The 66,839-nt window shown below is 51.7% G+C and overlaps 6 protein-coding genes and 1 long non-coding RNA gene across 21 annotated transcripts; 5 read left to right on the top strand and 2 right to left on the bottom strand.

The window, feature by feature from the left end:
• The first annotated feature begins 13,884 nt into the window (after positions 1-13,884).
• On the top strand, positions 13,885-18,611 carry POU5F1 (POU class 5 homeobox 1). Its single transcript, XM_055330084.1, has 5 exons — positions 13,885-14,289; positions 17,105-17,225; positions 17,548-17,678; positions 18,001-18,159; positions 18,345-18,611. Exons 1-5 carry the CDS (start codon positions 13,885-13,887, stop codon positions 18,609-18,611), a joined length of 1,083 nt encoding a protein of 360 aa, XP_055186059.1.
• A 1,767-nt stretch (positions 18,612-20,378) lies between these two features.
• TCF19 (transcription factor 19) lies at positions 20,379-27,744 on the bottom strand. 2 transcript variants are annotated; one of them, XM_055330083.1, is made up of 4 exons: positions 27,666-27,744; positions 23,038-23,650; positions 21,430-21,985; positions 20,379-21,147 (listed from the first exon to the last, which is right to left on the bottom strand). In XM_055330083.1, the coding sequence occupies exons 2-4, from the start codon at positions 23,273-23,275 to the stop codon at positions 20,907-20,909; spliced, it is 1,035 nt and encodes a 344-aa protein (XP_055186058.1). In that variant the 5' UTR covers positions 23,276-23,650; positions 27,666-27,744; the 3' UTR covers positions 20,379-20,906. The 2 variants fall into 2 exon arrangements, with proteins under 2 accessions (XP_055186058.1, XP_055186057.1); XM_055330082.1 differs by lacking the exon at positions 27,666-27,744 and adding an exon at positions 24,057-24,387.
• CCHCR1 (coiled-coil alpha-helical rod protein 1) lies at positions 24,472-37,560 on the top strand. Of its 12 annotated transcripts, none has more exons than XM_055330074.1 (19): positions 24,472-24,600; positions 25,618-25,684; positions 25,844-25,973; positions 27,686-27,989; positions 29,901-30,064; positions 30,168-30,303; positions 30,471-30,581; positions 30,768-30,917; positions 31,507-31,617; positions 31,725-31,831; positions 34,121-34,233; positions 34,395-34,440; positions 34,584-34,720; positions 34,834-35,022; positions 35,124-35,225; positions 35,803-35,927; positions 36,671-36,805; positions 36,911-37,079; positions 37,332-37,560. In XM_055330074.1, the coding sequence occupies exons 2-19, from the start codon at positions 25,669-25,671 to the stop codon at positions 37,442-37,444; spliced, it is 2,358 nt and encodes a 785-aa protein (XP_055186049.1). In that variant the 5' UTR covers positions 24,472-24,600; positions 25,618-25,668; the 3' UTR covers positions 37,445-37,560. The 12 variants fall into 12 exon arrangements, 11 of the variants coding, with proteins under 11 accessions (XP_055186049.1, XP_055186046.1, XP_055186048.1 ...); XM_055330071.1 differs by having other exon boundaries at positions 25,763-25,973; XM_055330072.1 differs by having other exon boundaries at positions 24,549-24,600; positions 25,552-25,684; positions 25,763-25,973.
• A 2,001-nt stretch (positions 37,561-39,561) lies between these two features.
• Positions 39,562-41,273, top strand: PSORS1C2 (psoriasis susceptibility 1 candidate 2). Its single transcript, XM_055330085.1, has 2 exons — positions 39,562-39,682; positions 40,517-41,273. The coding sequence occupies exons 1-2, from the start codon at positions 39,628-39,630 to the stop codon at positions 40,870-40,872; spliced, it is 411 nt and encodes a 136-aa protein (XP_055186060.1). The 5' UTR covers positions 39,562-39,627; the 3' UTR covers positions 40,873-41,273.
• A 93-nt stretch (positions 41,274-41,366) lies between these two features.
• Positions 41,367-53,441, bottom strand: LOC129512644 (uncharacterized). Of its 2 annotated transcripts, XR_008665074.1 has the most exons (4): positions 53,254-53,441; positions 47,465-47,598; positions 47,082-47,319; positions 41,367-45,900 (listed from the first exon to the last, which is right to left on the bottom strand). It is a non-coding gene; the product is annotated as an uncharacterized LOC129512644 (long non-coding RNA). The 2 variants fall into 2 exon arrangements; XR_008665073.1 differs by lacking the exon at positions 53,254-53,441 and having other exon boundaries at positions 47,465-47,821.
• A 184-nt stretch (positions 53,442-53,625) lies between these two features.
• CDSN (corneodesmosin) lies at positions 53,626-57,741 on the top strand. Its single transcript, XM_055330077.1, has 2 exons — positions 53,626-53,743; positions 55,875-57,741. Exons 1-2 carry the CDS (start codon positions 53,659-53,661, stop codon positions 57,290-57,292), a joined length of 1,503 nt encoding a protein of 500 aa, XP_055186052.1. The 5' UTR covers positions 53,626-53,658; the 3' UTR covers positions 57,293-57,741.
• A 382-nt stretch (positions 57,742-58,123) lies between these two features.
• CUNH6orf15 (chromosome unknown C6orf15 homolog) lies at positions 58,124-62,367 on the top strand. Of its 2 annotated transcripts, none has more exons than XM_055330081.1 (2): positions 58,124-61,122; positions 61,323-62,367. In XM_055330081.1, the coding sequence occupies exons 1-2, from the start codon at positions 60,918-60,920 to the stop codon at positions 62,108-62,110; spliced, it is 993 nt and encodes a 330-aa protein (XP_055186056.1). In that variant the 5' UTR covers positions 58,124-60,917; the 3' UTR covers positions 62,111-62,367. The 2 variants fall into 2 exon arrangements, with proteins under 2 accessions (XP_055186056.1, XP_055186054.1); XM_055330079.1 differs by having other exon boundaries at positions 58,124-61,197.
• Positions 62,368-66,839: the final 4,472 nt, after the last annotated feature.

Below are 66,839 nucleotides of genomic sequence, written 5' to 3'. Positions count from 1 at the left end.
AATAAATAAATAAGAAGGTGATTGGGACACCTGGGTTGCTCAGTAGTTGAGCGTCTGCCTTTGGCTCAGGGCATGATCACGGGATCCTGGGATCCAGTCCCATATCGGTTCCCAGGGGGGAGTCTGCTTCTCCCTCTGCCTGTGTTTCTGCCTCTTTCTCTGTGTTCCTCATGAATAAATAAATAAAAATCTTTAAAATAAATAGATAGGTAGATAAATAGGTGATTAATCTATGCATACAAAGAGATGTCTGTAAGTTTATGTGTATTATGTGTAGTACTATCCTATCTTTGTAAGAGTACAAAGAGCGAGCCTCAAATATGTGGCTGTCTGCTTGTATGGCCATCAGAGAGAGGGTTCACAGCTGTTAAAGTGGCTACCTCTTGGTAGTGGAAAACAGTGCATTTGTTAACTTTTCTTTCACAAAGTTTTGGATTGTTCACCTACAACGATAAGCATGCACTACGTCTGTAATTTAAATTTTATACTCCATATATCAAAGTTCTTGGTGGTGGTTGCACAACAATGTGAATATACTTTATGTCATGTAAATATACTTCATGTATACTTAAGAATGGTTAAAATAGGGGGCACTTGGCATGTCGTTCTTGACCTTGGGGTCATGAGTTCAAGCCTTAACTTGAGTGTAGAGATTAAATACATAAACGTTTTAAAATGGTGGTGGTGGGGGACCTGGGTGGCTCAGCCTTTTAGGCATGGGGGCTCTTGATCTCAGCTCAAGTCTTCTCAGAGTCCTGCATTCAGGGTTCCTGTTGGGCTCCACGCTGCGCATGAAGGCTACTTAAAAAAAAAAAAAAAAAGTTAAAATGGTAAAGTTTTATGTTATGTGTATCTTACCACAATTTAAAATCAAAAAAAAAAAAAAAACTTCCGATGCATCTTCAAGTGACTGAGAATGCAAGTTGGTGTTGGTCGGAGGCTTGGAAATCAGAAATGAAAGTGAATTTTTGAAAACATGATATTTAATTGGTGGGGAATCCGAGAATTAAAACACTCATAGGGCCATAGTGACCAAGGACGCAAAATCCCGAATTTCAAGGGGACCTAAGCAGCTCTCCCCACCTGCGGAGCGCAGAATCCCGCCTCCGATTGGATTTGGCCCAATGGGATACAAGGAAAGGGCAAGTCCCGCCTCCCAGGCAGACACCGCCCAATGGGAGCCTTCGGGGTGGGGCCGCTGGGGCCCGGGGCGCGGAGGACTGGGAGCTGCGGACGCGTGGAGCTCTTCGCGGCTGCAGTGCTGGTTGCGGGCGGCTCGCGGCGGGAGCCGGCGTTCGGGGGCCCTGTTGAGCCTTCCCAGCCAGCCGACCGCTGGCCTCTAACGCCCAGCCCCGCAGACCAGCCGGAGGCTTGACCTCCCGGGAGACTGAGGCCGAGTGTTGCACTTCCACCGCTGGAGGCCTGACACTTGGGCGCTGAGTAGTGAGGAGACTGGATTGTGTAGACGCCTCCCCTTCACCCCAACCCACCGCCCCCAAACTGTGGCCTCTATTATGAGGCCCTTTGTGACCACTTCCTGGAGTCGGGCTGGAGAGGCCTGGGGAGCTGGAGGTTGCCGAGTCTGAGAAGTAACGCCTGGCATAGGGGTAGGGTTTCCTCTGAAACTAGCTGCCTCGAACTAATAGATTACCCTGAATCCTCTCCCCCACATATGAACTTTAAGCTTAACCCCTACATTTTGTCCTACAGCATGGCAGGAGATGAAGAGAAAAAATGAATTTTACGTCAAATTCCTTTTTGCAACCCCCACTTACTAATTACTTCCTGCTGGGCATGAGTGATGCAAAGAAGAATAAGGTCTGGTCTTAAAGAGTGTCAATTTAATGGATACTACTGAGCAGATTAGTGCAAAGAAATATTAGACATAGCTGCTACCACAGCAGAATATGTAGGGTCTTGAGGCTTCCCAGCAGAGGAGTGAGTTCTACCTGTGGAGGTGCAGAAAGACTTGAGAGGAGGTGGTTAACATTGACTGTTGGAGATGAGCAGAGTCTTGGATAGACAAACTAGATTGGGGGACAGCTGGAGTGGGATTCTGGAAACCACAGGTAGATCTGAAAACCTGCCTGGGGCTGGGAGGACACCAACTAAATCAAGTGCTCACTCTTGTCATTGCTGTCTGGGCACCTAATAAACTCTTGAATCTCAGCCATATTTTCCTGGGTTACAGATGAGAGATGCAAGCCTGGAAGTTAGGCTATTTCATAAATTCATGCTGTTGGTATGTTTGTGAGTAAGGAATGTCAATCTAGGACCTTCTGATCACAAATCCTAGGCAATTCCCAGTCCCCCACAGGAACCAGGCCAAGAAATTGACTATTTTTAAGGGTGGCGGGGAGGGTCTCATTGAAAGATCTCAGGCAAGGCAGTAAAATGAATAGACTTGACAAAGCAGCTACTTGCAGAGAGATGGTAGGAGCTGCAAGAGAAGTCCAGAGATGAATGGGTTTCTCCAGGCAAAACTTGTAAAATGCTTGGAGGTTGGGGCTTGAGGGAGTGATTCAGAAAATCTGATGTCACTGCCTAGGCACTGAAGGCTGTCAGGGAGGCTTGAGAAGAGTCAGCTCCCAAGCAGGACAGTGACAAGAGAAAGAGATCCAGGGCCACAGGCTGCTGAGAGACCACCTCAGGTTAGAGGTGCAAGGAGTTGGTGGATTTAGCAATTAGGAAGTGGCTGCTGACCTTTGCCCCATCATGTTTAGGTGAAGGCAGAAGCAAGATTTGAGGAGATAGGTATTCACTAAGTGGAAAAAAAAAGTTTAGAATCTTATTTTTTTTTTAAAGATTTTATTTATTCATAGAGACACACACACGGGGGGGGGGGGGGAGAAGCACAGGCAGAGGGAGAAGCAGGCTCCATGCAGGGAGCCAGATGTGGGACTCAATCCCGGGTCTCCAGGATCATGCCCTGGGCTGAAGGTGGCGCTAAACCGCTGAGCCACTCGAGCTGCCTTTGTTTTTTATTTTAAAAAGCAGGTTCGGGGATCCCTGGGTGGCGCAGCGGTTTGGCGCCTGCCTTTGGCCCGGGGCGCGATCCTGGAGACCAGGGATCGAGTCGGGCTCCCAGTGCATGGAGCCTGCTTCTCCCTCTGCCTATGTCTCTCTCTCTCTCTCTGTGACTATCATAAATAAAAAATAAAAAATAAAAATAAAAAGCAGGTTCGGGCAGCCTGCGTGGCTCAGCGGTTTAGTGCCTGCCTTCAGTCTGAAGCTTGATCCCCCAGGATCAGGTCCAGCGTCAGGCTTCTGCATGGGGCCTGCTTCTCCCTCTGCCTGTGTCTCTGCCTCTCTCTCTGTGTGTCTCTCATGAACAAATAAATAAAACCTAAAAAAAAAAGAAAAGAAAAAAGAAGCTTACTATATAGAAGACCATTCACCAAGCTGACAACAGTGGTTGTCTTGAGGGGAAGAGTGTTAGATGGGATCCCTGGGTGGTGCAGCGGTTTGGCGCCTGCCTTTGGCCCAGGGCGCGATCCTGGAGACCCGGGATCGAATCCCACGTCGGGCTCCCGGTGCATGGAGCCTGCTTCTCCCTCTGCCTATGCCTCTGCCTCTCTCTCTTTCTCTCTCTGTGACTATCATAAATAAATAAAAATTAAAAAAAAAGGAAGAGTGTTAGACAACCTATTGCTTTCTTCGTGATATTCTGAGATAGTTGATGTTGCTTTTTTATCAGAAAAAAAAATAAATTAAAATATTTTGTGAATTAGGGGTTCCTGGGTAGAATTGGCTAAGCATCTGCCTTTGGCTGAGGTTATAACCCGAGGGTCCTGCGATTGAGCCCCGCATTTGGCTCTCTGCTCAACAGGGAGTCTGCTTCTCACTCTCCTGTGCTCTCTTTCCCTCTCTCATTTTCTCTCAAATCAATAAATATTTATTTTATTTTATTTTTAAAGATTTTATTTATTTATTCATGAGAGACACAGAGAGAGAGAGAGGCAGAGACACGGGCAGAGGGAGAAGTAGGCTCCATGCAGGGAGCACAACATGGGACTCAATCCCAGGTCTCCAGGATCACACCCTGGGCTGAAGGCAGGTGCTCAATCGCTGAGCTACCTAGGGATCCCCAATAAATATTTTTTTAAAATATATTCTTAGGCTTCCTCCAAATCTCCTGAGTCAGATTCTGGAGAGAAAAAGCCTAGAAAAGAAAAAAAAAATAAAAAAGAAAGAAAGAAAGAAAGAAAGAAAGAAAGAAAGAAAGAAAGAAAGAAAGAAAGAAAGAAAGAGAAAGAAAGAAAGAAAAAGAAAAAGACTAGAAAACAAATAACCCAGGTGATTCTTAGGCTCTGGTAAGCTTGGGGAGCACTGCATTGTACCTTCCCATCTCTCTTAAGAGGTGCCACTCAGGACTGGGTTTCCCTGCTGGATAGAAGGGCATAGCCCAGGGATCAAAGGGAGGCCAAGAAGTCAACTTTCGACAAGAAAAGGGATGGCCCCTTAGGGAAGTACAGCTGTAGAGGAGTGTGGAGGGTGTGTGTGTTATGGATTAGCCACTGACCCCTAAGTTGGAGAGCTCACCTCTGAAATAAAGGGGTGCTGCCCTGTAGTAGATGATTTGAGGCCAGGGTAAGAGTTTAATGTGGCTGGTGGGGGGAGCAGAAGAGAGGAAAGAAACTCCCTTTGATAGTGGACGGTTTCTGGGACATAGAATAGCAGCAGGACTACAGAGATTCTCAAACATTCCTGTTCCAAGATGGTCCAGTGAAGGCAGGGAGTAATTGGTGATGAGGGTAGAGAAGTCAGCCTTTGAGAGGCCTTGTTTAGCCTGCTAAGGAGCTTGGAAGTCATCCCGAGGACAAAGGGAATTCTTGAAGGAGCAGCAGAGTGGTATGCAGTAAGATATGTGTTTTCAGATAGATCACTGATTGTATCAGGAGGACAGATTTTGGGCAGCCCGGGTGGCCCAGCGGTTTAGCGCCGCCTTCAGCCCAGGGCATGATCCTGGAGTTCCGGGATCGAGTCCCACTTCGGGCTCTCTGCATGAAGCCTGCTTCTCCCTCTGCCTGTGTCTCTGCTTCTCTCTCTGTGTGTCTCATGAATAAATAAAATCTTAAAAAAAAAAAAACGCAGGAAAACAAATGGGATGGATGTAATTATCAGAAGTGTTGCATGAGGGTAAGTACATTGGTAATTTGTGAGACATGTTAGACATTGACAAGTAAGTAGAATGTATTCCTGTGAACTGAGATAGAAAAAGAGGGAAGGCTGGGGCTCCTGGGTGCCTCAGTTGGTTGAACGTCTGCCATCAGCTCAGGTCATAATCTCGGGGTCCTGGGATGGAGCCCCTGTGTCAGGCTCTGCGCTCAGCGGGATCTGCTTCTTCTTCTCCCTTCTCCCCTCTCCCTGCTCATGCTCTCTCTCTCTCTCTCTCTCTCAAATAAATAAATAAATAAATAAATAAATAAATAAATAAAATCTTTAAAAAGAAAAAAGAAAGAAAGGGAGAGGAGGCCAACCAGGTGCTCATGATATTCATGATACCCTTAATATATGATCTGAGGCACTTGAAATTCAGGAGGCGTCCATCTGACAGGACAGATGCACATTGAATAGCCTAGAATATAGGCTGTATGATCCTTCCATCCAACTTGTACCCCACTGCTTTTCCTCTTGCTCCTCACTGTGTGCTTTACCCTTATCCAATAAACCATGTGTCAAGCATCTTAATTTGGTCTATGAGCCTTTTTAAATTTTTATTTATTTATGATACTCACACAGAGAGAGAGAGAGAGAGAGGCAGAGACACAGGCAGAGGGAGAAGCAGGCTCCATGCACCGGGAGCCCAACGTGGGATTCGATCCCGGGTCTCCAGGATCGCGCCCTGGGCCAAAGGCAGGCGCTAAACCGCTGCGCCACCCAGGGATCCCCCGGTCTATGAGCCTTTTTATTAAAGTTTATTTCAGGGACACCTGGTTGGCTTAGCGATTTGGCGCCTGCCTTTGGCCCAGAGCATGATCCTGGAGTCCTGGGATTGAGTCCCATGTCGGGCTCCCTTCATGGAGCCTGCTTCTCCCTCTGCCTGTGTCTCTGCCTTTCTCTCTGTGTGTCTCTCATGAGTAAATAAATAAAATCATAAATAATAATAATAAAGTTGATTTCATTTTTGTTTTTAGTAATCTTCACACCCAATGTGGGGCTCGAACTCACGACCCTGAGATGAAGAATCATGCTCCAATGACTGAGCCTGCCAGGTGCCCTAGTCTGTGAGCCTTTTTATTCTGTGACTTCTGGGATGACTTCCTGGTACTGCACCAGCAGGCTACTAAAGCATCAAGGTCATTCCCCACACCACAACCCAGCTCTGACTTTAGTAAGTGGGTAGACTGGATGGTGATGTCACCTATCAGGAATATAGGAAGAGGGTCCGGTTGTTCTATGGTCGGGGGGGGGGCTAAGGATATACTCAGTTTGGATGTGTTGAGTTTGAGGCAATGTAGGACTCTAGGTCAAGAGGGCCAACAGGTGGTTGTTCATACTGACGTGAAGTACAGGGATTTAGATACTGGTGGTCATTACTATTTAAAGCAATGAGCTTGGGTGAGAGCCTGTTGAGAAACAAAAGTTTTCCTTCCCACTATTCACTCTCCATTTCCTTTACTATCCCTTTGGTGCCCTAAAAGTAGTCATACAGCCTCACCTTCTCACAGGAACCTTGTGGGGCCATGTCGTATGTTGAAGCCTGTGAGGGATAAACCCTGACCACCATTTATTTTCCCTCAGCCAGGTATACTCTGCCATAGAACTTCATTGCTCTTTCCCAGCTCAGTGCTGGGCAAGCCCCTTAGGAATCTCAAACTACTTGGAGGACTAGCCTTTCTTATGGTGCTGCAAGGAGAGCATGGGGCTTCTCATGCCAGGCCATGGTCCCAGAGCTTGGGAGAAGCTGACTCTCAGACTGAATGTCAGAGCTCAGCACCTTATCATCATGCCAAGGAGCCTGATGAAGCAGAACAATTACAACAAAGGTGACTGGGGGTGGGGTGGAGCGGTGGGGAGGGGGCAGTCTTGGTGGAAGACTCACTACAGGCCTAAAGATATGGAGCCAGGCATTCGTTATTATTCAGCTATTTATTCAGTTTGGGCACCAAATAAATATGCCGGGTGCTCTAGACATAGCATCCTCCACTGAGATTTGATAGTATCTCTTCCTTCCACCTAAGGGATTATATCTCTGAACCCAAACCCTATTATGTACCCAGTGATGCCAGAAAGACTGCATATTAGGTGTTGAGTATTGGCAAATGTAGGATGTAAGTGTAACTCCCCCGCCTTTAGCCCAGCAGAGGAATAGGAATAGAACTCCCCATTGCCTCTGGGCTCCCAAGCCTTCTCTTCAGGTGAAAAAAAATTCCAGCTTTTTCAAATCCAGAGTCTGGGAAATAACTGGCCTTTTTCTGACAGTCACTTCCCTACCCCCACCAGTAGTTCACAGGAACCCTGGAGACTGGTCGGGGTCTGAAGTGGAGCACCTTCTAACTTACATCTTCTTTTTTTATCTAGCAAACATCTGGGGTCATGAAAATGCTGTTCATTGTGCATCACCAATAATACACATGACAGTAGCAGCTACCAGTCCTTGAATTCTTTTTTTTTATTTTATTTATTAAAAAAAAAGATTTTATTTATTTATTCGCAAGACACAGAGAAAGAAAGAGAGAGGCAGAGACACAGGCAGAGGGAGAAGCAGCCTCCAGGTAGGGAGCCCAATGTGGGACTCGATCCCAGGACCCCGGGATCACGCCCTGAGCCAAAGGCAGACGCTCAACCACTGAGCCACTCAGGTGTCCTACTCCTTGAATTCTTTTTTTTTTTTTAGTCCTTGAATTCTTATAGGTGGGTTTTACATGAACACTGGCATACATTCTTTCATTGGATTTTTACTTCCAAGGTCCTTACCTTGGAAAAAAAATAGTCCTTACTATTAAAAAAAATTTTTTTAAGATTTTATTTATTTATTCTTAGAGATGCAGAGAGAGAGAGAGAGGCAGAGACACAGGCAGAGGGAGAAGCAGGCTCCATGCAGAGAGCCTAGCGTGGGATCCCGGGACTCCAGGATCATGCCCTGGGCTGCAGGCGGCGCTAAACTGCTGCGCCACCGGGGCTGCCCAGTCCTTACTATTTTTATCTCGGATTCCCAGATGAGGAAAGTAGGGCTCAGAGAGGCTCAGAGAGGCTCATTTACATTAGCCGTTGGCCATACAGTCCGCAATAGCGTTTAGATCTGGATGTCAGCAGGATGCTGTGCAGGGACCACAATGGCTTTCCACCCTCAGCAAGTCTCAGCGTGGTGAGGTGACAAGACCCAGTGTCATCAGTGCCATAAGTGTGGCATGAGCAGTGCATTCAGGGAACACCGGAGCAAGCCACTTGCTGCAAGAGATGGAGGATGGGATGCAGCGTGACTTTGCTGGGATGCAGGAGAGTGGAGACAGGTCTAGGAGAAAGAGCGAAGGTTAATCAGTTGGAGAAGGGAATTCCAGGCATTTTGGGAAGTGGTGGGAGTGGAGGTGGAGAAAGCCACTGTTTGCTCTCCTGTAACTTTGGTGTTCAGGAGTTTTGGCATTTCAGAGTCACATGGCCTCCAGACACTGGTAGTTTGTGAGTCGCTAGGGAACCAGAGCATCGGAGAACACAGGCCAGGACTTCTTCTCAGCATGTGGGAGTTTTTCCACTCCAGCAAGAGCAAGCCGAGAAAAAAGCAGAACTGCATGTGGGGAGAAGAGGAAAGAACAAGGCTTCCTGACCCAGAGCTGCATCTACTCTCTTCAGAAATACCTGGGGAAAAAAAAAGAAATACCTGGGAGCTGGGGTGGGGCCCGGACTCGGTTGGAGTGACAAGTGTGGACTGATCAGTGTCAGAGGGAGGGGAGGGGGGATGGAGAGACCCGGTTAAGCAGGCCTCTCAGCCAACCACTCCTTCATTACTTCCATCTTATTACCTGTGCCCTTTCTTAGCATACTTCCCTGGCTGACCAGCCTAGCCATTCTGCTTGCCTTCTCTCCCATGTATTTGGTGAACGCTTTCTCCACCTGGTCTTCAAGGGCTCTCCACCAGGGCTTAGCACCCAAGAGCACTCAGGGTAGGGCATGGCCCGGTATGGATGCATGACATTTTGGCCAGACTAGAGGCAGCAAGTTCCCTGGTCCAGGCCTTTTGGTCTCCTTTCCACTGCTCCTCCCTGTCCCACTAGTGTGTGTGACTCTCTGTAAAGCCCCTGGAAAGGAGCCCACCCCAACACGTGAGGCCCTTGCTTCTGTCCTCCAGCAGTACTGCAACTAATCTAGCTGACAGACAGGCTGCCTCTGAACCCTGAATGCCCAGGACCTCAAGCCACCTGATCCCCTGAGGGATGGGACTGCTTACAGCCTGAGATGCCCTTTGAAGTGAGCAGAGGCCCTCCTGTCTTGGGGGAGCACCCTGCCAATGCTGGGTCTCTGCAGGCCCTCAGATGAGCAGTCAGGGTGGCCCAGGTAAAAGGTAGAAGAGGGAAGACTCTAGCTGGTCCATCAGGGGCCCCCATGGCCTCACCTTTCAGAGCTTCCTTGTTCTAAGCACCCCTCCAACACACACACAGTTAGGATCTTCTGTGGGCTCCTGCCTTCTGCGGTGATCGCTGTGGGTGCTACCGTACACCTTTCTCTGGAAGAAGGGCAGGACAGCAAGGATGCTTAGAGTCTTAGAGCCGGGAATGACCCTAGGGGTCTTCTGACATCTCTCTCTCTCTCTCTCTCTCTCTCTCTGATGCTGAGGCAGGGATTTACTTATTTATTTATTTATTTGTTTGTTTGTTTGTTTGTTTATTTATTTATTTATTTTAAAGATTTTATTTATTTATTCATGGGAGACACACAGAGAGAGGGAGAAGCCGGCTCCCTGCAAGGAACCCAGTGTGGGACTCGATCTCGGATCCCGGGATCATGCCCTGAGTCAAAGGCAGACAGACATTCAACCGCTGAGCCACCCAGGCAGGCATCCCTGAGGCAGGGATTTAAAGAGAGCAACGGAAGCAATATGAAAAGAAGGAGTCAGTTAGGATTTTTGTTTCCTCTCAGGCTTTTAGCCTGGGTGTCTCCTTCCCAGTAGACACAGGTGTCTGTGCACACACACCTGGGCTGTTTTCCATGATAAGTTTACCTCCTGGTGTTTCTTGTAACCTCCCAAGCACTGAAAATCAAGAGCACACTGGCCTCTCAAAATCCTCATACGTAATTTGATCAGACTTGGTGGGAATACCTGCCAGATCTCCCAGGAAGGTTGCTTGGGGGTGGGGAGGTGGGGTGCAGAAAAGCCCAGTGCCAGCCTCTCACTGTGCCCCCCCCCCCACTCCTCCAACCCCAATTTCTCTTCATGAGTGTGCAGAGAGCAATCTATATTCCCATGGCAAACGCGTGACAAAGGTATATAGAGGGGAATATAGGAACGGGGCAGCAATTTTATGTTGAGGCTGGAAGGAAATGTAGTTCATTTAATCCAATTCCTCCTTATTAAGTGAGGAAACTGAGGCACTGATAGGGGAGGTGCTAGGGAGCCAGAGCCAGGACCAAGAACCCTGTTCTAGGGGATCCCTGAGTGGCTCAGTGGTTTGGTGCCTGCATTTGGCCTGGGGCGTGATGCTGGAGACCCAGGATCGAGTCCCATATCGGGCTCCCTGCATGGAGCCTGCTTCTCCCTCTGCCTGTATCTCTGCCTCTCTCTCTCTCTCTCTCTCTGTGTGTGTCTATCAGTAAATAGACAAAGAATAAATAAATAAAAATCTTAAAAAAAAAAGAACCCTGTTCTATGGACATTTTACTCTCGACTTCTGACTTCTGATAATCTCCCAGAGTAGGCAAAGCCTGAATCTTCTCACCTCAGCCCTCCTTGCTTTCTTTTGCCTACAAGTTGATAGAACCCAGAAATCAAGATAAGTGGTCTGCTACACTGGTGTAGGGCAGGTCTCCACTGGTCTCCATCTGAGCCCTTTCAGCTGGTTCTCCCAACCAGACAGCACCCCGATGCCCCAGCAAGGGGACAGTTTGGCTGACCTCGCTTTGCAGCCAGCCAGCCAGCCACACCTGGAGAGTGTGGACCTTGCCTGCCCTCCCTGAGTCTCCTGTGAGTGCCTTGCAACCAGATACTCCCATTTGTCTCTGTGAAGGGCCTTGACATTGCAAGGTCATATAATAAAGGTATATGTGGAGAGTTTGTGAGCCCAGCCCTAAATTGGTTTGGGGGACTTGAAGTTTTTTAGTGATTCTATAATTATGACCCAGGAAAGTTGAGCCAGGTCTGGTGACTCAATCTCATTTCCAAGTCTCCTCTAGGCCGACAACCTTGGGCTGTCCTGCAGACAGCTGGCTGGCAGAAGGATAGCCCCCCTCCCCCAGGCTCAATGGGAGGATGGAGATGGGGAGAGGAGCATGTCTCAGCCTGGGTCAGCCCCCAAGGAAGGGCTGGCTTGGGCTCTAGACAAATTTGACTTGTCATTAAGGTTCTGAGTAGGTCTCCAGGGGAGCATGGGGCTGACCTGGCTCAGGTGTCCCATTACAAGCTGACCAGGGATCCTAGCACCCACCCCTCTTCCGGTTGTCTCTCTGGAATGGGTCTCTTGCCCAGGCCAGAAACATCACCTAGAGCAATTGCAAACTGTAATCTAAAAAATAAGAGGGTGGTGTTGAGTAGGGAAGCTGGGAAGGTGTTTGAGGAGTCGCTGGGAAGTTAGGCAGCAGGGGCACCCTGGACTGACATGGGGAGAGAGGGTTCTGGGAGCGTAGAATACGCTTTCTGAGAAGCACTGGTGTAGGGGATTTCAGCCAAGACCTAGGGCTGCCCCTCCCCCTCCTCCAGGAGGCTGCCTTCACTGCAGACAGCAGATAGATGCATGACAAAGGTGCCGTGATGGCCCTGTCCCGGGGGGGTGGGAGAGATGGCTGGGGAGGGGCCCCCTCCTGTTCTAAAGCGCGTCTCTCCACCCCCACCTGGCCTCTTAATCTATCTGCCTTTTGGGCAGTTAGTGGCTTAGAGGTGAACGCAGTTAGATCTTTCAACAGACCTATGGAAAGGTATTGAAATCACGCATATAGTTAGTTGTCCAAAAAATTCAGAGATGGGCACATGAACAGGGCTGTGTTATACAGGTCAGAAGAAAAAAGAAAAACAGGCTCAAAAGCCTTCTGGATACTGAGGTACAGACAGCAGGCCACTTTCAGGGGGGCCCCGCCAGGACGCCCAGCCCCTCAGAATGCAGACACTGAGCCACTCGCCCCAGCAAACAACCACAGATGGGCCCAGCTGAAGACAGGCCTCAAAGTCGGCAGAGGTCAGTGTCCCTAAGCTCAGGATTCTCACCTCTCAAGCTGTGGGGAACTCTGATCCCATCTCCCAATTTACTCTAGAGCCTCCATTTAAGGTAGGTTTGGGGAGCAGACATCCTCCTTCATAGACAGGATCCCTGAGAGCTATTCTCTTGCTAACAGAATCAAGTACTAAGCCTACAGTATGGGCCCTCAGGACAGTCAGGAAGGCCCAGGAAAATAGACCCTGGGCGGGAGAGTTTAGGGCAGGCTTCCTGCACCCCCTCCCCAAATCACTCTCCACTTCTTCAGCTTCTTTCAACCAGCCCCACTAAACAAAGTGCATCCCTTGGCCTGGGGCTCTGGGGGAGGGGTGGATGAGGAGGCTGGACGCCCCAGTCCTCCAGAGGAAGGGGAGCAGGATACCTAGGTCTCAATGGGGGGCCCCGTCTGAGGCTCAGGCTTTGAGGGGATAGGGGGTGGTGTTGCTGGAGTTCTTTTAGCTGCTTTGAGGGGGATTCTGTGTGGGGGATTGGGGCTGGGGGTTGGGGGGCAGGAAGCTGACCCCAGGGGAGCCATCCAGACCCATTCAAGGGTTGAGCACTTGTTTAGGGCTAGAGCTGCCCCCTCTGGGGACTGGGATTGTCCAGCCAAGGCCATTGTGCTGCCCCCTTCCCCCAGTGCCTTCCAAGCTTCTTTGAACCTGAACTCCGATACTTTTTTTCTGCCCAGCTCTCTCCTTTGGCTCTCCCCAGTCAGGGCCTAGGGCTAGAGGAGGAACAGCCAACAACAGGGCTAGATATTTGGGTCTCTGATGGGAGACGAGGAACCAACCCGGTGTGGGGGTCTCCTTGTGGGGGGCCTGGGGTGTAAATGTGTCCAAGTGCTCTGTCTGCACAAAGGTTAGAGAATGTGGGCCCAGTCAGTCCAGAGTCTGGGCCTTAGAAGGGGAAGTGGAGGCCAGTCCCTGGGTCTGGTAGGTACGGGGCTCTGGGGCAGAAGACTTAGGCATAGAAGGGAGGCCTTGCCTGGCAGCCTGCCCTTGTAGATGGGGTGGAATTCAGCTGGCTGGGCAGAAGGCTACGGGGCATCTGTGGCTTTGGTGTAACGGAAACTGGCCAGTAATTGGGATGGGAATGCCGAGGTGTGGGGCGGTTGGGAATGAGGGAGCTCAGCACCGGTGGCTGTTAAGGAGTTGAGGGGTGGCTACAGTGGCTCTCCACGCAGGCACACTCCAGAGTGTTTAGGGGCTGAGAGGATGGCAGGGCCCAGTCAGGAGATGGTGCCAGAGTCTTTGGAGGGGGGTCCAGCACCTGGGCTCCTGAACAACAGGGAGGAGGTGTCCAGGCCACCCCAGACGGCTCTGACGGGGGCGCCGAGCTGGAGCGACCGACCACGGCCACCTTCAGGCCAGCGCCCTTCGCCTCAGTTTCTCCCACCCCTACCGCCCTGGTCCTCCACCCTTCCAGGGGGCGGGGCCAGAGGTCAAGGCTAGTGGGTGGGATTGGGGAGGGAGAGAGGTGTTGAGCAGCCCTTAGGAGAGCCCTCATTTTTCCAGGCCCCCGGCTTGGGGCGCCTCTGTTCCCCATGGCGGGACACCTGGCTTCCGACTTGGCCTTCTCGCCCCCGCCGGGCGGTGGAGGCGACGGGCCGGGAGGGCCGGATCCCGGCTGGGGTGACCCTCGGACCTGGCTGAGCTTCCCGGGGCCTCCAGGCGGGCCCGCCCTCGGGCCGGGGGTCGGACCCGGCGCCGAGGTGTGGGGGCTCCCCCCGTGCCCCCCGCCCTACGAGTTCTGCGGGGGGATGGCGTACTGTGGGCCTCAGGTGGGAGTGGGGCTGCTGCCCCAAGGCGGCCTGGACACCTCCCAGCCGGAGGGCGAGCGGGGAGCCGGCCTGGAGGGCAGCTCCGAGGGGGCCTCCCCCGAGCCCTGCGCCGCCCCGCCCGGGGCCGTGAAGCCGGACAAGGAGAAGCTGGAGCAAAACCCCGAGGAGGCGAGTGAGCTGCAGCCGCGCTGGGGCGCCGGGTTGGGGGGCGACCACGGGAGGCGGAGGCGGTGGCCTAGGGCTCCTAGGCCCGGAGCCCGACAGGGGACCAGGCTGGGGCGGCCACCCGGGCAGAGAGGGGTGTGCGCCCTGAGAAGCCACAAGGCAGAGCGCGGGGCAGGTGAGGGCCGGGGCAGCCCCGGGAGTCGGAAGCTGCCCCAGGCTGGCCTTGCCCACCCCCACCCCCCCCCACCCCCCGCGTCTAGTAGCCCCTTCCCACTTCCAGGCCTGGCCTGACTGGGGTGGCATCACTCTGATGACCAGCCCAGTACCAGACCCAGCTCGGGGTTTGAGACCCTCTTCCCACCTTACTTGAAAATTTGATCCCTACAGGACTCGGGACTCAGGACCTTGGCCTTCGGGTTAAGCACGGCCTGAGGGTAAAAACAGTGCTTATCCTAGGGTTATTGTTCCTGCAAGGGTAGGGTGTGACTGATTTCTGCCAGAAGCTCCTGTTTGGGCTGTGTGTGGAAGCGTGGGGCTGGGTTTACCTGCCGTCAAGTTTAGGGCTTGCCTTCCTTGACCTCTGCCTTGGGGCCAGTGAGTCACCATTACGCAAGTGCACCCGCAGCACCCCCTCGTAGAGAACTTTAACTGATATCGGCCTTAATTCCGTAAGTTGTAAATGAGACAAAAACTGAAGCCAGGCCATTCCCCAAACGTAGGGTCTGCTGAGGGCCTGAAAGACTTCTGTGTCCAGCCCTGGCCAAGGATTTTTCCTTTTTTAGAAGGTTTTATTTATTTATTTATTTATTTATTTATTTATGAAAGACATAGAGGCAGAGACCTAGGCAGAGGGAGAGGCAGGCTCCCTACGGGGAGATTGTGATCCCAGGACCCCGGGATCACAATCTGAGCCAAAGGCAGACGCTCAACCACTGAGCCACCCAGGCGTCCCCCTGCCAAGGACTCTTAAGGATGTAGCTTCCAGCCCTCCAAAGAGACCAGTGTAAGCAATTAGAGATCAAGTACTAAGCCTTTAGACCTCCCAGAAGGAGGTGCGAGTGCTTCAGCCTGCGGAGTCCTAGACTTTGTAGGAGGTGACTGGGCCTTGAATGATAATGGATGCCAATTGTGGTCCATTTCCTAAGTGCCTGGCTGTGTGCTCAGTGCCTACCTACATCATTACCTCATTAACGGGCACAAAATCTCCCGGGGAGGCATTATTAGCCTGTTTCACGGGTCCTAACTACTAAAAGATGAAGCTAGGATCTGAGCCGAGGTTACTGTATTTCAAATCCCCAAAGTAGGATTTGGACCTACTCCGCTCCCCATCACCTAGCCATGATGGGGAGCGGAAGACATTTAGAGGTCTGAAGCATGAACTGAGCCGAAGTTGGCCTCTTTGAGCTTGATGGGATTGATCACCCTCGGAATACTTCTCAAAGCCTCCGGGACGGCACAGAGGTTTTAGCCGCTCTTCTGGTCCCTTTGGCCACCTGCCCTCATTGGAGTGCCTGTCCATCACCTTCTGCTCTGTCTACCTTAGCTTCCTCTCATCTACCTTCAAGCTCACATGCCAACCACATTTTCTGTCTCCTGCTGGGATGGCAACATGAACTGCTCCACCCTATCTAACACCCAGTGGTTCAAGGCCCCAACCGGTCGTCCTCATTCCTTTCACATTCTACATCCCATCTTTTGGAAACTAAGCTATCTTTGCCTTGGAAATACACCCTGAAGCAATCACTACCGCCCTAGTCCCAGCCCCCGTCTATGGGGGGGGTGAGATGGGGTGGGATGCGGGAGGCAGGGGGGTGTTTACTGAAGTTGCCTCCTTAGTCTGATGGCAACATGTCAACTGGAGTGAACATTTCAAAATCAGATCATTTACTCCACATCCATTCAGCAGCTCCCCGTTTCACGCACCACAGTATCCACACAGAATCTACCCTACTCCCCCTTGGATTTCGTGAGCTCCTCTCCTCATCCCTTCCCAGCCCTCAGCCTTTCACCCAGCACCACTCACCGCATGGGGTTGCTCGAGCATCACTTTCTTTTATTTAAAATTGTCCCCGTGCCCATAATCTACCCTGCTGTACCTTTTCCCATAGTGCTTCTAACCTAGTAACATACTGGATAATTACTTGTCTCTCCATATTAGAATGGAAGCCCCTTGAGGCCAGGGCTTTCTGTCCAGTTGTGTAGCCACTGGTTTACAGAAAGAGCACTAAATCTGTTGAATTCATCAAGGAGAATGCCTGTATGTTGCAAAAAGATAGAGTAAAAATAAGGAATAGTTTGATTTTAAAAATGAGCACCAGCTGTCTACCTATCATTTAATTCACACCTTTTCAGAAATACATTTTGTTGTGTGTTTGTGTCTATGCATGCCCTGTCCTACTCTGGAAGCACACTGGGGGAGACTATATTGAAATGACCATTAGAGACATGGTGCCCTTTACTTTGTCTAGTTTCAAAACCGCCTCAAGTTGGGGTCATACTCATAAAATCTTTTGTATTAGTGGGCTCACAGGCAGCAGCTCCCTTCATAACTGGATGGGTGTTTGCTCTCATGGAGGCCAGGGCCTGCCTTTCCGTCTGTGCATGCATGGAGCTCTGTGTGGACTGGATGCGTTTTCTTCTGGGGTGAATGACGTTTGTAGATAGGTCATAACTAGATTTTTGGTGGATAATCTGGGTGCAGATACTCCATGGACCATTCCTTGAGGCCACAGTCAGTTTCTTGGGGTCCAGGTGGGAAGGGGGACGGACAAGTTACACATTTGTGTTCTTATGTATCCTCTGCCTTTTTTGGATGCAGTCCCAAGACATCAAAGCCCTGCAGAAAGACCTGGAGCAATTTGCCAAGCTCCTGAAGCAGAAGAGGATCACCCTAGGATATACTCAGGCGGATGTGGGGCTCACCCTGGGGGTTCTCTTTGGTGGGTCTCCCTCAGTATTGTCCTGACTCACAGTACACAGGGAACACATCTCTAGAAGAACATGCCTGAGCTTGGGCTTTTCTTCCCACCAGGGGAGCAAGGGCAGGGGGGCAGGGGCAGGCTTTACCTCCACACATGAAATAGGGCAGAGAGGGAGGGTAAAAAAAATACCTGGACCTTGAGTTCCTTGTGGGAAGAAGTAGAACCCTGGTGTGGGGTCTTGGGAAGGAAAAGATGGGGAGGCCCTGGGTCTTGGGGTCAGGAAGTTACTGCCTCCTGCCTTCCTGCCTCACCTTGTGTTTTTTTCAACTGGCCTCCCCAGGGAAGGTGTTCAGCCAAACTACCATCTGCCGTTTTGAGGCTCTGCAGCTCAGTTTCAAGAATATGTGTAAGCTCCGGCCCCTGCTGCAGAAGTGGGTGGAGGAAGCTGACAACAATGAAAATCTACAGGAGGTGAGGGTGGGGAGGGAGGCCCAGGGAACTGCCCGAGTCTCTTAGCCCAGTTTTCAATGCTTCTGTCCCTGGTTTGTCACTCTCCTTCTTGGGGGCAGTAATCCTCAGTGGGATGGAATAGAATTCCTTGGTTCTGTTGGGAAAGGGGTCCAGAACCGCCTGTCTAGACCCACACTTCCAGGATTCTATTTCATACCATCTGTTGCTGGTGACCCGACCCTTAGCAATGAGCTCTGGAGTCACTACCCTCATGGTGCTCAAGAGATCCAAAGCCTGCCATTCCATTTTCTCCTCTCTTGCCACTCACTCCCTATCTCCCCAGATATGCAAAGCAGAGACCCTTGTGCAGGCCCGAAAGAGAAAGCGAACAAGTATTGAGAACCGAGTGAGAGGCAACCTGGAGAACATGTTCCTGCAGTGCCCGAAGCCCACCCTGCAGCAGATCAGCCACATTGCCCAGCAGCTCGGCCTTGAGAAGGATGTGAGTGCCTTGTCCCTGTGTCCTCCAGTCTCCTCCCCCGTCACCACCTCCCTGTCCCTAGCTCTGCCTCTTGCCCTCCAACCGCTCTAGACCTGTTGGCTTTGGGCCAAATTACTAAGCAAAGCCAGCCCCATTTCCCTGAGCTTCGGATTAAGTGTCACTGTACCTTGTGTCTTCCATCCCAGGTGGTCCGAGTGTGGTTCTGCAATCGTCGGCAGAAGGGCAAACGATCAAGCAGTGACTATTCGCAACGAGAGGATTTTGAGGCTGCTGGGTCCCCTTTCTCAGGGGCACCAGTATCCTTTCCTCTGGCGCCAGGGCCCCATTTTGGTACCCCAGGCTATGGGGGCCCTCACTTCACTACGCTCTACTCCTCAGTCCCTCTCCCTGAGGGTGAAGGCTTTCCTTCTGTGTCTGTCACCACTCTGGGCTCTCCCATGCATTCAAATTGAGGTGCTGGCCCTTCCCAGGAATGGGGGCCAGAGGAAGAGGGAGCACTAGGGAAGGAGAACCTGGGGTTTGTACCAGGGCTTTGGGATTAAGTTCTTCATTCACTAAGAAAGGATCTGGGAACACAAAGGGTGTGGAGGCAGGGAGTTTCGGGGAGGGGGGTGGCTGGTTGGAGGAAAGTTGAAGTTCAAGGATGCTCTTGTTTTTAATCCCCACATCACTCATCACTTTCTTAAATAAAGAAGCCTGGGACACAGTAAGTAGATACTTTTGTCTTTGGTTTGTCCTCCTGTGGTTACTGAAGAGGGGTTGGGGATACCCAATAGTTAGATATAAATAGCTCTTAGATCCCACCTGAAAAATTCAAACTGCTTAGCCACAGGGTGTCTGAGGGAGAGCCGGTATTGGAACCCACTTACTTGGAGAGTGCCCCTATAAGTGAACTAGTTCTTCAGAGCCTGGGGAAATCTGAGTGGAATGCCTTACTTTTACTTTATTTTAGAGAGAGTGGGGATGGGGGTGGACAGGAGAGAAGCAGCCTGGAGACTCCTGGGACTCCATCCCAGGACCTTGAGATCACAACCTGAGCTGATATCAAGAGTCAAGCACTCACCTGACTGAGCCACCCAGGCATCCCTGGCACGCCTTATTTTTATAGCTCATTGACTATTAGGACCTGGCTTTTTGCTTTCCTCTCTCTACTCTGGAAGTGTTCTTAGTGCTTTTATACTAAGGAATGATCTTTAGATACTTTTTTTTCTGCTATTGCCCCAACTAGAAACTCCATCTTTGTTTTGCTGTATGCTTTGTTAATACCAAAGTCCATTTGGTTTCCACTTGAGGTTTTGGCCTAGTCTGCTCATGAGCAACTCCTCAAACCCCCATGTTGTTGTCCTGGCTCTGCCATTACTTAATTGGGGCTCTTGCCTGGAGCTGTTTTCTTGATGTGGGAAAAAAACAACCAAAACTTGGGCTGGTTTAAGTAGGGATACAAGGAAATGGACAAAGATTGCCAATAGGTCAACATAAAGCTTTCCTAGTAAGAGCTATATCATTGACAATATGTTGGCTTGGCTAACTGTACATGGGTTAGGCTCATTCATGCTGAATAAAGTCAGTATCTGCTCTACCTGGTGTACCAGGTTTTCTCTCTTCTATAATAGTAGGGGTGAAATTTGTAAAGGTTCCACCATCCTCAAGAACTTGACCAAATTTCATCTACTTTAAGACAGTGGATCTGTTTTTCTTTTTCTTATTATTTTTTAAACATTTTATTTATTTATTCATAGAGACAGAGAGAGAGAGAGAGAGGCAGAGACACAGGCAGAGGGAGAAGCAGGCTCCATGCAGGGAGCCTGATGTGGGACTCGATCCCGGATCTCCGGGATCACGCCCTGGGCTGGAGGCAGTGCTAATAAGCCTGCTGAGCCACCAGGGCTGCCCTGTTTTTCCTTTAAAATAGGAATCTTAGGTACCTCTTCTCCAGTCTCCCACCTCCAGCCCATTCCACCTGTATCTCTGCCTCTCTTTCTCATCTCTGTGTCTCTCATGAATAAATAAAATCTTAAAAAAATGAAATAAAATAGGAACCTTAGGTACCTCTTCTCCATTCTCCCACCTCCAGCCCATTCTATTTCAAGTGAGCAGGTTCACATTTCTCTGTGCTTTGCTCATCTCTTCCCCTAAGAGTCCATTAGTTTTCCAGACCATACCATTCTTTCAAGAACTGGAAAGCCAGGAGTGTCAGACCTGGAAAAAGAATAAATGTCTAGGATTGAATGAAGCTGCTTATTTATTTGGAAATAGAAGCAAAGCTCTGAAAAGCCAGTTCAAGATCATGGTCTGTGTCAGTGGTTTACCCACAATGTAAAAGCTTTGAGGTCATGTCTTGGGTTTTCCCAGTATGCCTTAGTGATGCCATCCAAGAACATTAAGCGCTTGTTTGTTCCAAGTCTGCCCAGGCATGGCCTCTGCAATTGACGGGTGCTCTGACCAGACACTCTAGTGCCTCCGACGACAAGGACCTACCTACAGCTTGTAATGGAATTTCCAGCTTGCAACTTCCGGAGGCAACAATATCTTTGGCAGGAAACCATCTCTTCTGTCACCGTGCCCATGAGGGCCTGCTTCCGGCCTTGAATCAGTGTCCATAGTAATGGGCACGATCCCCTGTAGTCATTCCCTCCCAGGGAGGCAAGGGAAGATGGGAGCATTTCTTAGGATCCATCGGTGCTCCACTGTCTACCCCTGGCCTGGAGGTGCTGGCTCCCTGTCCTCTGGTACCCTGGTGGTGGGCCTTAAGTCTGGATGCCTACATGACACCCTGGGCACCGGAAGTCAGCCTCCCTGGCAGCCTGGATGCTGAAGCCAACACAGGCCACATGGAACCAGACATCACAACCGTCACACTGAACCCAGGCAACTGTTTCTTCTTGGGGTAGGTAGCAACAAGTGGCTGCACAGGGCTCCTCGCCCCCAGCTGCAGGTGGAGCCCTGGGAGTGCTCACTGGGTGCTTCCAAGGGCATCCATGTCGATTGCTGAAGAAAGTGACACAAAAATCAGGGTCACTAGAAACCTGTAGAAGCCTAGAACTTTCCCCAGGGTAATCCTAGAGGGAACCTAGATAGACTCACTGGACCAATGGTGAACCTCAACAGTAGAGCTAACCCAGGTCTTCCCAGTCCAACATCTGTTCCACCTCTGTCCACCTCCTATTCCCATCCCCATTCCTATCCCCAGAGCAGAGGGCCACCTCCCAGCCCAGGGCACTAAAAAAGAATAAAAAAGGAATTAAAATTGAGAAAGTTCTCTCCACTTACCCAGCAGGTGTCTGTGGGGTTGTCTCTACACGGAGTTTCTTTCTGGGCTCCATAAAGACTGGGGGGGCCTCAGGAATCTCTCCCTCATCATCCAGCTCTGCCAACACTCGGTGAGCTGATTTCCTCCGATTTCTTGGGGGTGGGTCAGAAGGGGTACTCCCCACCTCCCTAGGAGGAGTGGGAACAGGCAGGTTCTGTGGCCCACCCCCACTCCGGGAAAAGGTGAGGGGAAGGGGTCTGAGCTTGCTGAGACTACCGATGGAATTGAGGATCAACGTGGCTTTCGGGGAAGGGGAAAGGGTGCTGAGGGGGCGCTTTGGGGCCCCTTGCGGGGGCAGCATAGGCTGGAAGCCAGTCCCAGTTCCCTCTTCACCACTAGACCTCGGGATGGTAATGGCCGCAAAATCTTGAGGTTTGACTCGGACTTGCTGAAACATGAAGTAGAACTCTGAAGGGCTGGTTCCTGGGGGCCCTTCAGGGCCAAAAGTCACAAGGTCTCCATCATTCAACTCCAGTCTGTGACCCCTTGGGAGTCGGACATTATTGACCAGAGTCCCTGTTGATGGCAGGGCACCAGACAGATACAGAGAATGACAAAAACAGAAATGACCAGAGTCAGGAGAGGAGAAATCTGGCCTCCTTTGCTTTTCTGGGGAACATGAGGGAGGAGAACATGACCCTTGTCATCAACTTCTCAACACCTGAAGTCCCTCAACAGGTGACGCCAGATATTAAGCTCCTAGTGAGTTGAGAACAAGTTTATTTTTTATGCCGTCCCACAAGGCATATGGAAGGAATGGACTCCTTCCCTCACTCTGCTGAGGTGCCATCCTCAGACATATTTCTCACCCAGCTCTAACACAAAAACAGTTAATGGCATACCATGGACTGTCTGGGTTGAGATCTTGGCTCTATCTTACCAGCTATGTCACCTGAAAATTAAGCTATGCTTAACGTTTATTTTCTGTAAAATGGGGACTATATTAGTGTTCACTGACATTCGATGTGCTTAGAACAGTACCTGGTGCCCACAGTAAGCACTAAATGAATGTTGGCTCCCATGTTAACCTAATCTCCACAACACATCTGAAACCGACCTTACAAAGCCTTACATTATACCTATGAGGAACTCGAGACCCAGAGACGTGAAGGGACAGCAGCAAAGCCCAGGCCTTCTCCCAGGCCTTCTGAGGTTGACTACAAATGCCTGCCAGTCAAGGAGCAAGACCTATGCCCTGATCATTAAAACATAATCCAACATATAACCGTCTTCAGACAAAAACCAGGTGCCTCAACAAATTTGGAAACTGAGTCATCTGAGTTTGGCTCCCAAGACCCCAGATCATCCCTATTATGATGCTTCCCTGATGATGGCAGGCCCTGCATCTACCTCCCAGCCCCTGTTTAAATGCTTCCAGCTAGGCAGCGACCATTGGGGGCCAGTCCCACAGAGAGCTTCTGACACTGCACACCTTGAGTGGGAAGATGCAGGTCAAGACAACTGTCCATCCAATCTGATAGGGCGTTTGGGAGGCAGGCAGGGTCCCTGTGAAGCCCTTTGATCATTCCAGCCCAGAACTGCAATTGCCCAGGTGCAAGGCTGCTCACCTTGGCTGCTATGGTCCTCCAGGCTGACCCTCCAGTCATCACCCCGGCGCTCAGCGTGCAGCTCCGCATGGACTCCAGAGATGAGGCCAGGCTCCCTCTGGGGCTGCAGGGCCACATCACACAGGTCGGCCCTACAGCCCAAGCGATAAGTGCAGCCAGCCCCGTTAGGGGGGTGGAAGGTGTAGAGATCACCACCCCTGCCTCCTCCTATGCGCAGGAGCTGGAAGCAGGGCAGCATGGGTGGTGCCCTCTCTGCACCACCTCTTCCACTTCAGGAGTCTATCACCTCTCCCACACCTGAGCCATGCACGCTGGCCTAAGTTCACTTTCTGTCTGACGCAAATTTGAGCTGCTTTGTGCTTTTTTTCAACTTTGAGCACAGGCTTGAATTTGTACCAGGGATCAGTGGTAAAACTCAGAGGAGAACCCAGGCCTGAGTAGTGCAAATTCAGAGTGCAGGGCGCCTAGGCACGGGATACAAACAAAACTGTCAAGCAGCTTTGCAACCGAAGAATTCAGGAAAGGTCCCAGTGCAGCGCAAAGAGGAACACGTCCTGTGGCACTTTGGTTGAGCCGGATCCTCAGGCTGCCCCAGGTATTCAGGAGACTCAATCTGTGCAAGGCAACAACACATTAGGCGCCTCCCAGGGAAATGCGGTCTGTAGATGGGTGTATGGGATTCCTGCTCTGTACCATACTACCCTGTCACCTCTGCAATTTGTAGAAAAGAAGCTTCCTATCAGACTTGCTTATCCAAATCGAGTAGCCGTCCTGCTCGCCCGCGCCGCCTGGTCCTTCAGGCCACTCCCTCTCACAACCAGTTCCCTTCAACCCCAGCGGGAGGCGAACCCACTGTCCCCCAACAGGCAGTGCAAACGGTCCCTAGGTTCTCCAGCAAAGCGAAGCCAAGCCCTGGCCTCCCGGCTTCTCCCGGCGCGGCGCAAAGGGGAAGGGGCTCCCGGGGTCAGTCAGGGCCAACCCAGGCTTCCCTCCCCTGCCCTGTCCGGTGCCCCACCTACCGCGTGCAGGCTCCTCGTGCTGTCCCCCGCAGGCAGCGCCCGCGTGTGCGGCGGCGGGGACCCCTCCGGCTGCAGCCGAGCCCGCGCGCGACCGCCGTTTGACAGCGGGGAGGCCGGGGCGCGGGGGCGTGGCCTCGGGGCGCGGGCAGCGCCTGGGCCGCCTTCCGAGATCCCGGCCCGAGCCCGAGCGACGAGCCGCCACCCGGCCCTCCTGGTTGGCCGGTTCCGCTGCCCCCCGCCGCTCCATTGGCCGGCGCTCTGGGGAGCTCCGATTTCCCGCCTTCCGCCTCTCCTGATTAGTTCTCCTGTTTTCCCGGGTTCCCGGAGTTGGGAGGGGCCGCCGGCGCGCGGAGACGTCCCCCACGCCCTCGGGCCTGGGGCTTTAGACCCCACTGCGCCTGCGTGCTCTCCCCCTCCCCCCTCCCCCCTCCCCCCTCCCCCGGCGGCCCGCCGAGCCGCCCGCTCTGCGCAGGCGCGGTGGCCGCGCCCGGGGCGAGGGCCGGGGGTGGTGGCTGGAGGCGGAGGGCGGAGGGCCTCGCGCTCGGTAAGGGGCATTCGGGAAGAGTCGGTTGGGGGGCGGGGAGGGGCCGACGGGGGTTCGGGGGTGGGTTCAGGGGTCCATAGGGGAAGAGGGGCACAGGGACCAGGGGAAGGAGCAGATGAAGTGGTCCCAACGGCCTTAGAGCCCCGGGTCCAGCAGGGGGAAGGCTCGGGTATCGGGGGAGACGCGGGAGTGGAAAGAGCTGGGAGCCCGCGGGCGTGCAGTTGGGACGGGATACGGCAGTGAGGGACTAGAGTGATTCAGGAAGAAGCAGAGGAGGCTGTAGGGAGGGTGATAGGAATCCCAGGTAGGGGAGACTAGGTGCGTTGTGGTGGGAGGGCAGGGAGACCTTGAAAAGACCTCTCGTGTTCTGGACCCTGGAGAGAGGACGGTGGGCGGCAGGAATGGCAGCTGAGGGCATGGAAGAGAGAAACTGAGGACAGCGGCCGGAAGGCTCTGGATGAGATGTCAGGAAATTGTTTTTTCTGCCAAGGGCTCTCGGGTGCCTGTTCCCAGGGGACCTGGGGGAGGTGTCCTGCCCTACATGTGGCCACATTCATCTGGGCCCAGGCCTTGGGCCAGTGCTTTAATAGGGAAGGACCCAGGAGTCATGGCTTGGTGGTGTCTGGATGGGCTTCCAGAAGGCCTTGCTGAGCCATGGAGAAAACTCTGGAGATTGGGCTCACAGTCCCTGCACTGCGTACCTCCTTTCTCACCTCCGACAAGGAAAGGCAGAGGCCGTAGAAACTTAAAGAAGAGGGTAAAGGCTTCCCAGAATTCTAAAAGTAGGAGTAAAGTCTAAGAGCTTCCTCTCAGCCTGCCTTAATTACCTCCATCTCATGGTTATTGCCATAGTTCTTCTATTAGGAACGAGGTTGGGTCAAGCGAGTGATCTTCGGGTATTTCCTACTTCTCTTGAGAAGTTACTAAAGGATTATGACTTTGTTATCGTAGGGGCTTTCTCTTTGGAAGGTGGCCTGAAAATTGAACTGGGGTGTCCTTGTTTCTCCTATTGTCCAGGGAAACATAGATGGCTGGACACAGAATCTAGAGACTTCAGATAATGTGGAGATGTTTCAACCTTCAGGTCAGTGGGCCCAGGCAAGGGGACTGGTGATTGCCTTTCCTTAGAAAACCGACCATCTGTGTCCTTGTGATTCCTCAGGTTCCACTGGGTTGATTCCCCCATCCCACTTCCAAGCTCACCTTCCAACTGTACCAAGAATGGCTCCCACCTGGGTTTCAGACATTCCCCTGGTCCAAACCTCAGCCCATCAAGATGTCTCAGAGAGGCGGCCAGACAACCAGAGACCTCAAGTGATCACGTGGGAACAGGATATTTCTGGCAATGGGCAGGAGCCAGGGCGGAGAGGCAGGTAGGGATTCATTGTTTCTCTTTTCTTGGGCTTGCTTGCCAGTGACCCTTTTTCTTTTTTTCTTTCTTTTTTTTTTTTTTTTTAATTTATGATAGCTACAGAGAGAGAGAGAGGCAGAGACACAGGCAGAGGGAGAAGCAGGCTCCATGCACCGGGAGCCCGACGTGGGATTCGATCCCGGGTCTCCAGGATCACGCCCTGGGCCAAAGGCAGGCGCCAAACCGCTGCGCCACCCAGGGATCCCAACCAGTGACCCTTTTTCACTGAAATAGATTCCTTACCCTGTTTCAGCCCTTAGTTCCCTAATTTGTGCATTTTTGCATAAGCAACTCCTGGAGCTTATAATAGGATAAAGGATAAGGCAATGTGCTCCGATGCTACAGATGGGGATAATGAAAATGAATGAGATCCTGATAGCAATGATTTAAAAGCCCTAAGGGAAGAGGTAGATTGACCAGCAGCTGATAGCAATGAGCAACATATAGGGTGAGAGAAGTACAAACCAGGAGTATAGGCTGTACTATGGTAGCGTGGATTCTGATGGAGGACTTGCCTTTAGAGCTGACCGTGCTATTTGCCAATGTTTTTTTTCTATAAAAATTGTGATTCTTACTCTTGATATTTCGTCATGTGTCTCTTCTCAAATGTACGGAATGTCATTCTGCCATTTTGCTCTAGAGTGGGGCTGCAGATGGGTCTGCCTTGGACCCGGTCCAAGAGAAAGGAGCATGATGATGAAAAGGGGAGCCCCAGAGTGGGTATCAGGAGACAGAGACTCTGATGCTAGTTTGGCTACCAACTAGGGTCCTTTGGCCAGTTAATATCTCTAGGCTGTAGGGACGCCTGGGTGGCTCAGTGGTCAGGTGTCTGCCTTTGGCTCAGGGCATGATCCTGGAGTCCCAAGATCGAGTCCCACATCAGGCTCCCTGCATGGAGCCTGCTTCTTCTGCCTGTGTCTCTACATCTGTCTCTCCGTGTCTCTCATGAATAAATAAAATCTTAAAATATATATATATATATATATATATATATATACACATATATATATCTAGGCTGTAGATCCCCATTTTATTTTTATTATTATTATTATTATTATTATTTTTGATCCCCACCATTTTAAAAGAAAAATCCTGTGGTTCTGGGCCTCAGTGGAGGAGGTGTGTCAAGATCCATGTTATCATAAGTTGGTTTTAAACTTTACAAGACACCAGTGGTCTATGTAACTTATTAATGTGCTGTTGACTCCTGGATACAGGATAGATACAGGATATCTAACACTCAATAAATGCTTTTAATTAGTGCCTGGTCTCACTGTATTGATACTAGAAGCCATGATGACCTGTCTTTCTCTGAAACTTCCTCCAACTTTTCCTTACCCTTAAATCAGAATTCAGAAGTCTCTAGGTGTCTTCCAATCCCTATTTCAGAATGTGGGGCCTAATGATGTGCATGTTTGATGCATCTGCCTGTATGTAGCTCAAAAGAGATCATGTTCCGTGAACTCAAGTAGCCTTTAGGTCCTGTGAGTGCCACTGTGAGCCTAATATGCTTAGGACGGTCATGATAAATGACAGTGATGATGCAAATGCAGAGATTCCCCTGGCCCACCTTCATCCTCCCTCCCCCCATCTCCTCCTCCTCCTCTCTCTCTTTGTGACCTCCACCACCCTCCCAGCACCAGACAGGTCTCACCTGTGCTAACCTCTTTGAAGGTCTGTGGAGATAGAGGGGTCACAGGCCCTGAGCCAGCAGGCTGAGCTGATCTATCGGCAGCTGCAAGAGCTGCGGCGGCTTGAGGAGGAGGTCCGAGTCCTGCGGGAGACCTCATTGCAGCAGAAGATGAAGCTGGAGGCCCAGGCCATGGAGCTGGAGGCTCTGGCACGGGCGGAGAAGGCCGGTCGGGCTGAGGCTGAGGGCCTGCGTGCTGCCTTGGCTGGGGCTGAGGTTGTCCGAAAGAACCTGGAAGAAGGGAGCCAGCGGGAACTGGAGGAGATTAAGAGGCTGCACCAGGAGCAGGTGAATATGGGGGTGAGAAGGGTTCAGTTCCTGCTGGAGGAACTGGCCAGAAGCTTCCTAGCAAAGAGCAAGTTTCACAGAAAAGTCCCTATGACCAGTGGAGTAATAAGATGTCTGGGGAAGGTGAAAGACGAATTTGGGTGTTTTGGTCTTTGTTCAGTAGGAAGTACTTTGTGTTCCTGCTTCACTCAGGATACCCACTTCATGTGGGAGCATTGTAGGGGTGGTGAGGAGGGTGGGAGACGTCTCCTGAGGTGGACTGGGGAAAGGAGAGGACTCATTCAGCAAGCATTTCTCAGTGCTACCTTTTGCCATCTGAGATCTGTGTGGGGACTCTGGGGTGGGCAAATCAGCCTGAGTCCTTGTGGGTGGAGCTGACAGCCGACTGGGGGACTTGCACATTCAACACCTTATGTAATCCTAATTAATTAATTGCAATTGGGAGAAATGCCAGGAAGGAGAAGGACAGGAAGCCCTAATGTGGACAAGGGCGTTAGGGGAGACCACCCTAACCAGTTGACATGTTAAGAAGTGAAACCATAAAGATACTGGAAGAAAACATGGGTGAATTCCTTTTTTTTTTTTTTTTTTAAAGATTTTCTTTTTTTAAGTAATCTCTACACCCAAAATGACCCTGAGATCAGGAGTTGCATGCTCTATCTACTGACTGAGCCAGTCTGGCAATCTGGTACCCCTGGTGAATTCCTTTATAACAGATTGGTGAAGGCTTTTCTACTTATGAGTTAAAATCCTGTCATTAAAGGAAAGATGGATACATTGGCTTTATAATTTTAAAATTAGAAATGATAAAGTAAAATTAACAGATGATAAAAAATATTTACAGTTCATATCGTGAAAAAGGCTAATATCCCTAACATATACTCTGTGCCTAGAAGTTGATAAGGGAAAGGTAGCAATCTAGCCAGAAAATGGACACAGGAGGTAGTTAAAAAAAAAATACAAATGGCCTTTAGATTTATGAAAGATGCATCTTGATAAGTTGTCATTTGAGCTGAATAGGAGTTGGCTGGTGAGCTGGCGACACTTGGCAGCCTGTGGGGCATAAGGAGGCCAGAGGGGCAAGGGGTATGAGTGTAGAAGAGGGGGGTGCCCTGGATGGTGTGCGCACGGGGAGTCCTTGGGGCCTGTTCAGAATTTTATACTTTACCTTGAGAGCAGTGAACTCTGTTTTTGTTATTTTAAGATTTTATTTATTCATGAGAGACACAGAGAGGCAGACACAGGCAGAGGGAGAAGCAGGCTCCCTGCAAGGGAGCCTGATGTGGGACTTGATCCCGGGACTGAGCCAAAGGCCTGAGCCAAAGGCAGCTGCTCAACCGCGGAGCCACCCAGGTGCCCTGATGAAAAATTTTTAAATAGACACTGCCTGTGTCTCTGCCTCTCTCTGTGTGTCTTGTGAATAAATAAATAATCTTAAAAAATTATTTTTCATCTATTTGATAGAGAATGAATGGGGGGAGGGGAATACAGAGCGGGACAAGCAGACTCCCCACTGAGCACAGGGCCTGTCTTTAGCCCCAATATCATGACCCGAGTCAAAGTCTGACGCTTAACCAACTGAGCCACGCATGCGGCCCCTGCCCCAGAAGGCTTCTGAAGACTGGTCAGGAGTTTGTTGGTATTGTGCAGGCCAGAGAGGAGGGCGGCTTGCTAAGGTTGGAGACAGAAGTGAAGATACATTTAGTGGAGAGAGACCTGGCAGGGACCGCTGACAGAATGGCAGGTGGACGGAGGACAGTGGGGCACCAGGGGCTGTCTCCATTTTTGCCATGTTGTTTTCTAAGGTTACGGAAGGTGGGATTGCAAGGACAGGGTCTGAGCAGGAATGGATTCAGAAAGTCCAGAAGTGGGAATGAGCTGGCCCCTCTGTGCCCTCTCTTCTCTCCACAGCTCTTGTCCTTGACACAGGCACACCAGGAGGCTCTTTCCAGTTTGACCAGCAAAGCTGAGGGCTTGGAGAAATCTCTGAATAGTCTGGAAACTAGGAGGGCAGGGGAAGCCAAGGAGCTGGCTGTGGCCCAGAGGGAGGCCGAGTTGCTACAGAAGCAGCTGAGGTAAAGTGGGGGTGGACAGCAAATGGGATCCAGCAGGTGGGTGGATGTGGCGAGTCTCCAGGGTGCCTCACTGATGGCTGCTCGGTTCCCATCCCAACCTCAGCAAGACCGAAGAAGACTTAGAGGCACAGGTGACCTTGGTTGAGAATTTAAGGAGATATGTGGGGGAGCAAGTCCCTCCTGAGGTCCACAGCCAGACCTGGGAATCGGAGCGACAGGAGCTTCTAGAAACAGTGCAAGTGAGAGAGTGCACCTCTGTGTGGGCTGGAGGTGGGGTGAGAAGGCTCAGGGATCAGATCCTGGGAGACGGGTGGCCCCTGAAAGCAGTGCTGACAAGGGGTGGCATCAGGCTGCTGCTTAAGGGTCTGCAGAGCAGCCGCTCCCTCCTTTGCACTTCCTCCTGCAGTACTTGCGGGAGGACCGGGATGGCCTGCACACCACGGCGGAGCTGCTGCAGGTGCGTGTGCAGAGCCTCATGCACATTCTTGCCATGCAGGAGGAGGAGCTGACCAGGAAGGTAGGCCCTTGCCTCCAGCGACTCCCCGAGGGTGGGAAGAGTTGCCGGGCTGCCAGAACCTTCTGGGACCTTCTCTTCAGTGAAGCCCTCTTCTTGCTGTGGCTCTTGTGGCTTGGGTGGGACAAAGAAAACAAAAAAAAAAAAAAACAATGCCTGGGTGCACTTCTGGCCCTTCCTCCAACGCAGGTCCAGCCTGCAGACTCCCTGGAGCCCGAGTTCAGCAGGAAGTGCCAGGCCCTGCTGAAGCGCTGGCGGGAGAAGGTGTTTGCCCTCATGGTGCAGCTGAAGGCCCAAGAGCTGGAGCACAGAGGATGTGTGGCACAGCTGAAGGGACAGGTCACTTGACACACCCTCTCACTTGACTCTCTCTCCCTGTTCGTCCCCCCGCCCCCCCCAACTCCTGGCTCCTTACACAAGGGATGGTACTTACCCACCAAAGATCTCTTGAAGAGTTACCCTGTGTACCGGGAACATAGTCCTGAACAAACACAAGTAGTGCTGGCACGGAGCTTACGTTGGGCAGCAGAGACACAGCAGGCCAGCAGACAGATGATGTCAAGTGATTATCGTGTGCACTAAAGAAAAGTGCAAAAGTGTGACAGAAAGAGACCCCAGGGTGGGCGTGCTTTAGGTAGGATGGTCAGGAATGGCTTTTCTAAGGAGGTGACAAAGTCCAAGCATGGGTGGCTGGGCTGAGGTGGTGCATCCTTGTTGGTATGTCACAGTGTGGTTCCTCAAGGTGTGGGCACGTGGAACATGCTTCTAGAAGGAAACCTGGACTCAGACTCCATCTCAGGAACCCAAGCTTGTCTCCCTGCATGATGTTCTTTCAGAGACTTTGACACCAGCCCCTCCATTCCCAGTGCCCCCCTCCAGCTTTCTGCCCTAGCTGTGCCCCGTCTTGCTTCCTCCCCACCCTGCCCAGGTGGCAGAGCTCCAGGAGGGAGCTGTGGCCCAGAGCCAGGAGCAGGCCATCCTGCAGCGCTCCCTACAGGACAAAGCCGCAGAGGTGGAGGTGGAGCGGATGAGCGCCAAGGTAGTGGCTGAGCCAGGCCGAGGCTGGGTGGGGTCGGGTGTGCCTCTCACCACTGCCCCCCACGAGCCCTGGGGAGGGGACCGCTGTCTTCACTGCATCCTTCCCAGGCCCTGCAGCTAGAGCTGAGCCGTGCTCAGGAGGCCCAGCGCCGGAGGCAGCAGCACACAGCCACAGCCGAGGAGCAGCTGAGGCTTGTGGCCAATTTTGTCAGCAGGTATATGGGATGGAGGGTGGGCGGAGTAGCATTTTTGCTTCCCTGGTTTCCTGGGTAGCCGGAAGTTTAGGAGCTTAGGCAAGAGGGGCTGGAAAGCTGGCAATTGGAGGATGCAGGGCTAGAGGTACCCAGCCCTTTACTGTAAAAGTCCCTGTGTTTGTTTTTCCCTGGGGCAACCTGCTCCACATTCACAGGAGGGTCGCTTGTTACAACCATGCATGTTTGGTTGGAGGTGAAACCGTGCTTCCTCCTATAGTGCCACTCACTGGGAGGTTCTCCACCTTCAGAGCTGTTGGAGGATGCAGAGTGTGGATACACCATCTTTTTTAAAATTTTACAGGCACGCCCTGTTTAGTTGGCACCAAGTTTAATGTATTTATTTTAAAGCTGTACGCCTCCTGGCTTACTAGATAGTCTGTGACATGTATGCCAATTTCCTCCTTAATCATTTGCAAGCCAGTGCCTCTCATACCAACTTCCTAGGTGTGTCCTTCTCGACTCCTGTTTTACAACCTGTAGGAGGGCCTCTAAGGCGGAGCGCATGCTTCTTTGTGCTGGTGACAGCCCCTTGTCAGCTTTGGACTTGGGAATACTGAGATGGGCCCCCATAGGCCTCCTGGCTCGGTGCCTGCTTGTCATCTGCACTCTGAATGTTTACTGTTACCACGAGGCTGTTCTGGGTGGATAACAGAAGAATTACTGGTGTAGAAAATTGTGAGGCTGGATAGGTCCTTGTCCACCATCACTTTCTGTTGGGTTTGTACCTTGAGGACTAATTTCACTTTAAAATAATCATGAAAAATTTCCGCTTCTTATGGACTTAGACTAGTTATAATGAACCACCCAGATTCACCTCATCGTGCATGCCTCCTGTTCCCAGAAGAATGGGAAGGTTGCACTGTGCACAGGGCTTTACTTTGGCACCAGGACATCACTGAAATGGTCCTTGCCAATGACTGATTGCCAGAAAGTTCGTGAGGCTTAAAACAACCCACACTCAGATTGTTAATCATGTTTGTTTGTCTATCTCTAGATGGCCTGGAAACTTCATCAGGAAATGGCTTTAATAAGAGCCACAGGAGGTGTTGGAAGTTTTTAAATAATGGGTTTCTGCTGTGCTGCAAGGGATATAACCTTTATCATCAGCCTTTATCATCTACGTGTTTTTCAGTCAATACAGACTTGGACTCTCCTGGAGAGTTCTCCCCTTGCCTTGGCCCTGCTCAGTTTTCGTGAGCCTTTGCTGTACCGCTTGGGGCACGGCCAGCCCATAATGCTCATGGGTCTGGCCTTCACTAGTGTCAGGGAATTGTGAGGGTAGCTTTGATCTGTAATGCATATTAGTGACCAAAACATAGGTTATGAGAAATAAACTCTGCAGGTTGCTTGGAAAGATAAAAGATACATAGGCGATGCCTTCTTGGAAACTATGTGCCTTGTTCTTTAGGGAAAATGTACCTAAGTTCATACACCCACACATGGGGTACAGTGCCAGGAGGTTTCCAAAACCAGGAGACATGTCCAGGGACTGCAGGCAAAAAAAGTCCAAATGAGCTAGAGATGATCCATCTTTATGGTGTCAGCCCCCATAGAGTTGTTTGTACTGATGTGTACTGAACTCTGTGTGTTATGGGCTCTGGGTCGGGATGAGGTATGTGACCCTATGAAGCTCATTCTTGTTTTTACCACAGGGCTCTTATTAAAGATACTGATTGATAGGACCCAGAGGAGAAGCTTGCTGTAGGTTTTGGGACCAAGCAAAGCCATGTGGTCCTTAGGAGCGATGGGATCATTTTTATTTTTATTTTTTATTTTTATTTTTTTTTTATTTATGATAGTCACAGAGAGAGAGAGAGAGAGAGAGAGAGAGAGAGAGAGAGAGAGAGAGAGATGCAGAGACATAGGCAGAGGGAGAAGCAGGCTTCATGCACCGGGAGCCTGACGTGGGATTTGATCCCGGGTCTCCAGGATCGCGCCCTGGGCCAAAGGCAGGCGCCAAACCGCTGCGCCACCCAGGGATCCCGGATCATTTTTATCTAACAGACACTAAAGGGTGTGAGCGCTCAGGCTTTCCTCATTGGCCGAGGCCGAGGGGCTCAGATGCGACTGGCGGGACAGAGTTGGTGCCCCAGCCCTCGGCCTCAGCTTCTCTTTTCCCTGCTATGGTTTTCCCTGCCTGTTCCCTGCATATTCAGCAGTATAGGGTAGAAGGAGTTGTTCCTACGAGTCACATCAGGTCCTTCAAGGGATGAGTGGGGTGGAAGGGTCAGTGATGTGTGCCTTCTCCAGCTTTCAGACCTGGCTCCAGAGCACCATGGCTGAAGTGGAAGGGGCTGCAGCCCGGCTGCCCTGCCTCAGCAGCCGAGTCAGCTATGCTGTCCGCAGGGTCCACACGATTCGGGGTGGGTAGGGCAACTGCCAGACACGCTGTATTCCTGCCCCTGCCTTCCCCAGCTCTCGCCTCCCACATTCGACCTCATGCCTTCTTGTCACCAGACCATGCATCCCTTCCCCTTTCCCTCCTCAAGCTCCTCTCCGTTGCTCTCTGCCTTTTCTCCCCCAGGCCTGATGGCTCGAAAACTGGCCCTTGCTCAGCTGCGCCAGGAGAGGTGAAGCCTGGGGCACTGCGGTGGATGGGAGGGGGTTAAGGTGGTGTCTGCTGGGACCCCAGACAGTGAGGACTGAAGGGGATGGGGGCTTAGGGATCAGGCTAGGTGACTGGCCCTGACTCTGTTTCCCTTCCCTGCTGCAGCTGCCCCCCAGCCCCGCCAGCCACACACGTGAGCCTTGAATTGGAGCAGCTGCGGGAAGAACGGAACCGCCTGGATGCAGAGCTGCAGCTGAGTGCCCACATCATCCAGCAGGAGGTGGGCCGGGCCCGGGAACAAGGTACGCTTGGTCCTGGCGTTACAGAGCTGGAGCAGGGGCCAGAGTTGGGTGTGTTGGAGAGGGAGGAGTGGGGTCTGGCCACAGAGAGACCTTTGAGTGCCAGCTCTTCCCAGGGGAGGCGGAGCGGCAGCAGCTGAGTGAGGTCACCCAGCAGCTGGAGCAGGAGCTGCAGCGCACCCAGGAGTCCCTGGCTAGTGTGGGGCTGCAGCTGGAGGCCGCTCGCCAGGGCCAGCAGGAGAGCACAGAGGAGGCTGCCAATCTCCGGCAGGAACTGACCCAGCAGCAGGAGCTCTATGGGCAAGGTGTGCAGGATACGGAGTCCGTTTACCACGGAGGGCTGTGGGGAACGGAGAAGCAAAGCTTCCTCTGACACATCCCACCTGCACCCCCCCCCCTCCCCCAGCTCTGCAAGAGAAGGTGGCTGAAGTGGAAACCAGGCTGCGGGAACAGCTCTTAGAAACAGAGAGGAGACTGAATGAGGCTCGGAGGGAGCATGGCAAGGCAGGTGAGATTTGCTTGGGTGGCTGTGGTCGTCCGGGGAGAAGGCAGTGTTCGACATAAGGGTTTTTGTTTTGTTTTTTTAAGATTTATTTATTTGTTCATGAGAGACAGGCAGAGACACAGGCAGAGAGAGAAGCAGGCTCCCCATTGGGAGCCTGATGTGGGACTCAATTCCGGATCCCGGGATCACGCCCTGAGCCAAAGGCAGGTGCTGCCCAACTGCTGAGTCACCCAGGTGTCCAAGGATCTTTTTATTTTATTTTATTTTATTTTGTTTTATTTTTTTATTTTTTTTCCCAAGGATCTTAAAGCTGTTTTTGAAGTATGCAAATAATGAAGTTACCAAGAAATGGCACAAATACATTCTGAGGCGGTGAACACACTCCTTCAGCCAGCACACATAGGAGCACCAGCATGTGGCCAGCCCTAGTACCCCCTGAGCCCTGCCTAGCCACCCCCCTCCACAAGGCCACGGCCATCCCAACCTCACACCAACCATTACCCCCAACTTTTTTCTTTTTCTTTTTCTTCCTTTTTTTTTTTTTTTTGCCTTAAAGCAATAGAAAATTGTTCTCTTACAGTACTGGAAGCTAGAAGTCTGAAGTCAAGATGCTGGCCAGGGTTGGTGCCTACTAGAGGTTCTGAGAGTCTGTTTTATGATTCTCTCCTGCATTCTCATGGTTGCTGGCGATCAGTGGCATCCCTGGTTTGTTGGCACGTCATTCTGTCTCCATCTTTACACGATGTTCTGTGCTGCACGTGTCCGTCTCCCAACTTTTTTTTTTTAAAGATTTTGTTTTTGAGTAATCTTTACAACCAGCATGGGGTTCAAACTTACCTAAGATCAAGAATCATGTACTCTACCGACTGACCCAGCCAGAGGCTTCCCCCCAATGTCATAGTAGGGAAAAGTTCAAATACGTAGCCAAATTACAAGACTCACGCAGTGCTCACTTGTGTACCTCCTCTAACTAGATGCAACAGCTATTCCTCTGTTTTTTGTTAAAGATCTTTTTAAAAGATTTTATTTATTTATGAGGGACATAGAGAAGCAGAGACACAGGCAGAGGGAGAAGCAGGCTTCCTGTAGGGACCCAATGTGGGACTTGATCCTGGGACCCCAGGATCATGCCCTGAGCCAAAGGCAGGCACTCAACAGCTGAGCCACCCAGGCGTCCCTAACCTCAGTGTCATTGGCACACATTAAGAAGACATTAATTGCACCAAATTGAATATCCAGTACATATTCAGATTCCCCCTAAATGAGTCCAGGAAGGTTCAGGGATGGGGTTGTGGAGCATCAGCCACTGTGCCCAGCATGCAGAAGACATAGCCCCCCAGTGTTCTGCCCACAATTCCAGCTGTTCTCATGGTGCCACACTACCTCTGGGTTGCCCCACACCTGTGCCTTCTGTACCCTGGCTTCCACTAGTGGTCTCCCTGCGCCAGATGCAGCGCAAAGCCACCTGGGAGAAGGAGAGGAACCAGGAGCTCAGGCGCCTGCAAGATGAGGCCCGGAAGGAGGAGGGGCTGCGGCTCACCCAGCGCCTGCAGGAGCTAGAGAGGGACAAGAACCTTATGCTGGTAGGGGGTCAGAGACTGGGCCCTGGAGCTGCCTGGGGAGTAGAGGCCTCACTGGGGAGGGGTGGCTCTGCCGGGCTAGGTGGCATTTGACCCTCTCCTTCCCAGGCCACCTTGCAGCAGGAGGGTCTCCTCTCCCGTTACAAGCAGCAGCGACTATTGGCAGTTCTTCCTTCCCTCCTGGATAAGGGAAAGTCTGTGGAGTCCAGCCCCAGGGACCCAGGGTCTTCAGCAGCTGTGCCTCTGGCAGCACCCACCACCAGGGAGTCCATAAAAGGTAATGGTCTAGGTAGGAAGGGATGGATGGATGCATGCGCAGGACTTAAGGAATCTCTCCTCCAGGTGCTCTTAATGGTGAGCATTTTTCTCCATGACCTTTGGAGGCACACAGCCCCTCATCCATGCCCACCTTGGGCCAGAGGACACCCTCCCTCATAACCCTCCCATCTGATGACAGCCCTGTTCTCTGCAACCGGAGCTGCAACAGCCTTGTCTGTCCGGCTGCTATCCCTGGGGTCTTCTTTCCCAGGATCCCTCTCTGTCCTGCTCAATGATCTGCAGGGCCTGAGTGAGGCCATTTCCAAAGAGGAAGCTGTTTCTCAAGGAGGCAACCCGAACTGTCCTGCTCCAGTGTGTGGCTGAACAGCTGGGGACTCTGCCTCTGGGGGCTCAGGGTGGGGGGCCGGCCAGCTGCCCTCGTGGATACCAGCCACCAGGATGTCTGAATGCTGTGGCTCAATAAAGGAGATTACAGTGTGCCATGTTTTCTCTGGGACTGAGAGGGAATTCCCCTGCAGCCATCTCCATCCACCCGGAAAATGCGAGAGGTGGTCCCACCCAGCTGTTTTCTCTAGGTAGTGCCTTTCTCAAAACCCCTTCCCCAGGCTGCTTGAGAAGTTTCTGGCAAGCCCCAGGTTTTCTTTTTCTCAACTTTTGTTTTAAAACTCTTTACTTCTGGAAGAAGATCACTGCCCAGAGTGAGGAATATAAAACATCGCTCATTTGCTCAGAGCCAGGCAGTGTCCTCGCTCAGGGGCCATAGTGGTGGGCTTGCTGAGTGGGTCCCTGCTGCCGAGGCACTGCTGTCCCGGTGGTAGAGACAGAAGATGGACAGGTACCTAAGTACCTAAGTGAACAGACAGGCATCCTTGGGAAGAGAAAAGACATACAAAGTGACAGAACCTGACCAGGGAGAGGCCGCCCGATGCAATGCTGCCTCCCTGAGGAGGGGCTGTGTGGAGGACCTGCCTGAGGTGGGGAAGCAAGCAGCAGCGTTGGCTGGAGTCCTGCAGAAGGCAGGCTAGCATGGAGGGGGACCTGGTGGGGTGCTGGTTTTATTCCAAGTCAGTAAAAAGCCCTTGGAGTACTTGTAGCAGGGATGCAACCACACGATTAGGCTGACTTCCTTTTTTTAAAGATTTTGTTTGAGAGACACACACAGAGAGAGGCAGAGACACAGGCAGGGGGAGAAGCAGGCTCCATGCAAGGAACTGGATGTGGGACTTGACCCCAGAATCATGCCCTGGGCCAAAGGCAGGCGCTAAACCGCTGAGCCACCCAGGGATCCCTAGGCTGACATTCTTAAGAGATAGGTAGGCTGGCTGTGGAGGTTGGGGTTTGGGTTGGGGAGGGAAGAAGAGGGGGTGGGGAGACCAGTTAGGGTAACTGGGGAGGGCTGGAGAGATGGGCTCCTGGGCTGGGCTTGGGGCAGGGTTGGGGGAAGGAGCAGAATGAAGGCTTCAAAGTGAGCCACAGAGGGACAGTGGTGTCCTCACCAGGGGGGAGCAGACCAGGTGGGGAACAGCCTGGGGAGGGTGGGAGATGTTAGTTAGGGAGGCATTACTTCCGAGAGGCTTACTGGACCTCCAGACCAGGGGCAGCCTTCCTGAGGGCTCCAAGAGATGGAGACAAACCTGGACTGAGGTCTGCAAGATGGGGGGGGGGTTTGAGGGGAGGGGGGAAAGGGCAGGGAGGACCAGGCAGTGGCCAGAGGGGCAGTGAGCAGGATTCCAGAGGGAGGAGGAAGGGGCGGAGATCCACAGGAAGCAGAGGCAGTTTCCTCCTGAGCCTCTGGGCTGGGACGGATGGAGCCAGCTCCGGGGTGGGGGAAGAAATCAGGATGTCCTCATACTTCCTGGCCTGCCATCTCCCACATGGCTCCTAGGTGTAATTCTTCTGATGTCATAGCTTGGGAGGCCCCTTGAGTGCCTGATGAAGGCGTGTGCTACTGCACGTCCCAGTCCTGAGGGGAGGGGGGATTGGGAGTTCCAAAGACAAAACAGCCCCAAGGGGGAAGCTCAGGGTGCTGGCTGGGGCCATCCTAGCTGCGTTCTGTATGTTTGGAAGGAGCATCTCTCCCTGCTCCTGCCGCGGCGTCCTGCCTGCTGGCCCCTGTAATTACACTGCTTCCCCACGCATGGTTGGCTTCCATTCCTTGGCTTCCAGTAGTGCCAAGGAATGAAAGGTGGAAGTCCCTGTGACTAGAGATGACAGGTAGGTATTGATGGCTGCAGAGTGTGTGGAGGAGGACATGAACACAAGGGTGGGGTGACCGAGGTCTAGGTCATCAATAGAGCTGGGGTGGCTGAGTCCCAAAATGAAGGGGGGGGGTGGCACTAAAGTGAGGGACGCCACTGTCAGAGGTTACACATTAGCCCTGGCTTTCCAAACGGGTTCAACCAGTTAGGTTCTGATGGGATTCCTGTGTCACTGGGCTGGCCCCTCCCCAGAGATTGGACACCTCCTCTCAATCCCTATAAAGCCTCTTGGGGTTCCTAGGCACCTACACTCAGCCCACCCCCAATTTTGGGGGCCAGGAGACAGCTATGATGCTCAACTGGAAGCTACTGGGGATCCTGGTCCTTTACCTGTGTGCTGGAGGTAATCTGGGAACAGAGCAAGGAGTGCAATTTGGGGTGATGGAGGATGGTCAGGTGGGGCAAGGGTGAATTAGACACCTAGGGATGGAGGAGACTTCAGAAGATTCTGGGTTTTCACATGAAGGAGGGAGTTAGAAGTTGAAGGTGATGCAGAAGAATGCATTTTAGCTCAATGTTTTTGCTGGTTCAAGTGTAGGTCCATGTGGCAATTTAGATCAGAATCCAGGTGTGTGGGTGAGTATGCATCACGACTGAGGCCTGTGGAGGGTGGATGTGTTTGCAAAGGGTGGGGTCTGGTTGCCACATGGGCCCAAGGTGTAGATGGCTTTGGAGGTGTAGACCAGCACAGAGGCCATGCCAGTGAGGGTCCCAACCCTAGCTGGATGGAGCTTATGTCAACTTATGTTGGTTTTTTTTTTTTTTAATTTTTTAAAAATTTATTCATGAGAGAGAGAGAGAGAGAGGCAGAGACACAGGCAGAGGGAGAAGCAGGCTCCATGCACCGGGAGCCCTATGTGGGATTCGATCCCGGGTCTCCAGGATCGTGCCCTGGGCCAAAGGCAAGTGCCAAACCGCTGCGCCACCCAGGGATCCCTGATCTGCTGGTTTAAAGTAGGTCAAGTTAATGATTCCGGACAAGGTTTTTATGTCATTTTAAGATCACTTCGGTCTGTTGTTAATGTGTGGAGAGCTCTTTGAGACTGACTTTTGAGGTAGGTTTGTGATGTCTGCTCAGGCTGTGGTCTATCCCAGAGAGCCTATTCCCCCTGACTCTAGCTGGGGCAGGGAGATCTGGCCCTCACCACCTTCTACCTTTCCCCTTCCTCTTCCACAGGCATCACAGGCAGCAGAGAGCACCCCCGTCCCCCACCCACAGACACTGGAGAGGAGGAGGGCTCCCCAACATTGCCGCAGGGCCCCCCAGTCCCTGGTGATCCCTGGCCAGGGGCACCCCCTCTCTTTGAGGACCCTCCACCTCCAGGCCCCAGTCGTCCCTGGAGAGACCTAACTGAATCCGGAGCCTGGCCTCCTGAACCCCCGAGAACCGACCCCCCTCAGCCTCCCCGGCCTGATGACCCCTGGCCAGCAGGACCCCAGCCTCCAGAAAACCCCTGGCCACCTGCCCCTGAAGTGGACCATGGACCTCAAGAGGACCCAGATCTTGACCCACCCCGGGAAGAGTACAGATAAAGGGACTTCCCCAGAGGCTTCTTGGGGCTCCAGGCTGAGTGCCCCAAGTGTACCTTTCTGATTCCTCTCCAGTTCTCCCATCAGCCTCAATCACCTTCCTCTTCAATTTTTTTCTGAACTCTGAAAGCGTCATTCTATTATCTGTCCTCTCTTGAGATCCAGCCCCCTTTCCTCCTTTTTTCTTTGGCAGCTGAAGCATACACCCCTACCTCATGCCCAGTCCCCCCACCTACCTGCTTCCAACCTGGTCCCTCCTCCCACCCCCTGGGGCTCCTGGGGCCAGGTTGGTGGCCCTGCGTTCTCTGCTGCCACCTGGTGGCCGACAGCTGGGAACTATCGGAAGACGGAGACCATTCTTCCATGAAATGGAAAAATAAAAACCATGTTTTCTTCATTTTGAATCTTGGCTGCTGCTTTGCTGATGATTAGGTCTTTGAATAATGAGATGCCCTCCCCAGAGCACAAAGCTACAGAGATCTGGAAGTACTCTTAAGTTCCCATCTTGCCCATATGCGTAAGGACGTGGAGCTCAGCAGGAGGAAGTTGGAAATGTAACATCAGAGTTACAAGGACATTCAGACCCACATTTCTCCCATTCTGGAACTCCTATTTTGGAGAATGAGAAACCATATTAAGTCTCTTTTATTTTTTTTTAAGATTTTATTTATTTATTCATAGAGACACAGAGAGACAGAGAGGCAGAGACACAGGCAGAGGGAGAAGCAGGCTCCATGCAGGGAGCCCGACGTGGGACTCGATCCGGGTCTCCAGGATCACGCCCTGGGCTGCAGCCGGCGCTAAACCCCTGTGCCACCGGGGCTGCCCTTAAGTCTCTTTTAAATAGCTTTTGATTTGCACTGAACATGAAAACTTTTTTGCGGGGATCCCCGGGTGGCTCAGCGGTTTAGCGCCTGCCTTTGGCCCAGGGTGTGATCCTGGAGTCCCACGTCGGGCTTCCGGCATGGAGCCTGCTTCTGTCTCTGCCTCTCTCTCTCTCTCTCTCTGTGTGTGTCTCTCTCGTGAATAAATAAGATCTTTTAGAAAAAAAAGAAAACTTTTCCCCAAGGGCATGTGGGCAAGACTAAGTTCTAAGGGGATCAATTTCCAGAAGTATATGTATCCCCTTCCTAAAATGCATCTGCCTGAGGACCGTACTGTCTTCTACCTGCCTCCATTAACTAACCACTCTACTCCCTCTTGACAGAGAGGCTGGGCTCTCTTTTTCACCCTAAACAGGACCCGAGTGCCCTTCCTGGAGTTGCCAAACAAGAGTCAGGGGGAAACAGAAATCAGCCCTTTCCCCCATCTCATTAAGAGATGCATCTTTTTTTTTTTTTTTTTTTGAGATTTTATTTCTGGAGAGACACAGGCAGAGGGAGAAGCAGACTCCTTGCGGGGCGGGGCGCCTGATGCAGGATCACGCCCTGGGGCAAAGGCAGGCCCTCCAAGGGAGGCATCTTAAATAAAAACTTGCTTTTCAGGACACCTGCGTGGCTCAGGGTGTGATCCGAAATTCCTGGATCGAGTCCCACATCCAGTTCCGTGCATGGAGCCTGTGTCTCCCATGAATAAATAAATAAAAATCTTTAAAAAAAAAACAAACTTGCTTTTCTGTTTAATCACTGTCAATATTTGTAGTTTTGACAACTTGTGTCCTGTAATAATTGTAGTTATAAACCCGCTGCCGAATAACTGTTTTCAACACTTCGGGTCTTCTAGTCACAGGAAATACATTTCAGTTTATATACATACTTTTGTTTCGGAGATATACAAAAGGACTTCCCCAAAATACAATAAAATACAAAAAGAAAGTGACACAACGGAAATATATTTCATTAGGATAGAACTGTAGGGAGAGTGGAATGGAAAAAACTAAAAAGAAATACAAGCTAAATTTGTGGACTGGCTATAGGGCTTGCTCACTTATTAAAAGGGTGTTGTGGGTACAAAAATATTATGCTATGTTCCATCTGCTATATTTGAAAGACCGATGTGGCTTTTAACAGGTAAGTATGTACAATTTCCTGGAAAGCATACCCTTTGCAATATTTTAACTTATAATTAAAAATTTTAGCCATTGACTTAAAAATACATAATTCAGGGCAGCATGGGTGGCTCAGTGGTTTAGTGCCGCTTTCAGCCCAGAGTGTGATCTTGGAGACGCAGGATGGAGTCCCACGTCAGGCTCCCTCCATGGAGCCTGCTTCTCCCTCTGCCTGTCTCTGCCTCTCTGTGTCTCTCATACATAAATAAATAAAATCTTTTAAAAAAATAAATACATAATTTAAAACCATTCTTTAAGGGAGTATTTGAGCAGGAAAGTTCAAAAGGCAAGAGCTAAAAGATTACCCTGACCTAATGTGGAGCAAATGGCTTACCAGGGTGGGGCTGAGAAGGGTTAAAAGCAATTGAATGTGCCTGACCTTAACATTCACCACTTAGGACCCATTTGTTTATGTGGCAACTCCCATCAAAACCTGTAGGCGACCAGTTTGAACACAATACAAAACGAAACCAAACCTAGTTTTAGAATTTAGAAATAATCCTGGAAAGTAAGAGAGTTGTAGGGGTGGGCCTAGTAGAATTCAATAGGCCTCAAAGGGGCCTGGTTCACGAAATTTATTCATTCAGCCACGATCTTTTTTTTTTTTTTTAAGATCTTATTCATTTATTCATGAGGGGCACAGAGAGGCAGAGAAGAGACACAGGCTGAGGGAGAAGCAGGCTCCGTGCAGCGATCTCAATGTGGGACTCCATCCGGGCCCGGGATCATGCCCTGAGCCACCCAGGCGTCCCCTTATCACCGTTTTGGATCCAGACAGGTACAGTGAGGCGCATACAAGGAGAAACAAATGGCAAAATTGGGATTTGAACTCAGATCTATCCTACAGCAATGTCTCTGATTTTAATCCCTATAGCTTCCCATCCCTTTATTCGTCTGTGTAACCCTGACACCGAATACAGTGGTTATATGAGGGTTCTTCAGAGAAACAGAACCAATGGAATATACCTGGAGGTTTATTACAGGAACTGGCTCTTGAGACTGTGCAGGCTGAGAATCCCCACAGTCTGCCATCTACAAGCTGGAGACCCAGGAAAGCAGTGGAATAATCCCAAAGGCCTGACAACCAGGGGAACAGTTGGTGCAGGTACCAGTCCCAGTCAAAAGGCCAGCAAACCAGGAGTGTTGATGATGTCCGAGGACAGGAGAACATGGATGTCCCAGCTCAAACAGAGCAAGTTCATCCTTCTTCTTATCTGTTCAATTAATTCAGCCCTCACAGGTTGGATGATGCCTACCCGCACCCCACCAGTGTCAGCAAGCTTCTTCCCTCAGTTCACCATTCAAATGCTACTCTCTTCCAAGAAACCGCCTCGCTGATGCACCTCACAGATGCACTCCAAAATAATGTTTTACCAGCTACCTGGGCATCCCTTTGCCCAGTCAAGTTGACAGATAAAACTAACCATTGCATACATGTTTTATGAGTGGCTGAATTCATTAATAAATAGCAAGTTTGGGCAACAGAAATAGACTAATGATTAGAGTGAAGGGCTTTATAACCTGGAAAGGAGGGGGATATTGTTGGACAAGTGAGTTGGGGGGAAATCAGGGAAGCCAAGCTTGGGAGCTCATATCGAAAGTCTTTTTCCTCTGATAGAGTTGTGCCCAGTGATAAGGAGGCTCACACACATGCCTGGGTGTGCTCGGGCGGGGAGGTATGGGAAGGAAGGGAAGAAGTCTGGACCCCTCAAATGGACCCCTAGCAACCCCCCAAGCCAGTGAGATGAAGTTCGTTGTGAAAAGAAAGAGAAAAGCATTCTTAAAGGAGAGAGAAAGTGAGGCAAAGGAACTGAGTCCTTAGTGTGGCCCAGGCAAGGACCTAGGGTTCCGTCTTATTTAATTTCCACATTATTGTGGTTTCCATGTTTCTCCTCTTGTAAAGTATGAGGTTCTGGAGGGCAGAGATGGTGCCTTGTCTGTGTTTATAGGTCTTACTTCTTATCCTCGTACTTGGCTCTGAAGGTGTTCAAGAAAGCAAGTTATTAGCCCCACTTCACAGATGAGGAAACTACTCTGAGAGAGGTAACTCATCTGTTTAAGATGTCACCCAAGGACAGCCCGGGTGGCTCAGCAGTTTAGCGCCAACTTCAGCCCAGGGCGTGATCCTGGAGACCCAGAATCAAGTCCCACATCGGGCTCCCTGCATGGAACCTGCTTCTCTCTCTGCCTCTCATGAATAAATAAATAAAATCTTAAAAAAAAAAAAAAAGACATCACTCAAGTGCCAAAGTGAAGATGATCCAGGACTTGGCTCCAAATCAGTTCTTTCCGGTTTGACACAACAGGTGGGTGAGTGGGAGAGAGAAGGGGGAGGCATGAGGTAATTGGGGATTTTAATACCTATTGATAGGCAGCAGGCATTGATACCCAAACACAGGGTGCTTATTAGCTGGGAAGGAGATTGAGTGGTACTGAAGGGTATGGAGTATTGACACAGGGGAACCCATTGTGCCAGCCTATCATTCAGGTTAGACAATACTGCTTCTTTCCTGTCTACTTTGACTGACCTCACCTAGGAGTGAATGCGGTGGGGACAGTGTTGCATCTTATGTCAACATGGAGTCAGAGAATTAAATAATAGAACAGGATCACAGTTTTAGAGAACAATAGCTCAGTACCTTGGACATGGCAGGTAGTCAGTAAATGCTTGGCCAATGAAAGAGAAGAACCTGGAACTTGTATCATGGTATAACCTAATTACAGAAGCCTAGTTAACTTGAGAAGGCATCAGGCACAGTGCTCAGCCTTTGGGCAGGCCAATCATGTCTTTGGATTAGACAGAAGAGATGGTTGTCTGCACTTCTTTGAAGGTCTCTAGGCAGGGAAACTCCAAAGCACTCATTTGTTCATCCACTTGCCCATACAACAATAATTTATTGAGCATCTACTGTGTGGGGTGCTAGGCTGTGGTGACAATCCCAGGAAGTAGCTTCAGTCCTCCCTGCCCTCAAGGAGCTGTGTGTCTGGGGAGGAAACAAACATGTAAATCATGGCGATAAAATGTGATAAAAGTTAAATTACAGAGGGGCACACCCCTCTGTAGGAGCTGAGGAGGGGAAGACCTAACTCCTCTGCCAATTTCATGTTTCAAATTCATTTGAAAACTTGCTTCAGTATAAATTTAAGCTCTCTGGCTATACATTTTCTTCCTCTAATCTTCAATTGCGTGCCCACTGGGTGCCTGGCACTAGCTCAAAAAACTTGTTGAATTAAACCAACTCCACCTTCCCAGCTTCCCCCTACCCCCACCATAGCCTCAAAAAACCTTAGCCTTCCTTTTGACAGCTTAATCTCAACTGTGGTTGGAGGAAGACCGAATCCCATAGTGGTGAAAGCATCCGATTGTAACCCAAGTTTTTGTCCCTTCTCTGCTACATATTTTCTGTGTGACCTTGGGATGTGACTTTTCGGGATTTCTGTAATCTCCAAATTTCCACCCCAGGCGGAGAGGCTGCTTCCTTGTGTGGGGTATTCTATGCTTTTCCACCAGAGGGCAGCCTAGAGGCCCCCCAAGATGTTTCCATCCAGAGTTCTCTTTGCCCTTTGCCTCTGACATCATACACTCCCCAGGCCTCACTCAGGCCCCACTAGTACCCTCTAGGTCGCCAGGGTGGCCTCTCTGAGGTGAGTCAGGCACATGAGGTGAGATGAGGCAGGCTCTGGAGCCCTCAGGAAAATTCAGACACAGGCTGCTTGGCCTGTGGCCCAACATATTCATTATTTCTTCGTTCTCTGATTATGTCCCTCCCATGAGCCTGGCGGTGCTCTAGGGCTGTGGATGCAGTGGTGAGTCAAAGAGAGGAGGGCCCTCCCCTCACGGGGCTCATCTTGTGGTGGGGGAAGGGAACATCCCACAGATGGACACAGGACAGAAGTAATGGGATGTCAGGCTGGGATAAGTGCTCTGAAGAAAATTCAGGAAAAGGAAGGAAATGGAGCATGATGGGTCATATTTAGCGGTGGGGTGCGATTTTAAATAGAAAAGATAGAGGGGGCCTCTTGAGGAAATGGCAGGAGACAAGAAGTGAATGAAGTGAAGGAGGAAGTCAGGCTATGGGAATACCCAAGAAGAAGAGGAGAAAGCAGCTTAGGGCATCCTGAGTGCATGGGAAGCCCAGGCCACTAGGGGTGAGCATCACCTTACCTCCTTGGACTTGTGTCTGCAGCTCCCTCTGCAGCTCCAAAGGACAAGTGATAATTTCTGTCTCCTGGGGTCACTGAGAGGATCCGAATCAACCCCGCACATGTGGATGACTGTGAGGATCTGTTACACACTGCTGAGGACTCGGTGCTACTCTCTGGTTCTAGTCCTGGGGTCCGGGAGAACAGAGCTGGACTAGGGATGCCAGCCTCTCCAACATGATTCGGGCTTTTCTGGCCACCTGTGTGGAAGGGTGATGCATCAGGTGCCAGGGATGGACACTTTGGGGGGCAGGAGAAGCTCCCTGCGGGAGTGGTGCTCCCAGCCAGGCAGAAGTCCAGAAGACGGGCCCACACCATCCGCCCCCAGCAGCCCGAGAACCATACCTGGCCTGGGAGTCCCTCTTGGGGCAACGCCTTCCAGCTGCTTCCAAAAGCTCATTCAGACTGTACCCTGGCCTTCCCTTTCACCCTCCCTGGCTCCATCCTCTGGACTGCCAGGGAGCTGGGAGGCACTAGTCCTGGGTGACCAATAACAATAAAGAAGCATTAATAGCTACAGTGGAAAGAACGACTGTTTTAAAGGTAAACATAATGAGCAATGAGTGCTGGTTTCCCTGGCACTCATTCCCCAGAACAGAGAAGAGGACAAATATTATTGTTGCTCGGACAGCTAATCACGGCCTCTGTAGTCACCTCCTCACAAGGCAAGAGAGGTGGTGGCCAAATCAGATGTGACTTAAACCCAGCGGGTCTCAGGCTGGGGGCATGACCCGCACTCAGCTGACTCCCTGCTGCTGCTTACAGGAGGCGGGGTGGAGACAGGAGGGGGGGCAGGGAGGCTGGGGGCAGAGTTCCTCCTCACGGAGACCCACTGCCTAAAGATGCCCCTGCCTCGGGAGACACGGGGGTGGTGGGGGGGGCTGGAGCTGATGGAGCAGGACCAGGTGGAGCTGAGCATAGAGCACACCGCTGAACGTTTTGACGAGGTGCAGACGGCTCCCCAGTGATTCTTAGCTAAGGGTGGCGTGTTATCCTGGGTGGGATTCCCAACAACTCACCTAAGGGATTGTTAGGGAACACGGCCCCGTCCTGCTCCACCCTCGGCTCCAGAGTAAGGCTGGGTGCAGGGGAGTTCCCAGGACTCCCTCGGGGTGCCATGTGAGCTCTGCTCTTTATAAATGGAGGTGTGCTGCATCCCCCAGAGGAGAGAGAACGTCCAGGGGGGAGACGAGTGGCTCGGGGAGACAGTCACCCGTGAGGAATGAGGGTGGGACGGATGGGCCCCCAACACAGCGGAGCTGAGAAGTTTCACATGGGAGCCAAGTTCATGTGCCTGGACAGCCAGGGCGCTCCTGGGGGCAAGGCCTCAGCCGTTGCCACATCCCACCGGGCGCCTAGCGGCTGGGAGGGCGCTGGGAGGGGGAGATCCAGGGGAAGTAGGGCAGCGGGGGAAGAACCACCGAGCGCCTGCTGGGGGCGCGGGCCTGGCATTCGGAGAGCCGAGATCGGGCTGATGGCCGTGCCGGGCTGCGCACATAAGCTGCCCTGGGATCTGTCTGCTCAGAGGGGGCCGGCCATGTGGAATATGGGTCCTGGGCTGCATCATCTACCACAGGGAAGAAAGCACAGAGGCAGGTGGAGGAGAGAGACCACACTGGAGTGACACTTAGCCAGTCACGTGGGCACAGCGGGGCTGAGGTGGGCATGGGTCGGGCAGGAACTCCCACGTGCAGATTCGTCCTCTGCTTCCTGGACCCGTGTCCTCAGCCACGAGAGGACCAGGTGGAGAGTGTGGGTGACTCAGGGGCATCCACGCCCACTACAGGGCAATGGCCCAGGGAGAGCCTCTGGGAGCGGGCCAGGGGTGTGAGCCTGCCCTGGGTGACAGCTGGACAGAGGAGCCCACCCCAGCAGAGAAAGTGCGAGGGAAGAAGAGAGGGCAGGAGACGGAAGTGCCTTTGGCTGGAGCAGAGCAGAGAGGCTCAGGCCCTGGGGTGCAGAGCAGCCTCTTGCCCTCTGCCCCCACAAAACAAGCCCCTCTCTTGGGCTTCTTCTCTCCCTGTGTTTTCATTCCCCGTTCCTTCTCTCAAGCGGAAGTCCTAGGTCTACCAAACACCCCTGCATGGGACACTTGTTCCAAAACTTCTGTCCTGACTTTGAGGGCCGTGGATAAAAAACAAAGGAGACAAGATTGAGTGGGAGGGACAGGATGTACTGTTGACTTTCTTGCTTGGGACCTCTCAGCTTTGAGACTTTGATGACACACAAGGAATTTTGCACACACCCTTACTGGGTCTAAGGAACCTCTGTAATCTGTCTGTGGACCGCTGCCATTGATTCATGGCCTGGTGTCAGCTGAAAGATGGGACCTACACAGCCTCTAGAGTCCAACAGGCTTGAGTGTGTGTCCTTTCCAAACTCTTGCGCTAGTTACCAGCTGGTCTGAGCAACCAATTTTTTTTAATGAAATTTTTAATTTTTTTATTTATTTATGATAGTCACACAGAGAGAGAGAGGCAGAGACACAGGCAGAGGGAGAAGCAGGCTCCATGCACTGGGAGCCCGACGTGGGAATCGATCCCGGGTCTCCAGGATTGCGCCCTGGGCCAAAGGCAGGCACCAAACCGCTGTGCCACCCAGGGATCCCTGAGCAACCAATTTAAACTCAAGTTTCCTTGTCTGTGAACTGGGGGAGAAAAACTCTTACCCTGCCGAGCTGTTGTGAGGTCTAAGCACCAGAGCAGTTGGAGTAGCCGGGACAGTATCTGGCCCACCGTTGGCCCTCAGGAGATGGTGGTCCTCTACCCCAAACCTCCCCTCTGACTATGCTGTTCCCCCTGTTCAGAACCCTCCAATCCCTGCATCCTCCTCCACTGACCATATTCCTCCCTTACCTGCTGTTACGCATCACCTGTGATGCTGGCCCAAGTAGCCCCTCTGTGCCTCCACTCTGCTGCTCCCATTTATACTTTCCAAGCCAGCCACTTGTTCCAAACACCCCTTCAGCACAGCCAGGGCCTGGAGTCTGAGCTGCTGACTCCCTGCCTTCACCATTCCCCAAGGCCCAGGGAATGTCCTGACACCACCTCGAAACCAAGTGTTCTCTTTTCTCCATGCTAGCCTTCTCTCTGGGCTGTCTGTTTATCCCCAGCTGGACCTCAGCTCCTCACGGTCAAGGACAATTCATCGCCCTCCTTGTTGCAAAGTCTAAAGCACAGTGTAGGCTGAGCGTACTGAACCAGTGCCCAATGCTGGACGCAGCAGCAGCAGCCCCGAGCAGCCCCAGGCAGACTCAATTGAGTGGACACAACCTGCCTTTTTCATAAACGTGTCACCAACTCCCAATCTCTTGCCCTTGGAAGGCGTGTGCCTTAGGTCTGATTTTCTAGGGGCACCTGGGTGGCTCAGCCAGTTAAGCTTCTGCCTGTGGCTCAGGTCATGATCTCAGGGTCCTAGGATGGAGCTCCACGTTGGGCTCCCTGCTCAGTGGGGAGCCTGCTTCTCCTCTCCCTTTGCACCTCCCCCCTGCTTGTGCTCTCTCTCTCTCTCTCTCTAATAAATAAATAAAGTCTTAAAAAATGTTTGATATTCTCTGGTGTGTGTGGGGTTGCCTCGGGCCACCATGTTCTCTCCCTCAGTCCAGGTGTTGGACAGGGCACTTGCTGGGGAGCACAGCAGACCTCCTTCACCTCTGTAGGCATTGGTGAATGTCCCACAGGACAGCCCTGGCCTGGCAGGTGCCGAGCCAATGGCCCTTCCTGCCCTCCTCAGCCCCATTAGCTTCAGATTTTTACTGCCTGAGCTGAAAGAAGTGCTCATGATGAGTCCAAGGGACATAGTAAAACAGCAGAGAGGAGAGTTGCTGGGAGGGCCCACACATGGGCAGACGCCCTGGTGGGATCAGGGAGAAAGGTGAACAGAGAGGACAGGAGGATAGGAGCACAGCAGGTGGGAGAAGGACGGAGGCTGAACACCAGGCTGCGTGAGCGGCTGCAGCTGTCGAGAGAGGCCAAGCACACTCTGCCTCCCCCAGCCCTGGCTGTCCTGGCCAAGGTCTGACGGCATCTGGGAGGAATGAAGAGAGAGAAAACAGGACAGACGTTGCCACCTCTGTTTGTGCTGGGAAAGACTATCCCACAGGCCTTGCCGTTCCTCCCCTTCTGCCCACCCACAAGGCTCCCTGTGCCTCTTCTTTCGGGCACTCCCCTCTCTGCTCCCAGCCCACCCCGCCCCCCTCTTCCCTGAGACCGGGCCAGCGGCTGGGAGTCCAGGGAGGGAACAGAGGTGGCCGGGATGAGCTCCAGAGGAACTGACACCATGTTCAGTAGCACCCCTGGGTGACGCTGCTGTTCGCTGCTCCATAGGGGTGGGGCGGGCGGGGCGGGGGTGGGGGGAGACTCTGGGTCCCCTCCAGGTCAGCTGGGCTGGAGCCTCTGAAGGGAAAGCCTGGGGCTGGGGAGTGGGCCATTCTGCCCGCTGTCCCCAGGGGAGGACACAGGTGGGGCGCTGTGGGGCTTCATCTGCTAAGCTCCTGTGCCCGGAGGGCTGCATCTTCAGCCTCACTGAATCTTTCTGATCATTTCCCATTTGATCCTCGCAAACCCCCTGTCAGGTAGGCTTGACTCAAAGTATCTCCATTTTACAGAGGAGGACACTGACGTTCAGAAAGGTTGGGAGACTTGCCGGAGGCCAGGAAGTTAACTGAGACTCCTACCCAGGTCATCCTGGTCCTAAGCCAGTGGTTTTGTTTTTCTCCCACCACCTCAACCCTCTTCGGGGAGTCTGTCCTGTTCCCTCCTCTCTCCCTAGCTCCTGGCCCCTCTTCCTTCCCAATCCCATTTTGAGTGCTGGTAAAGTCAAGGGCTAGACTAGCTGCACATGGTAGCCACTAGCTGCACATGGCTGTTCACATTTAAATTAAAATTAAGGGGACGCCTGAGTGGCTCAGGGTTAAGTGCCTGCCTTCTGTCAGGGGCATGATTCCAGGGTCCCCATTGAGTCCCACATCAGGCTCCCTGCAGGGAGCCTGCTTCCCTCTATGCTTGTGTCTCTGCCTCTCTCTGTGTCTTTCATGAATAAATAAATAAAATATTTTAAAAATAAATTAAAATTAAGTACAATAAAAAAATTCAGTTCCTTAGGCTGGCCATATTAGCCCCATTTCAAATGCTTAGTAGTATTTGGCAGCACAGATACAGAACAGAACATTCCTATCATCAAAGAAAGTCCTAGGGGCAGCACTGGGCTGGAGGGAAAGGCAGGACAGGAGAGAGAGAGAGAGAGAGAGAGAGAGAGAGAGAGAGAGAGAGAGAAGGCAATCAGGGCTGGGGCACAGGCAGTCTTTGTGGGGAGGTATGGAGGTGAGAGTCTGGGTGAGGGGTGCAGGGAGGAGGAGGAGAGGCAGCTTGACCTGGTCCCAGGCCTCTCCCTCCGATACTGATACTCTGGGCAATACCAGTGAGCAATTAATTGGCTGGGGTGGGGCCAGGACCAAAGCAGGAGGAGGGGAACATGATGGAGGAGGACTGGCCTCCCTCCCAGCTGAACTCAGGACTCTGGTCGACCAGTCCTGCCTTTCATCCTAGGGGACCCTGAAGTCTGCCTTCTGCCTGGCCCTCCTTCACCACCCTCAGACCAGGGCTGGCTGCTTCCTGTCCCCTCATCCAGGCCAGGGAGCCAGCTAATGGTCTGCAGGGCCACCACCTTCCCAATTAGCCTCATTAGCTTCTGGCTCACGCCTGGGAGTCAGGGTCACCAGCTGTGGGGGAGAGGCCATGAGTGGCCTGTGAGTAACCTCAGACCCAGCTATGACAGGGGCTCCCAGCCCAGGCCTCTCCCCAGGCTGAGGCCCTGGCACCCAGCACCCCTCACCTTATCCCAGGAGCGCCCCCGGAAGGGAGAGGTCAGGGAGCTGGTATTCGGAGTGCAGATTCCTAGTGGGTAGGAGGGTAGAGGACTCATTCATTGCTGGACACATACTAGGCATGTGGCAGGCGTGCGACCCGGACAGTGACCACAGGGGGTCCTGGGGGTGCAGGGCAGATTCTCTGAGCTGCAGGAGGAAAGTGGAGGCTGAGGGAAAGATCCCAAGGAAAGGGGCAGATCCAGGGACCATGGATGGGAAGCCAGGTGGGGTTAGCCACGGGGTAGCGGTGGGGGGCCAGAGCAGATACCTGGGAAAGTTGAATGTCCACGTCTGTGCATGGGAGGAGGATGGGGAGTGGGACAGGAGCCAGGTGACTGGGTCTGTGGGGAGAGTGGCCGCTTGAGTGGGCAGAGTGCCTGGTTCCAGGTGAAGCAATGAAGAGCCATGGGCAGGCCCGTCAGCGGGCTGGAAGGCAGGATTGTTGGAGGCCCCGTGGCCGCGGATACCCCGCACCGAGCCACCTCGGCCGCTGAGTAGGCAGATGCCCCAGCTGATTACTTGAGCTCCTCCCAGCCACACCAAGGTGCCCCGGGCACCTGCCCCTTCACCTCCCTGCCCCTCCCCTTGGTGACTCCTGCCCGGAGAATGTCCAGCCCTGGCATAAAGGCCCTGGGTGTCCACGAGCTGCTGTTAGAAGGCTGCACAGTCCAAGATGGGCTCCTCGCAGGCACCCCAGGAGGGGCATGTGGGAGGGCGAGGAATGATGGCACTGCTGCTGGCTGGTCTCCTCCTGCCAGGTAGGAGGCTGGGACCCTGGGAGTCAGAGAACGGGGAGCTGTGGCAGAGGCGGGATGCAGACACCAGGTCACAGGAGGCTGGAGGGTTCCAGTGCTCTGGGTGCTGGGAGCTGGGAGGAATCACCATCCAGGGAGAAACCCCGAGACGACCCAGGAAGGGCAAAGATCATGGGCTCTGGCATCTGATGCCTGAGTCTGAGGGCTGCTCCTCCCTGCCTTGTCACTCCAGGCAAGGTATCCAACTTCCTGAAACTCCACAACCAGACTACCTCTAGTCTTCCTGAGTCTCAAATTAAATAATGTATGTGACAAGTGCTTTGGGAATCCTAGAGAGTTATATAAATATTGGTTACTGTTGTTATTGCTCTTGTCAATTATCAGAGCACTAGAAGATGAAGACCGGATTTTAATAGTAGTAACTGCTACCATTTACAGAGGGCTTTTCATGTGTCAGACACTATCCTAGCACTTCACGTTAGCACTTTTGATCATCAGAACAATCATCAGTATGAGATTCGTTATTCCCACTGTACCAGTGAGGACACTGAGGCTAGGGCAGGTTAAGAAACTGGCTCAAGGGATGCCTGGGTGGTTCAGTGGTTGAGCGTCTGCCTTCAGCTCAGGGCGTGATCCTGGGGTCCAGGGATCGAGTCCCACATCCGGCTCCCTGCACGGAGCCTGCTTCTCCCTCTGCCTGTGTCTCTGCCTCTTTCTCTGTGTCTCTTGTGACGAAATAAATAAAATCTTAAAAAAGAAAAGAAAAGAAAAGAAACTGGCTCAAGATCACAACTTAGAAAGTGGCAAAGCCGGAATCCAATCTGGGGTTGTGCCGTGGACCAGCAGGTGAGCGGTGAGCCTGCCCCGGTCTGGGGCCGTGGCTGGGAGCGGAGGAGGAGAGGAGGCATTCTCTGTGAGCAGCGCCGCCGAGTGAGGGGGGCTGTGGACAGAGCTGGCTTTGGTATGGAGGGGGACACAGGACTTCTCTTTGGGGAGAGGATGGGGACATCACGGACACTGCTTGTGGGGGGACAGATTCAGCCCCTCCGAATGTATAAACTAAAGTTTGGAGAGGTTTAGAACTTGCTCAGGACCTGCAGGAGTTGAGATGGGGAGCAGAGGAAGGATAGGGTGAGGTGAGCCTGGGAGGAGAGGCACAGGGTTGGTAACAGAAAGAAGTGGTCTCACCCCTGCCAGGACCTAAGGGTGGGAGCCCCGGGGGGCAGGAGGCATGTGTGATGGCTGGGTGCAGAGAGAGGGAAGCAGATGCTGGATGTGAGCCTTGGAGGTTTCCTCCTCCGGTGCCTGGGCTGGGCCAGGACCCAGGGCTGGCTTGGGTGCGGTGTCCTGTTGCGCTGAACTAGCAGGTTCTGAAGCACCAGCGGTGCCCCCATATCCCGGCCCCCGCCCAGCTTTCCTGGCACTGGCAGCACTGAGATGGGATCAGAGCTCCCACCCTTTGCCCAAGCCCGGACTCTCTCAAGGCGGCTGGTGATGGAATCTCAGTCCTCCAGCACCCGAACCCTAACTTCAGTCCCCCAGCCCCTGGATGCCTCTTTCCTCACATCTCCATTGCTACCTTTCCTTTCCTTCCCCGCGTATTTCTTTCCATATTCCTTTCCTTTCCTTTCCTTTCCTTTCCTTTCCTTTCCTTTCCTTTCCTTTCCTTTCCTTTCCTTTCCTTTCCTTTCCTTTCCTTTCCTTTCCTTCTTTCCCCACTTATTGTTTTGTCTTGTCTCCTCCTCCCCTGGGTCCCTCAGTCTTACCTGGGACTCTTCCCCTCGGGATTTAGGCGCCCTCTTGAGGAGCCGCAGTCTCCCCCATGCCCTGCCTCTATCCTGGACCCTTGGACCTATGAGCCCCTGCCACTTGGTCCCCTCTTCTCTTCCTTTGACAGCCCCTCCTTTGGAGTCTCATTTTCCCTGTCCCTGCCTCCTCCCGGAACACCGAAACAGCCCTTCCTCTGCTGCCTCATTTTCCTTAACAGACAACAGCACTTCTCGCTTCCCTTTCCACCCCGCGCTCTTCCCAGGTCCCTCCCAGGAGAGATCCCAAGCAGACGACAGAGCGGGCTTGGAAGCTGAGGGAGGAGGCCAAGCCATTCTGCCTTTACTAACCACTACTTCCTCCCCAGGGGCCTTGGCTAAGAGCATCGCGACCCTCTCAGACCCCTGCAAGGACACGCGTATCACCTCCCCCAGTGACCCCTGCCTCACTGGGAAGAGTGGTTCCAGTAGCTTCAGTGGCCACAGTGGCTCCAGCGGTTCCAGCAGTTCCAGTTCCAGTGGTTCTGGCGGTGGCCTTAGTGGTTCCGGTGGCTCCAGTGGTGGCTCCAGCGGATCCAGTGTCGCCCAGGGTGGTTCTTTGGGATCTTCATTATTTAAGCCAGGAACCGGGTATTCCCAGATCAGCTACTCCTCTGGATCCAGCTTCTCCCAGTCGGGAAGCAGCAGCGCCCAGCCAGGGGCTGGCTCAGCCCTACCAATCAGTGATGATTCTTCCCGTTTACTGATCAGCTCTTCCCAGTCTGGAGGAGGCTCCAGCTCATCCGCTTCCCCAAGCTCTTGGATATCCAGCAGCGGTGGCCAAAGGGTCAACTCTAACTTACGCCCCTGTACTTCAGATGTCCCTGACTCTCCCTGCAGTGGGGGGCCTATTGTCTCCCATTCTGGCTCCTACATTTCCAGCTCCCACTCTGTGTCAGGAGGTCAAAGGCCTGTGGTGGTGGTGGTGGAGCAGCATGGCTCTGGTGGCCCTGGAGGGGTTCAAGGTGCCCCCTGCAGCACTGGTGGCCTTCCGGGCAAGCCCTGCCCCCCCATAACCTCTGTAGACAAATCCTATGGCAGCTATGAGGTGGTGGGTGGCTCCTCTGACAGTTACCTGGTGCCAGGCATGACCTACAGTGGGGGCAAAATCTATCCTGTGGGCTACTTCACCAAAGATAACCCTGTCAAAGGCTCTCCAGGTGCCCCTTCCTTTGCAGCTGGGCCCCCCATCTCTGAGGGCAAATACTTCTCCAGCAATCCCATCATCCCCAGCCATAGCTCTTCTAGTTCCAGCATCTACCAGTCAGGAGCTTCCTCAGCCATTGTGTTCCAGCCAGTGGGCTCTGGTGGGGTCCAGCCCTGTGGAGTTGGCTCTAAGGGGCCCTGCTCCCTCTCTGGTTCTGGAGTCCACAGTAGTTCTAGTGTTTCCAGTAGTTCATCTTTCCATCCCTGTGGTGGTGTTTCACAGGAGCCCTGTTCCCCACCAGGCACTGGCACCTTTGGCGGCAGATCCAGCTCCCAATCCAGTGGCAAAATCATCCTTCAGCCCTGCGGCAGCAAGTCCAGTTCTTCTGGTCACCCTTGCATTTCTGTCTCCTCAGCATTGAGTGGGGGTCCGGATGGTTCTCCTCAACCTGATCCTTCAGCTGGTGCCAAGTCTTGCGGCTCTGGAAAGCTCCCCTGCCGCAGTATCCGTGACATTCTGGCCCAAGTGAAGCCTCTGGGGCCCCAGCTAGCCGACCCTGAAGTTTTCCTACCCCAGGGAGAGTCACTTACCAGTCCATAAGTTAGCTTTTGCATATATGCATGTGTGGGCACACACACAAACACATCTCAGTTGGGAGTCCAGAGGCCCAGGCATGGGGTTAGCTCAGTTTCCCTCCTCCTTCCCAAGAGAGCTGCTCTATTTCCTTCATTGCTCTAATATGGCAGATGCCCCGTAACACCTCTTTTTTCTTTACTTCCCAAAATTGTAGACTCCAAATCCGTTTTCTCATTCTCTCCTACTGCTTAGATTCCCCTGGTACTACAGTGCCCTCCCTGCCAGATAACCATTCTCTAAAGTTTCCTCTGTCATGTCTTTGAGATGGTACAATCCAGTAGCTAACCCTTCCCATTCAGATTCTTGACTGGGAAACCCCTGAAATGTCCCATAGTAACTCTGGTTCCTGGACACGTCATCCTCCCCCTTTCTCTATTTGCCAAATAAAGCATAGTCCAAACTGTTGCCTGAAAGCAATGACCACTTTTCACTGACATCTCTTTGCCATCTATCTGGTTAACCAATGCCATGGGGTTCTCACACTCCTGATTCCACTCCCACCCCGCCCTGTAGAGCTCACTACAGTCTCTGTGGGTTCCTAACAGTCCTTTTTGCCTCTCAAGGTCTCTGTTTCAGACCCCCTTCCTGGCTGCCACTTCCTTCAATGCTCAGATGCTTCCCTGTGTGAGGGAGACACCAGGGGAGCCTCAGACACTGGAGTAGATGCCCACTCTCTCTGGACCCTGGACAGATGGTTCAATAAACTGTGTGAACTAGATGGAGACTTTTGCCATCTTGGAGTCCTGGGTCTCCCCTTAGGACCTGCACGGTGCTCTCTTATATCTCTAGAGATCCTTATGTCCCTCATTTTCACTCATAAGTTAGAACAGTATTTCTCTTATACTTTATAGCTCCTCCCACAAAGGGAAAACAATAAATATTTGTTTAACTGAAAGCAGAGGCTGGTCTCCAAGATCCTTCCTCCCATTTCTTTTCTCTCTCACTGCTCAGGAAATCCATTCTGTCTCTATTCCCCATTCACCTGAGGTATTTCCCTTTCCCTCAATAGGGCCCTAATTATTCCCTTTCCCGCCCCATGCAGGTTCCTACTTCTCTACCATTAGTTTGCCTCACTTACTAGATGCCATCCTCTCTAGGAATCTGAGCATTGATTTCCTGGTTTTCCGGGACACTTGGAAAACCTTGGGAAGGCTGGAATACAACAACCAGATCAGATTCCTGGTGACTGGGTGGGAGCCCAGGTGGGCGTTGTTCTGGGAGCTACGGGTGGAGAGAATAAAAGACAGAGAGGATGGTAGCATGATAGGGAGTGTAGTCAAGCATGGTGACTCACTAGCCTACATAAAAATGCCACAGCCTATGGCAGAACAGAGCCAGGTGTCCTCTCCACCTCCACACTTTTGCTGCTACTTCTGCAGTTCTAGAGAGAGACTTATGGGAGGTAAGAGGTAGAGCACTATAGTGAAGAAGGAGAGTGGCCTCCATAGGAGAAGAGAGAGAAAGCAGAGGGTGGTAAGGGCCAGGCAAACTGTGTCCTGGAGATTGAGGCAGTGGTAGTGAGAGGGTGAGGCCAAGGAAGTTCTCATCACCCAAGGACAGGAGAGTGAGCTATGCTTGTCCCTTTAGGAAGGGCCTCACCCCAAAGCAAGGCTACCTCTCAGAACCTCTGACTACAGAGGAATTTATCCCTACCCTAGGATCTAATCTATTCCCTCCTATTGGATGGCATTAGCTGGTCCCAAATTTAAGACTATTGTTGATCAAAAATGACCTGGCAGCTGAGCCAACCTGCAGGGTTGATTGAAGACAGAGAAAGGCTGCAGAATAGTCCTGTTTTTGTTACCACTGGTGAGTCACACTTGGCCAGGCATCTGGCCCTGGATTTCAGCCAATGATAGGCTTTACAGGAAGGATACAGACTCTGATGTGGGAATTCCTTTAGTCTCTGGTATGGTCAAGGTCAAAAGTTTTTGCAAATCTGGTGGATGTCACTGAAAATGGACACTGCCCTCCCCAGTTCTGGAAAAAAGCTTCCCACTCATCCAGTAGCTAGCAATCTGGAGCTGGGGATGAGGATGGAAAAGGAAAATCTAACAGTTTATTTTAGACTTCATGTAACCAGGAAGCCTAGTCTGGGTGCCTCCTGGAAGCAACAGGGAAAATGAAGGCATTTGTACACTTTTTATTGTAAAAATTTCAAACATATTTAAGAGTAGACAAAAGAATTAATGAATCTCTATGCTCCCACACACAGATTCAACAATTATCAATTCATGGCCATTTGACAACAGAGTTTGTTATTTATTAGTATTTTTAAAGATTTTATTAATTTATTCATGAGAGACACGCACAGAGAAAGAGAGGCAGAGACACAGGCAGAGAAGCCTGATGTGGGACTTGATCCCAGGACCCTGGGATCACACCCTGAGCTGAAGGCAGATGCTCAAACACTGAGCCACCCAGGAGTCCCTGACAAAAGCATTTAAACATCTTCCTCTATTATTAGTTGGGAACATCTACTCCCTCTCAGTATTTCTTATATTCTGTGGACCCATTTGACCATCTGTGGTAGGCTGAATGGTGTCCTCCCTAGCACCACCAAAGATATCCACATCATCCCTGGAACCTGCGAATATGTTAGGTTACACAGTGAAGGGAAATTAAGGTTGCAGATGGAATTAAGGTTATTAGCTGACCTTAAAGTAGAGAGATTATCCTGAATTATTTGGATGGGTCAATGTGTAATCCTAAGGATCTTTAAGTGTGGAAGAGGAAAGAAGAAGAAGAAAAGGTCAGAGTGATGCAATGTAAGAAGATCTTCTGTTTCTGGCTTTGAACATGGAGGAAGGGGACCATGAGCCAAGGAATGCAGGTGGCTTCTAAAAGCTAGGAAATGCCTGAGTGACAGGCATTAAGGAGGGCACATGATGAGATGAGCACTGGGTGTTATACTGTATGTTGGCAAATACAATTGAAATAAAATTTTTAAAAAAAGGTAGAAAATGGAAGGAAATGGGTTCTCTAGAGCCCCTAGAAAGAAACACAGTCCTGGTGACTCCTTGATTTTGACCCAGTGAGAACAATGTGCTGGGAGCCCACTTCTGATCTTCAAAATTGTAAGGTAACAAACTTGTATTGTTGTAAGCTACTAAGTTTGTGGTTGTTATAGCAGTGGTAGGAAATTAATACACCATCGTCTCTTAAGGATGGGAACCAGGCCTATTTCCTTACATACAAGGTCTTATCTAGGAGCAGCCTCTCCAATGAGGGGCACTTCTGTACTCCTGAGCTCCTACAGGTTGTGGTTAAGGTAAAGGAGCTATGGGGATGTATGAGAAAGGAGTGCTGGAAGAGAATGATCTGGATCTCAAAGAGAAAGTAAAGAGAATTGAATGTTTCTATTGTTGAAAAGGCAATGATGAGATCAGGACCCCAAGGTTGAAGATCCTCCTGTGCCTGGTGTAGGAAGCCAGAGTGGGCAGGGCAGGGCTGGCAATCAGTGACCAGCAGTGAACCAGGACACCTGGGTCAGGAAGGGGTGGGGAACTTTAGGAAAGAAACCGGGGTGGAAACACCCAGCTTCCCGAGGACATTCAAGTGGCACCTGTTGCCACAGACTGAATTAGGAATGAGAGTGGAATGTACAGCCTTATTATCTGCACAACCACTGGCTCAGCTTGTTTCTGCTGTCCCTCACCCCACCAAGAGGATAAAGGGTTGGCTGTCTTGGGGCAGAGAGAGAGAGATGTTAGAGTTGAGCAAGATGCAGGGCTGCATGGCAGGGAGCGGAGTTCCTCTGGGCCTGCTTCTTCTGATCTGTCTTCATCTCCCAGGTATGGAGGTTGTACCCAACCCTTTGCACAGGTGGAAACTGGAAGGCTCCAGGGGAACTGGAATTGAGGGAAGAGGTAAAGGCAAGAGGGTCCCTTGGGTCCTTGGGGAAAATGAAGGAATTTGGAACAAAGAGAATCCAAGGTGGGCATTGGAACCAAATATCCAGTCCTTCTGTGGCCTCCTCTTTCTTTTCCCTCAGGCTTCTTTGGCCGAAACATTGGTGCACTGGAGGAGAAAGTAATCCAACACTTGGGAGCCAACTTGCCTCTGCTTGAACAACCTTACCTGACCAGCCACTCCAACTCTGAACTTCCTCAGTCCAAACCAGACCCTGGGCCAAATGATTTAACAAGGGTTCCTTTGAAGCTCAATGTTTCTCCATCAGATGGCTTCCTACCTGCAGGAGGTTCTGGAGTTCAGAGGTGGCCCCCAACTGAGAGACTGCCCTCCATGGATTCCTGGCCCCCTGAGGATCCTTGGCAGATGATGGCTGCTGCCATTGAGGACCACATAGGGGAAGTGCTGCGTGAAAAACAGTCTTTCCTTTCTGGTGCCATTGTCCCCACTCTGGGCAGCAGTTTCTTGCCCGCAGGGCCCTCTGCACATTCCGCAGGCCCCATACCTGAGGCTTCACTCTACCAGGACTCTAAGTTTAGACAGCCACTCCATTCTAATGTGCTGGGAGCCCACAGAGAAATCCTTGCCCGAAACCTACCTTCTCTTACTAATAGGATTCTACAGCCACCTATGCCCGGGCACCCCTGGGGAACCCTGAATCCAGGAGTGTCCTGGGGAAGTGGAGGTCCTGGAACTGGATGGGGCACCAGACTCATGCCACACTCTGTGGGAATCTGGGGTATCAATAATCGATACCCAAGTACTAGCTGGGGGGATATTAACCGGTATCCAGGTACTAGCTGGGGGAATGTTAACCGGTATCCAGGAGGCAGCTGGGGAAATATTCATCTACGCCCAGGTATTAATTAATTTCCTCCCAGAGTTCTTCATCCTACTGGCTCTGTTTGGAACATCCCAGCTGGCTTCCTCAGTCCTCCAAACCCTGGGTCACAGTGGGGTTAGGAGAATGACAGAGGGGAACACCCTAAGTTGGAAATCAAAAGAATGGAGTGTGAGCTAAATGAAGATTCAATGAGTGTGTTTTCTAGCATCCTCTTTACTTTTTACTGCCTCCCCTGCTCCCCTCATGCTGATATCCAATAAAACACAAGCAATTATTAAATTTGCTCCTTCGCAGTGTCTTTGTTTCTGGGTGCAAAGTGAAGTGCATTTTGTCCATCCCCATTTTCTAGCCACCCTCCTGTCTCTCCAGGGTCTCTAGATGCTCCCTTGCTGTCATCTATCCTTTGGAGAAGATCAAAGCCCAGGTGTTTGAGGGTGGAGCTCCACGCTCTCACCCTAGCCAGGTGGGAGAACTGGCTCTAGAATTGTCCTGAAATCTGAAGAGGGGAGGAGGGGCAGCAGGACCAACTGAGATGGTACCTGTGGCTGAGGAGAAGGATGAGGTCCAAGAAGTTACCAGGGCCAAGTGGGAAATGAATAGCTTTTGATTCGCAGAGAAACAGAGAGTCAGAGAAAGTCATTTGCCTCTGCTTATTTTTTCTTCCTCAGAAATGTAAGCCTCTTAGAAACAGAGGATGCATTGATCTCCTCCCTTACACGCATCACTTGGCACATTGTGCCCTAGAGAACCAAGACTTTGAACATTTGCTGAATGAATAGTAGACTCCAATAAAGGAATAAAGTAAAAGGGAGAAGGAAAGGGGGGCGAACCCGTTGGAGTCAACGATCCTACCTGCAGCTGCATTTGCTGCTTTTATTCCCAAGTGATGGCACAGTCTCCTCTTTTGGTCACATAATTGTCTCTCTGCTATTCTTTGGTTTCCCTGGAGCTCAGCATCCCATACAGGAGTTGGAGTGAAGTGGGGATGGTCATTGTAAGAAGTGCAGATGGAAGTTAGCAGGAGCCATCTGGAGGTGAAGGGCTTTCCAGAAGGGCACACTCCAGCGGCTACGCCATGTCTTTCCCTATGCCATGCATGTAATTCACCAGAGTGATCCAGGTGCGTGTACCCTCAGATAGCTTGGGGATTGCCCCAAGTCATAGGAATTGGTCAGGTTGTGAGGAGGAAGTAGGAGAAGAATAAATATCAGAATTGGAGGGATGGGGAGCTGCCTGCCTGAGAGGTGGGTGTTCTCAGAGAAAGTTCTCCCATCCCAGTGTCTACTACTACACTCCTCTCTGTGTCAGGAATTCCTCCTTAGGACAGCTTCCCATCACCAACCACACTCCTTCCATATCACCTCAACCTCACTCCCTCAATTCTTTCCTACCTTGGACTCTTGGTTTCTCCCTGTCCTGGGGCACATGGTTCTGTTTTCAGCACCTGTCTCTCCCACAAATCCAAGTTCATTCTTTCAGGCCTGGGGTCTCAGTTCTCTCTGTCCCCTTTTCTGGTTGCACTTCTGACTTCCAAGTCAGTACCCTCCTCTTCTGCTCCCCAGACTCTCTAGAGTGTAAACACCATGTGTCTATTTTGTTCACTGCTTCACCCCTAGCAGCAAGTCTGGACCAAGGCTGGATCAAGGAACCCTCTCTCTGACTCCCTGTTCTCTCTTCTATCTTTTCCTGAGCCACAGGGCTGCATACCGAGTCTAATCTGTACTCCTATCTGGCTTTCCCAGAGCCTCTCTGACATTTCCTTACAAACCTCACATAGCCCTTCTCAGCTCATAAAATGCTCTGAATACTCCATATTTGACCCTCATTACTATCTGTGAAGAAGGTATTATAAGATGAAGAAACTGAGGCCCAGAGGGCTTAAGCAATTTTTAAAAAAATATTTTATTTATTCATTCATGAGAGAGACACACACACACACACATACACACAGAGAGGCAGAGACCCGGGAGAGGGAGAAGCAGGCTCCATGCAGGGAGCCTGACGCAGGACTCAATCCCAGGTCTCCAGGATCACATCCTGGGCTGAAGGCGGCGCTAAACCGCTGAGCCACCCGGGCTGCCAGCTTAAGCAATTTACATAAGGTTACATAGCTAACAAGTGACAGAGTCAGTGACTCTAACCGAATTTTCCTCATTATCCGTGCAGGGAGTGTTCAAGTACAATATGTAATAAACAAAAACCCGCCTAACTTTTATTGAGTACCTACCATGTGTCAGACTCTGGATAGGGTGCTCTCACACACACCCTTCCAGCTAATCCCCACAATTCCATCAGGTAGGCACTGCTCGGCCCACTGTACAGGTGGAGATCCTGAGGCCCAGAGAGGGAAGTGAGCCAGGGTTTTCACAGAGGTAACACTGAGCCAAGGGTACCAAGGGTGAGGTTCACCCAGGGTACCTGCGGCCAGCCCCACTTGAGTGGTCTTAGCCTTATGGTCAGCTGTTGCTTAAAAAGAACCGAACAACTAAACAGGGAAAAGTCAGTAATTGGTGACATGATGAAGGTCCCAAGGTTTTTAGGAGCAGTTGCTGCCAGTGTAATGATTTTTCTGCGTCTTGTAGTCATTCATTGGTAGAAGTGGTGGCTGGAGTAGCAGGAGTCATTTCCCTGCTCCTAGGAAGGAAGGTGCTGTGGCATGAAGTGCACCCATTAAGAGGCCAGGAGGTCGAGGTTCCCCTCTGTGTGTCCACATGGCCTTCTCTGCCATGGGAGCTCGCCACTTAACTCTGTGGACCTTAGTTTTGCACCTCTAAAGAGCACGAAAAGCAGATATGCTATCTGTCTCACAGGGTTGTTCGACTGTTAGAATTAAGATCATGACAAAGTGCAGTAGAGACCGAGAAACTCCAAGCACTGCAAAGCACTGATTACAATGCAGTCCACAGTCCCTCCGAGGCAGTCCTGGCCAGACTGCGCAGAAGGACAGAAGGACGGCTCTGGGCCCCAGCAGGAGGCTGGTCTGGAGACGTGGCCGCAGCTGACTTCACAGTTGATTGCTGGGGCTGGCGTGGTGCTTCCCAATGGGAATTACACTCAAGAATTATTCCAAGATCCAGAAAGGAGAGTTGGCTTTTTATTTAAGTATTTCACAAACGGTGTTCAGGCGGATGTTCTTGACTTACACACATACTCTTGGGCGGTAATAGGAATAGCCTCTTTATTGTGTATTTACCACAGATGAAATGTGTTGCAGGGTTATTTCTGTTCCAACAATTGTAGGATGTGCTTGGATAAATTAGTAAATAAAGAGATAAGGCTTTATTATTTCCACCTTCCAGGCAAAGAACCTTAGGCTCGGCAAGGGTAGGTAATTTGCCCAACGTCACGTAGCCGATACGCAGTGGAGCGTGGTCACGGTACCCTTTAGAAACTGCAAACCCAGGTGGGCAGAGTGCACAGGGCAGGTGAGAGATTCTCTAGCCCCCAGAGCCACGTGGCCACCTTAGTTCTTTCTCCAACAAATCCACATCCACCCATCTTTTCATGTCACCTGAAGACCGGCAGTCAGATTTTGGTTTTCTTTCTCTAGATCAAATGCTTACCTCTTGTGTTTCTCTTATTCGGTTGGAAAGACGTCCCCTATTATCTTTGCCCTCTTTCTAGGTCAGCGTTTCCCTTTTGCTGCGGAAAGCTGGTGAGCACACCCTGGGGACATCTTTACTAACCCATACTGTCACACGTGAGAGTGAGCACACGAGCTGCCAGGAATTTCGGTCACACACCAGGCTTTCCGTGTTCAGAGCATCCTGGTGGTGGAGGAGGTACAGTCCAGTGAAGGGGTAGTGGGATGCAGGTCGGTCTCAGAGGTGTGGCTGTGGCTATGTAGGAACAGCCATCTTCACGTTCTCAGGAGCAATGGCTGCTCTAGGGTGGCTCCAGGCCCGCATAGACAGAGGTCAAGGGGGTAGATATGGTTTATCCCAGGCTGCTAGTAAGCTGGCGCTCTGGGAGTTGTTCATTCTAAAGGAGCAGACTGTGCTGATGTGAAATAAGTTTTGATCCCAGGCGGTGCCCACCTAGGCAAGCCTCCCTTGTGGAAATGTGGGAGAAACAAATTGTGAAAGAGTTTCCAGGCCATTCCGTCCTTCTTGGCCTCAGCATGGCACTCATGACTGACAGAGGGGAAGCTGTGTCCTGTAGCATTTTCCCGCTACCCCTCCCTCTCCACTCCTGTGCTCAAACTGCTCCCTGGCTTCCCAGGACCACCCATCAGTGCTCGCCTCTGGCTGGGTCTGACTGCCCGTCCCATGCACTGGACTCTGTCCACCCAAACCCACCTCTCCTTATACCCATTGCTTTGGGGTTCCCTGTTCACTGGGACACTGTAATGCTGAATTCAGAAGAGCTAACTGTTCGTGATGGGTTTAGGAAGAAAACCAACCTTGTTTGTTAGTGCACCCTTACCTGCCTGTCTCCCAGCTTCCAACTACAGGGTCTCCACTCCTGGGACTGCCTTTGTCTAAAGGACTTTAAGGCACTCCTATTTAGGGATGCCTGGGTGGCTCAGCGGTTGAGCGTCTGCCTTCAGGTCAGGGCCTGATCCTGGAGTCCTGGGATCGAGTCCCACATCGGGCTCCCTGCATAGAGCCTGCTTCTCCCTCTGTCTGTGTCTCTGCCTCTCTCTCTCTCTGTCTCATGAATAAATAAATAAAATCTTTTTTAAAAAAGGCACTTCTGTTTAAAGTTTGTTACCCTTATGAATTTATTAAAAATTCACATTTAAGCATCAAAACA

This window comes from Nyctereutes procyonoides, unplaced genomic scaffold (assembly GCF_905146905.1).
Source record: "Nyctereutes procyonoides isolate TBG_1078 unplaced genomic scaffold, NYPRO_anot_genome, whole genome shotgun sequence".
Taxonomy (NCBI): domain Eukaryota; kingdom Metazoa; phylum Chordata; class Mammalia; order Carnivora; family Canidae; genus Nyctereutes; species Nyctereutes procyonoides.
Note: the sequence above shows the minus strand (reverse complement) of the source record. Positions and strands in the feature narration are given on the sequence as shown.

Bases quoted from the DNA above. Each gene is read 5' to 3' on its own strand.
- CUNH6orf15 (XM_055330079.1), top strand. From the start codon at position 60,918: ATGAGAGTGGAATGTACAGCCTTATTATCTGCACAACCACTGGCTCAG. The intron at 61,198-61,322 runs GTAAAGGCAAGA...CTTTTCCCTCAG, and splicing joins AACTGGAATTGAGGGAAGAG to GCTTCTTTGGCCGAAACATT.
- CCHCR1 (XM_055330065.1), top strand. From the start codon at position 25,058: ATGAGATGTCAGGAAATTGTTTTTTCTGCCAAGGGCTCTCGGGTGCCT. The intron at 25,685-25,762 runs GTCAGTGGGCCC...GTGATTCCTCAG, and splicing joins GGAGATGTTTCAACCTTCAG to GTTCCACTGGGTTGATTCCC. The intron at 30,582-30,767 runs GTAGGCCCTTGC...CCTCCAACGCAG, and splicing joins AGGAGGAGCTGACCAGGAAG to GTCCAGCCTGCAGACTCCCT.
- CDSN (XM_055330077.1), top strand. From the start codon at position 53,659: ATGGGCTCCTCGCAGGCACCCCAGGAGGGGCATGTGGGAGGGCGAGGA. The intron at 53,744-55,874 runs GTAGGAGGCTGG...CTTCCTCCCCAG, and splicing joins GGCTGGTCTCCTCCTGCCAG to GGGCCTTGGCTAAGAGCATC.
- POU5F1 (XM_055330084.1), top strand. From the start codon at position 13,885: ATGGCGGGACACCTGGCTTCCGACTTGGCCTTCTCGCCCCCGCCGGGC. The intron at 14,290-17,104 runs GCGAGTGAGCTG...TTTTGGATGCAG, and splicing joins TGGAGCAAAACCCCGAGGAG to TCCCAAGACATCAAAGCCCT. The intron at 18,160-18,344 runs GTGAGTGCCTTG...CTTCCATCCCAG, and splicing joins AGCTCGGCCTTGAGAAGGAT to GTGGTCCGAGTGTGGTTCTG.
- TCF19 (XM_055330083.1), bottom strand. From the start codon at position 23,275: ATGCTGCCCTGCTTCCAGCTCCTGCGCATAGGAGGAGGCAGGGGTGGT. The intron at 21,986-23,037 runs GTGAGCAGCCTT...TGCCATCAACAG, and splicing joins GGAGGACCATAGCAGCCAAG to GGACTCTGGTCAATAATGTC. The intron at 21,148-21,429 runs GTAAGTGGAGAG...CACTTTCTTCAG, and splicing joins ACCCCACAGACACCTGCTGG to CAATCGACATGGATGCCCTT.
- PSORS1C2 (XM_055330085.1), top strand. From the start codon at position 39,628: ATGATGCTCAACTGGAAGCTACTGGGGATCCTGGTCCTTTACCTGTGT. The intron at 39,683-40,516 runs GTAATCTGGGAA...CCTCTTCCACAG, and splicing joins CCTTTACCTGTGTGCTGGAG to GCATCACAGGCAGCAGAGAG.